The following is a 72,089-nucleotide window of genomic DNA, read 5'->3' on the forward strand; positions in this document are numbered from 1 at the left end:
TTACAAGTAATTAGTGTTAGCCGCACGCCACATCTCCTAATCGACTATACCCTGGGGTATTACACTGTCACCAGTTAAATCATAAGCAGCCGGTGTATTACATTGTGAAATACACTTAGAGCATATTATGTTAGCCTAACACGGGTCCATGTTGAATACAAAAGGTGGGAAATCAACATTTTACGCATTTAATAAGTGTAATTACTTCTAAGAGCCCATCTCAAAATATGGAAAGAATACATAATTAATTTCAATCACCAGAATCAATACAATCTCTCATATCGCAATATAACAAACTTGGCGACCCCAGACACAAGAGCTCTATATAGTTTGACATGGAAGCCATGTGTTCTTTTTGTCCACCATAGGCATTTTTAAATCTTCCCAAACAAGAACTGGCATATAATTAACTCCAGAAATCCATGGAATGATCATTAATTATAACCAAACGCTGACGATTATTATTATTAGAGATAAACCAAAATTTTCCTCGTGTTGTGTTGTTCATTCTAGTAAACATGTTGTCAAGTGTTCAATGGTCATCGCATATTTATCTTATTCTAGATAGTGGATGACATCTATCTTGGAATAAAGGAATTAGCTAGAATTTGTTCATCTGCTAGCGCCTTCCGATTTAGCTGGTATATTTATGTGCCAGTTCCTTACCTATGTATTATTTTCTTCTTGTTTGTCTTTTTCCTTTTTTTTAATCAAAACATCTACAGTCTACAACACTGTTGAACTTTGAACAGCGTGAATTATTTGGTTCTACTGTTAATGAAGCCTTGGCCTAAAGTCATGTTGCACACATCGCACGGACGAGGTTTATGCCTTTCGTCACAGTGAACTGTTACCACTGTGAAATAATATCTAACAAAACCAAAAACACTCCCTCAGTTTCAACATGCGGTCGTCATGACAACCACGCACGCTGAGATTCTGGCCTACCAGAATGTGACGTCATTCCCCGTTACTGGGGTAACAACAAATCGAAAACACTAGAGAATAACACGGTCCGGATTTCAATAGAACAAAAGTCAGTTATAGCCACGATAAGAGCATCAACATATCCAGTGTGGCTTTTATTCCTGTCAATTTAATTACTTCTTCCGTGCCTTCAGTTCGCCATACTACGGGAACACTGGCAGTAGTAGCCAGCAAATCGATATGCGCTAGCGTTGTCGTCTTCACAACTTATATACTCCGACCAGTAGAGTAGGCGCTGAAACGCCGACTGCTTAAAACGATATGGAAACGAACGTCAAGGGTATCCAAGGTTAAATGGGCTAATACATGTTTGTCTGTGTCCCCAACTTGTGCTCGTCTCTGGCACTCAAGACAGATGCGAAGCACAAGTTGCAGACATGAAAAAAATAAAATCAACACATGGTTTGAGAAAATCTAGTGTCCAATATACCAGTCCATTATTGGCAAACAACTAAATGGGAACGTTTTTATTAAATATGCTTTGTATTTAATTTGGTGTGACCTATCTGACATGCATGTTTCATGACGTGGAGCGCTGCTAATTTATACAGCATTGAGAAACCTGTTGTAATCCTTACCTGGCAAATATGAAAACTGTACCTACAACTAAGCCATTCTGATTAAATCCAGATGCAATTGTTCTGAATAGCTTCGACTAAAGTTAGGTGGTTGCTCTTTATATATGAGGGAGGCTGTGTTTTATCACATTAATTATAGTAATTTTAATTTTAACAACCAGATGGATACATAATCAAATGCAAGCTGGCATTTGTATTTTCTGACAGCCGTTCACAATTACCTTTCTTTCAACCGAGAGTAAAGAAAGCTTTCAGACCAATTTAATATACTGGAAATGAAAGCACATTTGCCTAAAGTTTCCACAGCAAAAGTCAATTTCTTGTTACGTAATTATAAGACACCAAAGATAGAAAACAAACAAACACTAGACATCTCATCGGGGTCATCGATCTATATTTAGACGTGTGGCCAGTCAGCCAATGAGACGCCAGAGTTCCCCCTATCATTTACGCCATGAGTTTAGTTATAAATATCAGGTATTGAGAAGGCTCATATAGTGACGCCCTCAGAATTTGACGGCAATACAAGTCAGGATTTGTATGGCTGCTGTCTCAGAGTTTGGAGAACCGGATCGTGGTTTTGTACTTAGAGACACTTGCTTTTCAATTGCTAAAGATCACATGAGGTGTGGGTTCTAACCCGGCCATGGAGTGGGAATTTGTAGACCCGCCCCTTCTTGCTTATTCTTGATGACGTTCGTGTTTTGGAATGCGCAGTCTAATGTTCCTTGAAGACCACGTGTCTTCTATAAATATGATGTGAATATACGCACGTCACACCTTGGAAAATCTTCCATTAACTTGCCCAAGGTCACTAATCGTTAATATTGTCGCTGATGTAAACTAACTCGAAGACCTGACCCCAGTTTTTTCAAAAGTATATTAAGATTTAAGTGTATTAAGCCCGGAATTAACTTAAGTTCAGATTAAAGTGCCATTTACTTAGTATTCGCATTATACTAGTATTAAGATTTAAACCTGGTTTGACGTTAAAGGCCAAAAAACAACACTTACATCAAATATATCTCAAATGAAAGACCATTAAACACTGTCCATAGAAACAGTTGGATTTGTTTTTTTATGATTATTTTAACCGAGCAAAATGCATTCAAAACTTTGGATTCTACGGTGGCCTTTTGTCACCATATTATGACCAGTGATGTCACATCAGGTTTTTGCCACTTAACACATACATACTGCCAGATATCATCGCCCTAAATGCATGTACATATAAGCACGTTGGAACGAACTATTTCACGCAAAACATATGAATGTGACGTCGCTGATACCCTCTGGGTCACTTCAGACCGCCATAGAATCTGATGTTTGAAAACCATTTTACCCGTTTGGAAAAATTCTTAAAAAGTAAACCAAACTATTTTCCTGGAGAGTGTTCAATGGCCTTCAGTCTGATGTATACTTCATTTTAGTGTTGTTGTTTGTTTTGTTTTTTGCCTTTTAATACACTTTTGAACAAATGACCTCAGAATGCTAGACAAAGAAACGTTTCATAATATTATCTCCTGATAGTGAAGAGCTACAGGTTACATGACCACCTTGTGTTTCAGTCGAACATGGCGACACCTTTGTTGTTGTATTTATATTACTGTTCAGTGCAAAGCTTCTCGATTACAACAGATCTTATATAATGAAAACATATCAGCAAAAGACACCTTTAACATTTCGCGTTTTTTAGAATCAGGTTATTATTCTGGCTCATTCTAGAAGCCATGCAAAGAGTCTGTCATTCATGACTGATTTGTATTTGCTTAGGTTGGAATAGTGGTATTTTTCTAGCTCCATCAAGAAGATTGTCACTCACACGAAATTTCATTAAGTTTAGTAATATTATGCTTACGTTCTCTATGGTTTATGAACATGCCCAGGGAGATGCGATGAAAATATTAATATTTATCCAGATATGAATTATCAATACCCAGCTGGATGATGACATCCGATGATAAATGCATTATGTACCTCCCAGATGGTGGATCATTTCAAATTTAACATTCTTCATTTTCCATTTGATTGGCGAGAAACTAGCTGTCTCACCAGAAACTATGAAAGAAAACATGTACCTATTGCTATGTGATCCATCGTTCCAACGCGATTTCTAATGTAGTGTAAAATCTGGTATTATGAAAGAAATGCGGTGTGTCTGTAACGCGGAGATCGCTGAAATCGCTACAACAAAATGTCAAATTAGCAATTTACTCCAATATCTGTGTGTGAAAAGGTTCTCTTAACACAAAAGATTTATTGCTAAATCCTGGCCCTTTTGCTTCTCCCTCTTTGCGCCCGAGCTAAACATGACTGCTTTGATAGTGTCACTCATACGGATTTTGGAATACCAAAACACCATTGCCTTATGAAAATAAAAACAAGCACACTACATATACATTGCTTTAGTTTTAATATCATTTTATTTCAGTCAAGAAGTGAGATCTTCACTCTTCCCTGAGCGATTGACTGTCATCGAGCTAGACCTATGCCTGTACGGCTTGGTTCACAGTGAATCCAATAAATATGTTACACTTATCGATTGGAAATTCACTATTAAGTTAATGTGCTCAAATTGTCATTCTACTTTAAAATAAACAGCAAATGTTATTTATGCCTTGTCGGTGGGCATTTAACATGGAGAGCACATGAAGCAGCGGAACGACTTCATCGTGTCCAAATCATCAAACATTTATATTTCAGTTAGGGAATAAGTTGTCCGATAAAGCCCATAGAACCTTTTTATTATCAGCTAATATTTTCGTCTTGTCATTCCCTTGTAGAATGGCACTGAGCCTATATCCTTAAGGATAGCCTCCGTCATTACATCCGGGTCGTGATAAAGCTATCAAAAGGGAGATGAGAGAAAGCCAATCAGCTTAACGAATCTAATTATAGACTGGTTCAAAAATCAATACACAGTTGGCCGGCTTTGATTACGTTCCCACGCAATATTGTTACTCTAGCTTCAACCAGATGTAGAGCAGACAGTAGAATAAGTTTGTACGCCAAACATCGGCGCTGTTATCTAATGATGTTGTTTTGTAACCATTATCTCGTAGACGCCCTGGAACTAGAACTATGGCGGAGCGGACTGTTCAATTGAATTGGCACAATGATGCCTCCGAGGAAATAGAGTCTTTGTTTACACCGACGCGATATGACCGACGACCAAATTAGACCACTGATGCTCCATGATAGGTGTTTTTAGTGTTCTGTGGCGGTAGTGTGAGTAGGCGTTCACTGAAAAGACAGCTGTCTATCACCAATGCATTTTAAAGAAAAGTAATGCTAATTTGGCAGAACACGCCGTTCTTATCATCCTCTATTCTCACCCACTTAACGCCTATAATACAGCAGCAAATCTTACTCTTCCGACCTTTTTATTTTTTGCCTTGTTGACAGTTTCCAGTAAATCACACGGTAAAGGGCCAGACTGCTCAGTGTAGATTTGTGGGCATGTATAAGTGCGCATGAAAATACCGAGAGAGTTTCGGATATCCAGAGCTGATTGATTTATTTCAAGAACAACGACAAAAGAGCCTCGACCCCCCAGCAAACCTGCGGAAAAACCTGGGTTTCCTCGAGGTTTCTGAATGGGTTCATGCCACCATAATGCTGGCCGCCTTCGTTTAAGTGAATTATTCTAGAGTGCGGCGTAAAAACACCAGTCAAATAAATAAATAAATCAAAGAGCATCTTTCTCTCGTAAGCACGTTCGCATTTTCAACATAGCTCTTTCCATTTCGTCTGAGTGTCAAAATTGTTGTTTCTATCGACTCGCTCACAATGGTAGCATTACAGAAGAAGTAACCAGCAATCGTGTAGAGTATTCCGTATCAATGCAGTGAATCTATCACTTGCATGTCAAGTGCGTAACTCTTTATTGCAGAATCAATCGCTAAGAATGGTAAACTAATTGACATGGCTGTATCCCATCATATTGATCGCATGTTTGAGGTCTCAACTATATGTATGTATTTATAACTCGCTTACAATGGAAGAAGGACTTTCACCCTTTATACCAGCAAATTACTGCGCTTCTGGTACCATCCCCATCTCTATCTGAGTATTTTTGAATCAGTATGTCGAAGCTATTTCTCTGTATTACTATATCTCTGTAATCAGTATATGTCTGTATTACTATGTTTTCTATTTTAGCATGTCTACATGTCAACACTGTACACCTATGTGCTTATCATATTTAATTTTGCCAACATAAACTTCTCAAAGGCAATAACTGTGATATTATAATTCACTGAAGATCCCGCTAATGTCACCCAGTCATTCCCTCTAAACTTTAAGGAGTGAAACTGTTCTGGAGAGAGCGTGCTGGGGACACGATCCACCTGTTAGATCAACTGATATAGGTTGAATGAAATATCGCAAATGGAATACAAAAGCCAGGCCTGTATACGCATCAACTCATTAATCCTGTGTAAACCATTATTAATAATATTCATCTATTAGTGTAATGTATAGAGGACGACTACATTAACTAGTGGTTATGGGTTATCGATAAAATTAACGTTGAAGGGTTTGATGAATTAGGCCTCCTCTCTAGTGTACAGTAATTACCCCCATGAAACCCCAAACTCACTGAACAGTAATGAACGTTAAGGTAAATTATACATGTTCGCAAAATGCAGAGTCAGAATTTTTCTCCTGTTCTCAGTTAAATATCATAGGTCATAGGTCTTTAAATGAGAATTGTGAACAGGACAGAAAGAGCATTAAATTTATGTTTTCAGTTAATAGATTCTGTAGTAAATATCTGCATGCAACCAAAGTACGATTTTAAAGCAAACCTGGCAAAGTTTGTTAGTTTCTTGGTTCTTTCACAAAGGAACTTTATTGTCATCATACAAATGAAATATTATTCGACATGGTGTGAAATATCAAACAAAAAAGCCAAAAATATATTATGAAACTGATGGGTCATTCAGTTCGAAAAACACGAACATTTATCGGGCTTAAATTCCAGTGAACACCTGTGCGTACCTATATCGAGGTACGACTCTGTGTTTATATATTTGCATTATCACAATAGAAAGTCTTACCTTAAAGTATTGCTGATATTAAACCGTTTTATGCTCCATCCACACCTTAAGCTCCTGTCTGAGTTAAAGACCAGCTAAATGATTGTAGAGGCAATGGTAAGGGGACATTGCAGATGTAAAACCATTCAACTGCTCCGGCAAGCGACCGTCGATGGCAAATGGCCGTTAACCCAAGTTCTAGCCAGTTGTCAGCAATCCTTAATCGAATCCAAGGTGACGTGGATTAGGATGAGTTATAAATGACCGCACACAGTATCCGGCAAAAAAGTGGGAAACCTGTCACAGCCTAGTTAGCTTACGACATCAGAGAACTGACCGCTGGCAATCGTCCATACAGTATAGGGTTAGACCACAATCCACACCGGCAACTCAACGCCAGCGATGTTCGATAGATCCCGCTTGGCGTTCTAGGATAAACTGGATTTTGCCAGTCCGCGTATGTGAGCGTAAAGGTGAGCTTGGAATCTACGACAGCAACAAACGATAGAAGCCAATCCGAAGGGGTTTTCTTGACTGGGGGAGGCTATTGATCCGCAGACTGTATTGACGGACCGGCATCGGTAGGGGAAACGATGGCAAAGACATATAAACAGTGCGTCACATCACCCGATGATTCTGGTCAGGATGACCAACGAGCGCAGCGAACAGAGAGAGCATCCAAGCAGCCGAGCCAATACTCGCCAACACAGCCAGGCGCTCAATGGACTCTCACCTAGTCTAAGAATAAATCATAATAACGCGATCTCTAGAGGTAAATGACGCTACTCTTTTTTATCCGTTTCTTCAACATTTGTACTGATGAGAGGCTTTTTCTCTACAGCTTTCTTGTGGGAGCGGAACACCGAGTTCAACTGCATATTGTAGTGACAATTTCTATAATTCCATCAACGACCTTCCATCAGAATAGCATGCATGACCTGATACCATCTACATGTATAGAGTCAGGTTATTTTTACTCAACAAACACTGTCGACATCTATCTCTTTTTTTCACATCGACGGACTGTTTTCGTGGGCTTGGGAGCAATAATCAGTTGACAGCTAACACTGCCATATATACTTAGTCTTTAAATATCTGATGCTTGGTGGTGATCGCTTGGATTCCACCAAAAGAGCATTTAGCTCGCTCATCAGGCGAAAATCCATGAGTTATCTCTGTGGACAATCGACAGTTACATATTTACGTACATCTTTTTATTTACGTTCCGTTTCCTCTCACCGTAATGCTGGCCACCATCGTATAAGTGAAATATTCTGAGAACGGCGTAAACACCAATGAAATAAATAAATAGATAAATAAACCTACGTTGGAAATTTTATTGCACAATCGTTTCGATTTTAGTACAGATCACGTCAGTTCTTAGTGCTATCACCACTGATTAAAATTTTGCCTCAGAGTCTTTCTGCTTAAATGTGTCGTTATAGCATTAATAGCGTTCACTCAAGTAATGATAACATGTCCTCAGAATTCATTTACCTATTCACTGTTTTTTCATCGATAATCCGAATTTGTCTGTGTGCAAAAACAATATCAGTTATAGTACTTAACTAAAGCAAGAAATGGTGCATTATTAACGCATCGGAGAAGGTATTTAACTTTTCCCAAATCCATCATCACTTTCAGTTTATTAATTACGTTGATGGTAATTCCGCAACAGAGATCATAAGGGTGAGTCCATTCTGACTCAATATGCTTGTCTATTTATTGATTTATTTATTTATTTATTTATTTATTTATTTATTTATTTATTTATTTATTTATTTATTTATTTATTTATTTACTAGATTGGTGTTCGGCTGTACCCTAGATTTTTGTCAAATAATTCATATTTACTAATCAAATCAAGTTTTCTATATCTACCCAGACAAGCTCAACGTATTAGCTTTCTGTAAATGTCAGACTCATACCTGTTATTTTTTTTGTGTTAAAGTGATTTTTGGCATTTTACTACCACTTGATCAATAATACAGCCCAGACTGAAATAATATCACAAAGTGGATTTGGATTTGCACTTACCAAAAGTCCCCCCTGAGTAAGTGCACCTCCTTCGAATGACAGGAATCCAACTATCTTTTAAAGACAGCCACCTAATAGACCTTGTGACTTGATTCAATGTAATTGTAACACAATAATTTGAGCAATTATAGACCAATGACGTTTAATATACTGCAATTAACATCACTACACTTTCTTTACATAATTCCCCAAGCAATGGTCCTTGAGGACGTATTAGTATAAAATCAGAGCAGGGACGACAGTGTAATAGCTGGCTTCTTGTTAATTTACCTCAGATAGGGTTTTATTCTAACTGTTCATGAAAATGCTTAAATTGTAGCAAATAACACGCCCCCTAGCACCATGACCTAAGCAGAATTAGTTAAGATGCCATCGTTTAAGCATTTACATGAAGAGGCCGGGTGACATGTGACCATTTACCAACCGTCGCTGCTTTGGATGTACTCGCTATAATGTATATGGGTCGATCCATTAGCTCTCCAATCCATGGCCAATACAGTCTCTGTGTCAACATGTCAATTAAACCACACAACCAGATAACGTTGGTACGGTACCATGCCTTCAACAATGTCGTTGCGTGTTTCCATAGTAACCTATAATGCAGTTTTACCTTTCGTTGGGTTGATCTCGCCCCTAACAGTAAAGTACAAGGCTTTCACTTGTTCCGACCTTAAGTAAGGAGGTATGTCAAGTAGCTGAACAATTAACGAGAGTGGTTTTCTCTGGGCAGACCAGCGGTGGCCTAGTAGTTAAGAGTGTCCTCCTCGAAATCGGGAAACACAAGATCAAACCCGAGTCGAGTCATACCAGTGAAATAGTACATATTCCTTGGCGCTCAGCATTCAGAAGCTAGAACAAAAACACAAGACTCGTTTGCCCGGTGTTAGTGTAATGTGACTGAGTTGGGTGTTATGCCACATTTTCGCATGACACGAGAAGACATCTTGTTGCATGTATTTGGCATCAGTCGCATTTTTCATTGCTTCGTCAATTGATTGTGCACACACCTACGTCACCTCGTCGCCATTTGACTGAAAAATGATAATTACGACGTAAAACCCAAAGCGTACATGTATACATAAACACATACTCACGATCAACGTAGAAACGTTCCCGCCTAAAGCAGTGCGGGCTGCGTAGTCCATTGTTCATTCCTGCTTTCGCCGTTACGATTTGTGATAAACGTCGCAAAATTCGGATGTGGCTGAGGTCAAAAATCTAATATTTGTTAAGCAAAATTCCACTTAAAGTTTACCCCTGTGAGATAATAATTGAATATCAGTCATCATTCTTTCAGATAACTACAATGCAGCCTTAGTAAAAATAATTAACTAACATTTATCCTGGTATCTAAAATGTATTTCCTAACAAGAACAAGGAAGTGATATAAATTGTACAGTGGTGCTCCATAAGAGTTAATATCTTAACACCCAGTTATAAGCATGTACAAGTTAACCCACCTAATAAATCCAAAGAATTATCATATGATAATCTATATTACAACTTTACCTATGAGGGGTCAAAGGTCACTACATATTCTCTATAACATTGTCCCCATTAACAAATAAATGCTGTAGGCCTACAATGAATAAATACAGAAAACATAACAGTTTAATGAATATACAGCTAAGCAATTAGTCAAACTCACATGCATCCAGGGTTTTTGTAATACATTGCTGGATTCCATATCGGGTCTGATTTCCTGACACCATAATCCTGAATATACATATATAAATCAATGCTAGCAACCTGCGGATTGTCGTGTGTTTCCCCAGGGCTCTGCCCGCTTTCCTCCCACCATAATGCTGGCCGTCGTCCTATAAAAGAAACACTCTCGAGTACGGCGTAAAACACTAAACAAACAAATAAAAAACCATATGCAACATATTCCTAACATAGAATGCAAATATGTATTCCGTTAACCGATGAAATAATCTTCAGTACATCTGCATAGCATGAATAGAGCTGAAACGAATAGTCCTGTAGTTTACAGGTCTTCGCCCTTACGTTTTTGATGGTCTTATTTTGACCTCTGTTGAACAACACCAAGCTCTATTTGCCGCACGTATTGTCTGATAGTACAACACGAAAGGCAAAATTTCAAGACTTCACATGTTGTCTTTTGTTATAGAGTAAAAATTGTTAGTGACGTTTGCACAAAACAATTCCCTTCCCACCAAAGAGCTGGCCGCCGTCGCTTAGGTGAAATATTTTTGAGTAAGGCGCAAAACACCAATTGAATAAATAAATGAAATGAAAACCCTCCTCCATTCCTCGATTACTTGCACAGAGTAACGTACTTCACCTATGATTTCGACCAATCAATTGACGGATGAAGCTATGAAGAATGTGCAATAACAGTGTCAGATACATGCAATAAAATGTTAATTGCTAGGTGTAAAATGGCTTGTGAAAGCGTAACTGTCAGTATTTTAACGATCTCATTTGCTTCCAAGGAGCCCTAACGTGCAATATTTTATGCATTGAATACGTTGGCACTTCTCGTCGTGACTTATTAATCAGGCTGAATATGAGCATTTGTCCTTGGACTAACGGAGAATTAGCATATCTAGCCACGATTAATGGGCATCAGCTGTTGTTTAGACGGTTTAGAAGCATGCCGTTCAAATTACAAAGTGATGATCGCCTTCTCCCACGCCACACAACGCCTCCATGCCCACCGCACGCATACTCTTCACTTCACGCAGTAATTTTTCAAACATCTAACCATCAAGATTCGGGATGCTATCTGTACATAGCCTGTAAGGAGACAAATATTCGAAAGATTAATGATACATTATAGGTTTTCTTCATGTTTGAGGTCATTGTATAACTTGTATGGTTTTTCACGTAGGTAGACGAATGTAAGTTTTTATAATGTATTTCTGCAAGAACCGATAATCTGCTGCCTGACTAAGCATATCTTTGGCCTTGTCCGCTGGCATTGCATTGATGTGACTGCGTATTAAATACGATGGCTATTCTACAAGTAATTCTGGATCAGTGACGTCTAATAATTTGTAACTATCATGGCAGCATTTGACCTAATACAGGAGTTCACGGTGTCACCTCATACGGGCAAGTAGGTCACCCTTTGGAACATGAACAAATTCTCAGCTTGCCGAAAAGAGTTAGTACTGGCAAAACCAATGCCCAGCCAACCAAACCCCGCACACTGATTGATCAGGACTGCATCACGTGGCTTTATTTACGTTTCAAACGGGAAACATTGAACTCGAGTACTGTTTTTAAGAACAGTTAGAATAAAACCCCAACTGAGATAAATTGACAAGTGGCCGCATATCACCAGTAATCCATATTACCATTTGTAAGTTGTATTACTGGTCTGATTCTCTAAACTGCAGCCTTTTTATATTGTACCAACAACTGCTGAGACACGATATTATACATGCATCGAGGAGTTATCGTGCAAACTGAATGTTCACTCGAATGCGTTCCTTCACAAAACGATCTTCAACACAAACGGCCATTTTAAGCTGACAATTCCAAAACATTTACAGACTTTGTATAATGTACACATATATAATTATATCAAAACTAAATCTAAAGCACCATGACAAGATGGACTTAGTGCTCATGTACAATATACAAATATAAATGTATGACGGTCGCAGTATTGTTCTAACTGCATATCTAAAGTCCACCTTTCTTGGGTGCTTGTTCTTTTACTTTATGTTCAAGTCGTTTTCAACGACATTTTAATCATATTGCGATGGATGTCACAGAAACATATATCTATCATCACAACAGAGGGTTTGGCAGTTTTGTAATCGTGACTTTTTATCGCAGGAGACTCTCATACATAGTAAGTATGATTTTTCCGCTTATACGACCAAGGACAATGCTAAGGGCAGAGAAACCCAGTTTTATTTACGTCAGGTATTTCTATAATTATCCAGTACATATTCCTATTCCTACATATGGGAACTTTTGTTCTTTAGGTGTTTTGGAAATGGGTCTTTCGAGTATTTTCTGGAACCTTTGTCTGCTCCTTCTTGATCTATGAGTCGTATGCGAATGTCGGATTTGACGTTTAGATTTAGTGATCGTAAGACTACGACCTTTTATTTACTAAAAGTCGCGACGAACAATGTTAGTGGGAAAATCTGCATATTCCTTTGATTGAAAAAACAAAGCAGCTCTGAAGGAATTCATTTTGACGATCTCAATAATTAAAGTCAAGATACTGAGGTCATATTTAGATTTTTTCTGAGTTACATTGTTTATTTAGCATGCTAAGCTGTTCAGTGGATCAACAAGATTCCTGGATGTGAACTCACACTTTGTGTGGTTCGTGCTATTATTTACACTTCACATGGCTGGTTGGGTATCATTCTGTCACCTATGCCTTCATCGGCTTTGAACGAGTATGACTATTAAGGAGCAAGTGCTTTACATCTGCACTATACAAAGAAATATTTTATAAGTTTATCCATTTGACTCAGTAGATGCGGAGCTAATGGAAACTTTCCACGATAGGGCATTTCCCATATGAGCAGTGCTGAATCATTCTAATGGGTCAACGACCGACACAGCCACACGGATCGATGCGAAGAGTCCATGAAATGACACGGGTAGCACAGAACAAGCATAACAGAACATAATAATCCTGTATGAGATCAGATGGCAACAAACATTGCGGATGACATTCTATATATGGTCCTGAACAAAACTGCCGTCACAATACAAATCTTTACCTTTTGTCATGTTTATATACATGTGGTAGTCTGGACACAAACACGCGCACCTGCAACCTCTGTTTGTGGATCGGCAACCCTGCTATATGTTCACTGCTATATATTTCACTCCTGTATTATATACACTAAAATCAATCCTGATTGTCGGGGAACTGGGTCGTCCAGGATAGCGAGATTCCATTCAGATCATCCGAAAAGCAAATCAATTTTTTCCACGTGGTTTCTGATTGTAGTGACGTATATATATTTCAGAGAGTCTAGCTGATTGTGGTGACATTAAGAGGTCGACGGCGCTCGATGGACTATTTCCACCGTTCAACGCCCATTGAAGGGTACTTGTCCACCATCAATATGGTCTGCAAATCTGTAAGCCACGCGGAGAAAACTGACCGCCAATAAAACTGATTCCCTTCATGTAAGAGGAAAATATTTGAGAATGAAGTAATGCAGCAAATCATTTAGTTAGTCAATCCCTGCAGAACGTAATAACCTTGTTGGTGCGTTTGGAAGTACTGTGGTGCGCTGTCGGGCTACATTCATGAAAGGTTCGTAATCAAATTATATAAAGCATTTTCAGGAGAATTCGATCTGACGAGTGGTTTTGTGCAGTCAGTCGTATCTTTCCTGTGCCATTTAATTAGAGTTTCTGTATATAATAGTCCCAGATGAGGCATTCGTATGTGACCGCTGAACAGTCCGTACTCATTTACCGATTACACACGATTTTCATTTCATTACCAAAATGTAGAGCCTAAATGTTCAAACTAATGTAAAGTTTCGTCACGTATTGCTCGGCCAACGACCACGAGGCTGAGCGTTTTATTATCCCCCACTATAACATTGATCAGTCATTTTCTGTGGTCAGCAAGCTGTTCTGGACATGTGATGTGGGAACTTGCGATCCGCAGGATACTCACTTACACGGTCCAGATTGAAAGTCCTTGAAAATTATGTACATTGCATCTAAAAGAGAAACACGTTTGAAATCTTTTTGAAATTCAACTCGGATGCACACAAGTTATTTATCTTTTCTAATTGTTTTCTCAGTAGATATCTGTATGATGCAATATTAATTAATCTCTCAAGCAGGGCAATAAACCAGTTGCTAGACTAAGGGAGGTAATTACTAAAGACGTGTTATTCTGTAGCATTTAGGCTAATATAATTTCATTTAATCCTACTTAATTTATGTATGCATGCCTTTGGTTATTAAGTCGTACTTAACACTTTTCAGTTATGTGAAGACTAGGAGTCATTATGTGTGTATACATATACTGTGTCTTCTTGTGGCACTGTGAGTCTATGCCGGCAAGGTGCTGCCGTCACTGAAGTACCACTAACAGCCCACCCAGGTAGACTATACTGGCACCTGGCCAGCCTGTCCTGTTTCCGTGTCCTAACCTCTCAGTGCTGAAAAACATGCGGTGCAGCAGCAAGTAACATTTTTAAAGTCTTTAGTATGACCCTCCCCAGGTTTGATCCCGAGGTCTCCCGATCTCTTAACATTAGGAAGTTCTAAACAATAGCGATTACATGAGTTTAGTGAACATAAGTATTTCGGTACGTCAAAAAGCGTTGTCACATTTGCAAAGGGAAATGTAACATAAATATTAGTTAGTACGACGAAGAAAGGCGGAGATTAACATATCATGCTATAAATTTTTCCAGTTTATATACTTTCGCCGATCGCATCGTGGTGAGTAATTTTTCACCCAAAACACTTTTAATGTCCGCCCCTCAGGTATGATGCAAGGTTTCGGTATGGATTGTATTTATTTAGGTTTTGATCTACTGGGCTTTAAAATATCAGCAAAAGGACATCAGGAACACCGAAGAACTACTTGAAACAGGTATGTGGAAGACGTTAAATCTCCAACAATGAAAAGGGAAGACTCCCCACTGCACATTTAAATAATTTGTGCAAGCAAAACGTGTTTTCCACATGTATATCTATAAAGATCAAGCCAATAAGTCGTCCCCATTCGTACAGTTGTATAAGTTTACCAGACGGACACAGACGGGCGAAATATGCACTGGTTCAGTTCTATTTTATTTATGACTAATTTTAATGCAAATCTACTTCTCGCCTTCACATAGAGACCTTGGTGTCAAAACTTGTAACGTAGGCCTACATATGTTAACACATATGATACTAGGCTGTTAAATGCAGAATTTATATGTAATGTGAACATTGGCAGGGAGTAACTCAAAACACCCACGACTACAACGAGCTTAAGAAATATTCTTGGATTTAGATGGTAATATATCAGTCCATTTATAAGTGCAGGATTTTTTTCCAATAGAAAATGATCTTCGTCTTCAACATCATGTCATGTACACATTGTTCATGATCTCCTTTTTTGTTCCCAATCTAGCACTACCATGACGTCCAGTTTATCGTCGGATAATTGGGTTTCCTAATCCCTAGTGACGATACATGTACATACAATGCACAATTTATTTATTTATTTGATTGGTATTCTACGCCGTGCTCAAGAATATTTCACTTATACAATGGCGGCCAGCATTATGCCAGGAGGAAGCTAGGCAGAAGCCCGGGGGAACCCACGACCATTTAGGTTGCTGGCAGACTGAAAAAAAAAAGAGATTATTGTTGTCGGTATAATACGATGGTCAGAAACTTTGCTATGTGAATTGTAGCTTCCAGTTTGTTGCATTTGGGGTCGTAGGTATATGCTTTTGCAGAGTAAAAAGTACTGAATTTCCCAATACATCCGACACAGGATGGTGCCACTGACAGCAATGCTAGACGTGTTATATCTGCAGAATCTGCCTGACAATGACGTCATCAGATTCAGTCACGTGACTCATTAACACTATGCTTCATAACACCTTCGGGCAGAAAGGATCAGGGCCGTAAACTAATTTACATACTTTTACAGGTAGTCTGGCCAGTGAGCAATCTTCGTGTACTGAAACTGTAAATTAAAACTATTTTAGACTGACATAAATCGTTGAACACATATTACGCCGTCGTACCATGTTCCCTGTGATGCACTTGGCGTAGTCTGGCAACATTGGTCATTATTTATCACCATTGCTAGAGCTGTTGCACGACTATAAATGTATCGGTATAAATATTTATACATGTAGTACATTGTAACTGCACGAATTTGCCAGCTTTCATCAACACTTATCAAAGATTTTAACCATGATAATTAGCTCTGTGGTCCTAATATTATGTAATGTGTTACGTTAGGTCTTTGTCTATTTGTAGGTGTCATTCAGATACAGAGTTGCCCCACGGGCTCTGCCCAATTTCCTCCCACCGTAATTCGGGCCGCCGTCGTGTAAATTCAAATATTCTTGAGTACGGCGTAAAACTCCAATCAAATTAATAAATAAATACAGTCGTCGCGCTAGTTTAAAGGTGTCTTACAGAGTCGCTGCTCGGCATGCTGAAAGTCTTTTACGATACCATACTGGTGTATATGTTTCTATGTGTATTTGATAGGTTGGTGATAATTGTCCATTGTCCCATTGTCACATTGGTGTGTTATTACAAAGATTTTACCTTCAAAAGGTAACCTTGTTACTTTCACTTTGTGTAATCCAAACGTCCAAGGACAAAATTTGTCACAATTTAAATTCATTTATCTTGGCTATTGGTAGTAGTACCAGTATTTTAGTAGGATTAATTCAAATTAACCTTACTGACATACTTGGCATTTATTTTAGCGTGTCTAAAATCCCACTTTGCCTTCATTCAATAAGAAGAACTGGCTCGGGCAACCTGCCGTTAAGAATATTGAAATTGCCATCTGGAGTTATTTCCCTTCTAACATTGGATCATTTCTGTCTTCTTCAAAGTAAACAGACGCATGGTTTTCGACGCCCGCCTATGTCCTATTTTTGAAGATGGTGGTTTAAAACAAATCAAATCATCAACAAATACCTCTTTGGTTTAATATATAATTCCTCTGCAGTCAGCAGAACAGTGACGACAGTGGGATATTTGGCCGATGGACACATATATCACTGGTGAAATTTGGCCTCCTCTCAATTTACCTCGGTTGGGGCTTTTTTTCTAACTGTTCGTGTAAATACTTAAACAGTAGCCACTTTAACACCCTAGCACCATGGCTTAAGCAGAATTTAAAACAGGTGATACTAATGGCCATATACCAGACTCCACTGATCGAGAATTACTCAAAATGCTGCGTTGCCATCATAGTTAATACACAGCCACTTTAGAACAATGAAACTCATTGTACCATGCACGTACTTACCATTTTAGTAGTGACCTTGGATGAAGAATGATTCGGACGGAAAGTTTTTTACGATGTGTCAGTCAGAAAGAAAGCGCTGAAAAAACAAGGAAAAAAAACAATATTATTGCCACTGAAAAAACAAGTTATATACTTCTGAAGTGAAAGTTTTATGTTTATTTTTCTTAAATATATGGATGTAGGACAGTGGAGTTGTTATTATAGGCATATATCAGTTCCAGTGGGCTAGACTGGGCAGTTTCAAGCATTTGGCCGTATTTTTGGTCGCCATTTGAGTATTTCTTGATCAGTGACATCTTGAAAATTACAATTGCAAACGTATTTTTTTACCTATTTCTGCTTAATCCATGGTGCTGGAGGCGTGTAGTTTACTACTATTTAAACGTTTACATGAAGTGCTTAAATAAAACCCTGCCACAGGTAAATTGACAAGTGGCCGTATTTCACCTATTACGACTGACAATTTGCCAGCTCTCACACTGTCGTCGTTGCTCTGGTATTACTCTCTGTGCTGTACTTCTTTAATTATACACTACATCGATATTCATGGAAAGACAAATAATTAAACCAAATAAGACAGTGTGAGACTCGTAAGGGGGAAATTGTGAGGATAAACTGGCTAATTCCGTGTCGTGCAAACTAAACCGTATTAGTCGAGACAAATGGCATAATTACGTATTCACGGACCCCCATTAATTTTCCATAAGCGACAATGTTAACGTTTAGGGCTGTAACTCAGCCCCAAACATTCCGTGGCCAGTAAGCTTTGGTGCATACCTGGCCCAGCCTGTGAGAAAGAAGCCATAAAAACGGGACAGGTTGACCGTCAAAATCTGGACCTTTCTATACCGGCAGCTGGGAGGGGTGGCCAGCAACGCCAAGGGGACTCATCACCACCTGTGTCCTCTCGCCCAGAATTTCAAACTTTCGTCATTAAAACTCATACCTGCCCAAAGCTTAGACAATTTCAAGCATTTTGATAGCAAGCATGCACCCGTATACCAAAAACGGCAGCCTGGCAGCAAAAATAGACTTCACACCCTGAAATACGCAGAATTACATTCGTGCTTTCGATACCCTCCCGAAAAACGGAAGTTGTAATGGGGGTCTGTTTCCAGGTGTCATCCACGAAACAGTCGTATAAGATGACAAAGATTGCGTGCAACTAAGGCTGAAGGAATTTAAGAATCGGGTTGTTGATCATATGGCGACCAAAATAGATTATGATTTTAGTGGTTACATGTTTAGTTATAAAACTTAACTCTGTGTTTTACGAGCCAATAAGTCCCATACTTTCGGTGTGCGGGGTTAAATGTACGAGAATGTGATATCTATATAGCCTAGATTCCATCCACCAGTTCTATATGTTTATTTTATGCCAGGGTACACATTGAAAACAATGATGCAAAGATGCTATTTACTACCTCAGAGGAGCTCGGTGAATATTCAACACTAATTTTTTTAACTGGCGTAGCTGTTAATGTTGTGTTGAAATCTAGGTAAATGTTAAAAATCAACATTAAACTAGGACATAAATAATACTGTATCACCGCAACTAGTAATAACGTTGTGAACCTTTTCTTCACAGTTCCTTGTATATGCATAAGGCGCAAGACACACAAGATGATCCTGAACCCCTAGCGATCAACCAGCATCATCCAGCGTGCTCTCTGTCGAGACGGTAATTTTGAGTAATGTCAAATCTTAGTACTGGGTGCCATTTTGGAGGTGTCTAAAACTCATTGTGAAAAGGTGAGTTCTTTAGTAGAAAACTCACTGTCCTTCAAGACCATGCAGTATTACAATATAACCTAGTTGGTGTTCCTGGTAACCATCATTATAAAACTCATTTCTATATAGTCATAACGAGTCAAATAAATAAATAAATAAATTATTGCGTCCCACAAATTTGTACCTTGTAAATTTACCACGCACTGCTGAAGACAATGAAAAAAACACATACCTGTACGTGACAGATTTTGTCACTTGATATAAGCTTACACAAATATGTATTGATATCAGATGGGTATCGTTTTTACGTATAGACAGATCAATCCAAGTTTTTGTAGTGAAATATGCCACAGAAAAGGCGGCTAACGCCCGTGCTATCCGATAAGCAAACTGGAACTTTTGCGCAGTAATTCAAACACAGACAGACACACAGAACATGTTTGAATTCCATGAATCAATTATGAATAACAGTAATCACACAAAAGTACATGCGCAGTGTTCACGGGTGAGTACAAGCGTAGTGTTCACGGGTGAGTACATGCGCAGTGTTCACGGGTAAGTACATGAGCAGTGTTCACAAGTGAAATATACATTGGAAAATATAGAATCTTCACGTGATCCGTTTTACCCAATAAATATCCGTAATCCCGTTTCAATTACCATGCGTCTTAAAAATATGTTATTCTTATTTGAAACACATAGCGAATTAATAATACAAACTTGTGAAATGCCTTTTTGTAAATTAGTGAAGGATATTGACCTCCCTTGTCTCATGACAGCCGATATGATATAACGCGAGATTGTTTTTTGAGACGTGAAACGACGAGAAGATGATGCTCGCCTCCTGAGGTATTTGGGTTATGTCACCGTACTGACACTGATTTTTCTGGGCAACATAATATGTACAAAATGTAAAATCAGCCATTATGGCAGAAATGTTCAGGAATTTTAAGTGAATTAAGTCTATATTTTCAGTTTAGGTAAAGTATACACATTCGAGTTCACCGAGCAGTCTGTTGTATGCCTTTGTGTAGATTTACATGTATTTCATAAGAAAATGTTTTTCATCTCATCGATACGATTGGCTAAAAAATTATATGATGTTCATCATGAGTCTTTCAGGTCAAGTTAAAAATTTAGAACAACTGTTGAAGATTGATCTTCAACTAGCTTACGCCTCTTTAATTTCGAAACTTGCTATTATCCGTTTCTAGAGTTCCTACCGGACCCCTGCCCGCTCCAAAGAACGCAATATCCGCGTAGCCCTTGTAAGCAGGATTTCACGCTTTCATTAACTTCAGAACGTGTTTAGCAACAGCTTTACTATCGTTTAACTACACTAAAAAACGAGAAATTCATTTAAGACACTTTGGAGAGTAATATCTTGGATAAATCCGAAGTTGGTGTTCATACACAGAGTTTATTTTATCTTTTACGGAGTATATATTAATTGTCAGGTGCTGTCAAGTTAAACGCCAGAAATCAACAGTACAGCATGCATAAATTTTTAATGTCTATATGTGTAAGTGCTATAGCAGGGGTAGTTATAATAATAAGGGTTCTTGTAGCTCCGATGATAGTAGTTGTACGGGTACGCAGGATAACTGGGTTGTTCTCTGGGTTGTGTCCTAGGTTCTTCCCGTGGAGCGTCATGGTTCCCAATTTACAGCTTTATCCTTTCTACTCCATTCTCCAATTTAAAGACAAACACGCCACTAGAAAAGAAACATGAACAACAACATCGAGAGTAGTCTATACAAAGTACCACACCGGTCTCAGAAATCAGAAAAGGTTGTTCCCTATATTTCAGTGATTTGAATGATGTTGCAGTAGCAATCACTGAGATAAATAGACTTGAAAGATGTTGCACAGTTAAATACAGTCACTTTGATAAATGTTATTTTTATAACAATCTTTGGATAAACATAGTTATAAATGCAGTCTGGACACAGATGATCATAGCGTTGGTTGCTGCCGCCATCAGTCGTATGACCAAAAAAGTTCGGAGCGGACGCTCCTCCAACTGGGCCATCGAGGCTGGTCGCAAAGACTAAGTGTAGGGTCACTATTTTCCCACTGAGCCATACTCTCCGTTATTTGGAGAAGTTCCGGTGAAACAGATGCTGCCGATGAATATATTAAATGAAATCACTGAATTCACCAATTCACCAAACTTAATTCGATATTAAGAAACGACATTTGCAGAAAATGACTTAACATGGGCGCCGCTCCCTGTAATGAAACAAATAGAGATTAAACAAAGAGAATTAAGAACAAAATGTCACGCAATCCTAATGCAATGTTTTACCCTCTCCATATACCAAATATAAAACGCCAGTTAAATAATTATGCCTTGGCATGCAGTGTTCAGACATATAATTTGTTCATAGTGGGATGGGCTTAACTGTGACAGTGTGATTACCAAACATCCATTTAGATGACACTATTTCTACACTATCTTCTACATTATTGGTTCAGTGTGACAAAAACGGGCGCCTCCGTTCAAAAGTCGCTTAGTCGCAGGTATTCTCATGGATAGTTAGAATAAAATTGTAACTGAGGTGAACTGACTAGAGGCGGTATCCCACCGGTGAAGTTCGACCCTTGGATAATTATCACAATGTGATGTTGTGGGCGTACTCTCTATGTTTTCATATTACACAACTTTCTTTCGCGTTTCAGCCTTAAATATAATTTGTTCATTCTTGAAAAAAATACGAGAGACTACACAGGTCACAAGAATCTTGCTGAGACATTAACATGAAATGGCTGAATCATTTACATGAACACTCGAGATAAAACATTGACTGGGGTTCACAGATGTATATAATAGTGTGATCATTTGTGAGATATCGTCACTGCTCTGGGTTTACTCTCTATTATCTTTCACATCAAGACGTCCACACAGCGTGGACGCCAGGCTGGGAGGACAAATTCTCGGAGGGATTTAAGGTTTACTCAACAGGGTCATTATTCATTTATTTGGATGTTGTTTTACGCCATACTCATGAAATTTTTCATTGAAACGATGGCATTCATGAATGGAGGAAATATGAGTTTACTTTGTACACCACCGGCCTTTGGCAAATTACTGACGAACCTTACCACATGGCGACTATATTTGTGGAGCATAAACGGTATCCCGATCTTCGTTGACCACTTATTGTCAATCCACGAACGGTGAGAGGTGGTAGGGAGAGGGAGGGCAGTTAACCAAAGATGAGAGGCATGATTGCACTGAGATTAGTTTCCCGCTATTGAACATAGTCATACCATTTTGTGAAAGTATTTAGTTCAAACTGAAAGTCACGCTGATGTGAAGAAGCTGCCGTCGGAAGCCATTACCCGGGATTTATGCGGAACAACAAAAGTGCTAACGTCACATTTCTCAACAATACTTTGAAATGTCAAGACCACGGATTATGAAGCCGAACCCGAGGTATCTCTCTCAATACGGCATTTCCGTATAGCTGGATAGCGAATACACCCCGTCACATTTGGAGTAATACGAGTAACATACATCAAACTAATTATGGTTTAACAAAAATCAGTCCAACAAGATTTTACGGATTGTAAATAACGCAAATATAGTAACAAAACATTGATCGTACGGTATTGTACGGAGATGAAAAGCCCTAACCTTTTAAACGTTGTGTACAACAGACGAACGGTATGTGCACGGTACTGCGCGGTAACAGTACGGGAAATGTGGAATGTGCACGGTACTGAGGGGCAGCAGTACAGTACACGCGGTATGTGCACAGTACTGAGCGGGTAACTGTAGAGTGCATGCGATATATGCACGATCCTGCTCGGCAACTGTTCGCTACATACGGTATGTGCACGGTACTGCGCGGTAACTGAACGATACATACAGTATGTACACGGTACTGCGCGGCAAATGTACGGTACACGCGGTATGTGCACAGTACTGCCCGGTAACTGTACGATACATATGGTACGTGCACGATACTGCTCGGTAACTGTACGGTACATGCGGTATGTGCACGGTACTGGCGGTAACTGTACGGCACATGCGTTATGTGCACAGTACTGAGCGGTTAACTGTAGGGTGCATGCGATATATGCACGATCCTGCCCGGCAACTGTTCGCTACATATGGTATGTGCACGGTACTGCGCGGTAACTGAACGATACATACAGTATGTACACGGTACTGCGCGGCAAATGTACGGTACACGCGGTATGTGCACAGTACTGCCCGGTAACTGTACGATACATATGGTACGTGCACGATACTGCTCGGTAACTGTACGGTACATGCGGTATGTGCACGGTACTGGCGGTAACTGTACGGCGCATGCGTTATGTGCACGGTACTGCGCGGCAACTGTACGGCACATGCTGCATGTGCACTGTACGGCACATTCAGTATGTGCATGGTGCTGCATCAGTCACCTAAAACAGTTTGGTACTCTCTTAAAACTACCGTGTACGATTGGTATACATTATGATGATAAAATCCTCAGACGGTTAGAATTTCCAGAAAACGTTCAGCTATTACTGTATATGTTTTACACATACTGTGTAAATGTTCTCCTTTTACAGTAAACATTCCACATTTGTAAAATGAACCAAGGTAGTTTTACTTGAAATAGTAATCTTTTACATTGCGGTAGTAACAGTCAGTATACAGCTATATCCCACTCTTCATCCAAATAGCTGAACGTTTACATTTGGCCAAGTTGTGGTTTCTTTTTTTCTTTTTGTTGAGTAAATGTTTCAGAAAAGGTTGACCCATGACTGTAAATGTTTACCAATATAAATTTTAACCCTTACATTTCAAAAGTTAACATATACTTGGGAAGTGAAACTTAGTTGAATCGGATGGAGTTCAGTTGTCGCTCTTATAAAGTCAAAAGTCCTTCTTATAAAGCACAGTCTAAAGTCAAAGGAGTCGAACAAAATAAATATTAGGCGTTAAATAAATAAATCTAGCCTAGTATCCCGTCAACTGGCAACTCCCTGGAGGAATGAGTGCTCCGTCGTCAGTGTGTATGGCTAGATACCCGTCCACGTCTCCAACCCAACAGGCCTCATTCCAAGCTGCGTACGCCTTCTTTATTACGTTCACCACATCTACAGAAAAAGAGAAAACCATACATAGAATTTATAGTACAAGGATCTGCAATGTTTTCAGCTATAGCGCTGTGTTTATGTTTCTATGAATTGAATAGGCCTATGTCCAGTTTAATTGTTCATTTGTTAAAATGTACATTCTTTTGTATAGCTGCTAAAATCGGTCTCTTGCATGACTTCACTCTCTCGGCAAATGTCCAATCATTCGTTCAAATGAAATATCTCGTTAGAGAAGAGGTCCACATCACCGGAATCTCATACATGCGTTTGCAGTGGTAAAATCAGGCCCTCTCCAGTTTCCTCATACCATAATACTGGCCGCCATCGTATAATTGAAATATTATAGAAGTGAAAGTAAGTTCGCATAGTAATTAAAAAATATAACACAACAAAAGTGCTCTCAAATGACCATTTTCTCTGTGGAGGGTACTGTCCATATACATCAAAGTCGTGTAAGCTGCAGTCCTTTATGAAAGGCAACTTTTGTGGATTTAAATACGTCATAAATGGCTAATATTTAAAAATCCAGCTTCTTACAACAACTTGGTGAGATATTTTGTGATCCCCTCGAAGTTACCCGTCTCTTCTGACATCTCAACAGGTGGGTTTCTTTTTATATCTTTTTTCATGCACAGTTAGCATCTTTTTTTTTATTCCTGCAAACTGTCAGCTAGTAGCTTAATTGCGTGTCCGCGATATATACATAAATGAAACCTCTAAACTGCTTTAATCCCCTACTACTCTCCTTATGCAGAGGACCATAGCCGTAGGCCTACTCAACCTCTGCTGAAAAGCCAGCACATCTCGCATACGGTGACGTAAACGTAGTTATTTAACATAATCCTGGCCGATTAATGGAAACGACTCTACTATCTCCTTGTAAGTCGTAAACAGTAAATGACAGTTGGCATGTGCAGACACCTATAGCTCTATATACAACAATCATGCGATTCGATGGCCACGCCAAAGACATGGAGAGATTTTTTAGATTTACAAGGTTTACTGTAGAATTTGTTCAGCACAGGTACTATCCACAGTGAATAATCGTGTCGTGACAGCCCAAAGGCGTGATTTGACGACGGAAAGTAAGACTTCTGTGGACCTCCTGAACACTTTCTACTTCGTCTTCTCTGGCGTTGTTGTGGTAAAAGGAGGGGGCTATGTCTGCATGCCATGTTCCGTGAGATTAAATAAATTAGAAAAGGCTATACGGAAAGAAGAAACCTGCAAACTAGAGAGGGGTGATATTTGCAAGGATATTAAAGAGAAAACGAGCAAACAGAGTGGCTCGAATGGGCGTCGGAAGTCCATCTCCCTGCATTTAGCACAGATATAGAGCTATCGCCCCTACGGCGGAGAAAGAAAATGCTTCAGTCAGTTTTGCTCCACTACCACAACCTGTTTTGTAAGTTAGTTGAAGTTGCAGTGTGTTGAAGTCCAGATCATGCCGGCTTCTTCTCCGGCCTCCCCTGCATTCCCTATCTACTACATGTAAACAGGAATATATTTTCTCAGTTGTGTATTAGACTGAACTCTTGCTTTTGTGGAATTGGGGGTATTTGCTATGATACAAAACAGTATACCAACTTTTAATATTTTTTTTCCTAACTTGTGAGAGACTTGTATATATACTTATTTATTAGTCAGGAAATTTATGAAAGTAAACTAAATTCATTGATATATATATACTTTTAGTTAGACTAAATGAAAATGTGTGATGATGTACATGTACAATACCTAGTTTTCATACTAGTGATACTTTTAATATTAACCTGAATAGTTCTCATATACTGGTAAGTTGTCAAACACGTGTTCAGGGCAGCTGTTACGACTAAAGCATTAGAGCCATGTTTATACCATTCCTTTATGATTTTTACATATTTTATAATAAAAACATGTATGTCTGTATTAACAATCTTAAGAGATCTTGAGTGAATTTATATGTATCTAGTGAAGCTGTAGTAAAGCTGCAACATGCTTGTTGATACATGTTTGTGTAACACATACTAAACACTGTAAAAGACAACGACATAGGAAAAGCTTAATATGCTTTGTATACATTTTATATCAATAAGATGATCTTTCCTTTTACATGTAGGGAGTCCTGGAATATGGTGTGTTTAACATATATGCATTGGTTCAGAACAAAAGACATCAGAAGAGTGAGAATGCATCTGTAATGTGAAAGTATTGCACTGATAATGTGTACAGATGAGATAGGTTTCTTTTTCATATGTGGTAATCCAAATGTTACCAAAGTAAAACTATTTCATCTCAAGATCAGATATGTTGTGTCAGTGTCTTCTGTTTATCTAGCATTCTCATCCTGTTAATTTATTTATTTCATTGGTGTTTTAAGCCGTACTCAAGAATATTTCACTTATATGACGGCGGCCAGCATTATGGTGGATTAAAGTTGCTTACAGCTGTGAGTGCACTGTCCCCTTAATGCTGAAGGCCAAACGAGAAAGTTACAACTTCCTCTTTTAAGGTCTTAGGTGTGGCCGGTCCCAGAATTAACCCTGGATCTATCGCCACCGAAGAGGACGCTCTAACCAACTCAGCTATCGGGACCGGTACTTACAGCTCTGATAGACATTTCGACGAGTTGAATTTTAACCGTTACCAGCCCAAAGTCCACTTTACAGAAGGGTCAGCAGCTTCAGAGCACGGAAACTGTACTTGAATCTTCTTTCTAAAGATAAACAGTTCAAACTGGGCGGTACTCGGGTGGGAGGGTAGCAGAAAGGGTTGAAAACGGACAACGTTCATAAGTTTCCTTGTGTGGATGTAAACGTCTTAAAATAAATCTTCTTCTACAGTTGTCCAAAATATTCTTCAGGAACAACTGTATGCTAAACCTTTCTTTACCCTCTGACATAACAAAATATGAAATATGAAAGTTATGTCACTATTTTTTGACTTGTTTAATACCATTTCCAAGAACTTTTCAGTTATATGATGGCGGTCGGTTTTATGGGCCGTTAATCCAAGTATTTATTTATTTGAATGGTGTTTTACGCCGCATCATTATTTCGCTTATACTCCTTATGCCAGCATTATAAGCAGATCACAGGGGAAACCCATGGCCATCTTCAGGTTGCTGGTAAACCATCCATCTTTGGCAAGTTTTTAGAAACTTTCCCACGTATATGCTACACACCATATTGGAGGAAAACAAATGATCTTCATTCGCTGCGCAAATTATTTCCTGTCCATTGTCGGGTTCAGATCAGCCCAATACTTTATGTGTTATATGGACTAAAACCATCTTGAGCAACTAGACTACGACTCATTGTCCCGCATTATTATTTACTATCTTAGTAGATCTGATATGTTACAGTTTGTAGTCATGTCGCCTTGTGCAAGTGAGAGAACTATCAACCATATTTAAATTATCAGAAAACAAAGAGAACGATAAAGGAAAAAAACAACCTTTACACGGTTCATCGGTTTTGCTTATTGAAGGGACAAAACTCCGTCGCACAAGAAAACGGAGTTTTGTCCCCTAAGAGTTGTATACGAGATTACATCAATGCCCAGTCTGTGGCTGTAATGTTGTTCACAATTTCAGTGGGTTTTTGTGACTGTTCATTTGTGACGGATTAAATCAAAGGATATTTCGCGCCAGGTGAATCGCAAATGAATTTGTTTCCGCAGATAACATATAAGACAAGGCGAACATTTGGTCATTATGTATAAGATATATCCATCGTTATGTTACATTGTTCGAGTCACCCTGCTAATATTGTACATACGGCGATTTATCTCGACTTTGCCTGCATTAATCTGAGTCAACACAAGCTGGGTTCAAGTATACAGGGTGTGAAATTGTCCGTTGTGAGCAGCCATGTTTAACAAGAGAGATACATCTGTTGTCTTTTTTCTTTAAGCCAGTCTCCCAGCTATCTGTAAAATCAGTCAAACTCAATACCAAAACTGCCTTTAGTCACTGACTCGTAACAACACAAGCTCTACACATGGATATGTTGAAAGTTTACATTCTTGCACAGAAATGAAGTTAGAATACTTTATCTAATTCATGATGTTAAACTGAATAAGCTCGTTATCGAAGGCAAAAACGCATTGCCTCGGGTGATATTAGATATTGGATTCAATATGTTTTGTCGGAGGGCAACACCAGTTGCCTAAACTGCTATCGACTCTAAACCCTGTTTATGACGCTGTCATATTTGACATTATTCGCACGTTTTAGTATAATATAACCTTCATAAATGAAATTTATTTTATCTCATATAGTATATTATCACACCGCAGAATGCTTCAAGAGTTGGACGTTAGGAAATTCTAGCCAATTCATTGAGACAGTAGTGTAGACTGAGTTAATGGGCCCACGCTCAAAGAAATAGACTATAGTAAGCTCTGGTAACTCTGACCTGAGGAAAACGATAGGCTTACAGTCTACCTGATGTAATAATTAATGCTGGAGTACTTTTTGTCCAACTGAAGGCATGTTACATCTAATTCAATCATCAAACCAACAAAGGTAAATATACAAACTTCTGTTCACTGGAAATACATTTGAATGTTACATGGAAGCGACAATCACTGCGGACCCGTGGGATATAGCGCTGTATTTTATCTATTTATTTGATTGGTGTTTTACGCCGTACTCAAGAATATTTCACTTATTCGGCGGCAGCCAGCATTATGATGGAAGGAAACCGGGCAAAGCCCGGGAAAAACCCACGACCACCCGCTGGTTGCTGCATAACATGGTAAGAGGTTTGTATCAGTTTATCACACACTGTGTCCATACCGATATATAATGAAATAGTTTTACTTTATTCTGCAGTGTAAAATTCATGCCACTGAAGTTTTTTTTTTTTTTACTAAAACAGACTCAAATTTGTGATAATCAAACATGGTCACGGAACAGCAGCTTCTCTGCATGTGCACGAAACAGCAGCTTCTCTGTGTGTGAACAAAACGGCAGCTTCTCTGTGTGTGAACAAAACGGCAGCTTCTCTGTCTGTGAACGAAACATCAGAATCTCTGTGTGAACGAAACACCAGCTCCTCTGCCTGTGAACGAAACACCAGCTTCCCTACGTGTGAACGAAACACCAGCTTCTCTACGTGTGAACGAAAAATCAGCTTCTCTGTGTGTGAATGAAACACCAGCTTCTCTGTCTGTGAACGAAACATCAGCTTCTCTGTGTGTGAATGAAACACCAGCTTACTTCCCTGTCTGTGAACGAAACAGCTGCTTTTCTGTGTGTGAACGAAACAGCAGCTTCCCTGTCTGCGAACAAAACAGTAGCTTCTCTGTCTGTGAGCGAAACACCAGCTTCTCTGTCTGTGAACGAATACGTGGGGTTATATTCGTATTGGTATGTGTACTGATGCCATAAAAACATAAAAATATATTTTTCTCAAGAGATTGTGAGGCTAATCTAATCAATGACGCTGGACTTCGCGAGTTTGACTTTGGGTATCGTTCAGCAGTGATACTATTTTAACTGTGATAAAACAGTGGTAACTGTGGTATTTGCCCTACTTCCCTTACTGATGTACATTTGATATCTGACTGGAATTGACGGCTTTCACTGCCAGAATATCCAAAGTGGTGTTTTACCTTAATGTCCTTGGCATGACCGACATGGAGTCAGTATTTTGCGCCAACGATTCCATTTCCCTCACTGAGGTAACGTAATATAATTATCGACTGTCTTTCGGTCAATCAGCCCTGTGTTCGCGGTGAACCTTTTTTCACCCTGGTGTTGAAAACTGCACGAATATTTCACAGTCTTCTGCCCTTCAATTTCAACTGGCTTCATTACCTTCATTGCCAATAAAACAGCTTTTAGTACCTGACCATCGCTGTTTTACATTTTGAATACCCTAGGGGAGTACAGCCCGACACTGGAGTCATCTCCATCCATCTGTAAATGAATTTCCTCTCCTCACAAACCAGATTTGAAAACCAACATTCTTTTACACGGACATAAACGCAGCTGTATGACTTAGCACCCAATCTCCATCCAGACGACTTATTTGCCATGCCTCGCGCATGAGAGAAGTTAAGTCGTATTCCGGCAGGTTATTTCTACGAAACAATTACGCCTAGGTCAACGGTTAGAATCCAAGTCTCTCTGGCCTGCCGGATGCTAGAAAAGGGAGGGTTGTCAATAGTGAGTCTAATCATTTACTGTCAACGGTATACTTTGAGACTCAGGTTCACGAAACTGTTTTAGACCTAACTCAGACTTAGTTTAAATTCGAAACAGTTTACAGCTCTAAAATTGTTATTTAGTTTAGGAATTTATATTTTTAATATTTAGAGCTGTCATAAGCTTATATGATAAAATTGAAAATAAGTTCTTGAGATCAAAAATAAGTTCAGGGATTATACCACAAATTAAGACTACTTCTGACTTAAGTCTAAGAAGTCTTTGTGATTCTGGGGCCTAGTGGACTGGATCATTTTAGGATCATAGAAAAAAGTTGTCAACTGAAGACAATTTTCTAAAATATCCTTTATTGTATAAAAATTCTAATCTTCACCTGACAAGTTAATCTACATCCCACATGATAAGTACGTATTACTCATTGGCTCATTATACAGTCAAACGTGTATAACTGGAGAAATCGGCATCTGGTGATACCAGCTGTGCTAACAGGCACATGTAACTCTCACGGTGAGAGCTCACCGATGTAAAACAGCAGTAAACTATAGAACATAATTATATTTATTACAGGGAGGAAGTCGACAATTTTCATTAACGTACTGCTATGCTGAATACAAAATTGCTTTATTTGGTTCGTATTGTCGTAATTACAATGTATTTCGACGTATGTATATGTCTTACATTTCAGAAAATATCTGATTCGTACTGACCACAATACACCCCGTCTCCACGAGTTTCGGAAAGTCAGTTTTCTGCACATCTTAAAGTATCATAGCAAAAGACTGCAGGTCGCCTTTCTGAAACGCGACAGAAGCGAGATACGAACTTACGCGGCGTTATATACAATATGTAGATTCGTTCACCGATGAGGTACTCCGTAAATGGAAAAGTGACGTACAACATTTGCAGTGAGACAGGATGGATTGAGCACACTATATTGATACAAAACAAAAACAGAAAGATTCCAAGATGTGAACCAGAAGATCTTTCAATAGAAAAACAGATAAAACTTCAAAAACTTTATCACATGTCGATTTATAGAAAACCCATAACAAGTGGGGTTAACATTGCCTCTTAGTGCATATTGCCCCCGAACCAATAACTAATAACAATTTGGTGTTGGTTTAAGTGACATTCAAGACAACAATATAGTTAGATCTTTAGTTTCGTTTGAAAAAATCAGTGGCGCCAGTAACTAAAATCTGTATATACATATACAAACATATTTACTTGGCAAATAGGTACAGCATGACTAACAATACAGATGTCACAGTCCGTGGTCTAAAGTAGTAGAATTAAGAGACACTTATATATTAATACCATTCTGACAGCATTCCAAACGAAGGCAAATGGAATTTAAGCACGATTGAATTAAAGTTAATACTTGGCGTAACTCTTGTTTAAGTGGTTTAACAACCACAACAGGTAAATGATAATGACAATTAAATGATTTTAATTCATAAATCACCATTGTCGTTGGTCGACAACTAAAGACAGGAATCATGCGCGTTTATAAAACTGGACAAACAACTTTGTTTAAAGTAAAAGAAAGCTATAATGGGAAGTAAGGTTTATCATACAGACAATTGAAAACTATGCGTAAAAATACTTTATTTAACTTTTCAGATTTTTAAGAGTGTTGAAAAGTATTGAAATATTTTCATAGTAAGGTGGGTATAATTAGCCAAATTGGTGGTATCTAGGAATTCTGACGTCACATCGCCAGTTTTTCCTGATGTTTACCAGAAGGAAGGAATTTTTGGAAATGTTTTATCAGTAATATTTTACTCGTGGGTAAAAAGAATTATTCCAACATTCAATGTTGTGATTAGAGTTGGAAAACTTCCTGTGAAGTCCTATACACGAGTTCCTAACCTCTGATGGTATGGTCTATAAAGCCCACCTTGGAATTCAAATGTCTTTTCCTTTAAGATACTTACAAAGTAATTACAAGTGGAATGTGACGGAAGAGATGTACAACAAATGATAGTTAACCGATTAAGAAACAGTTACGATTAGAGGGACTGTTTAGAAGAACCAGAAGACAGGGTGCAACAAAGTGTCAGCTTGATGGATGCACCACGATTCATTATCCCGATTTACCCCGGTTATCGAAAACCCCATTATCCCCAAGTTACCAAGCATTCAAGTATGAAAATATATGTTAACCTCTGTTAAACTGTGAAACGTATACAAACGTGGGGAAAAATTACTGTTTGATATTTAAGACTTTACCATACATTATGGAACCTTGGAGTGAGAATTTAGTCTCCAGCTTAAACCCTCAACCTACAATAAACAGTCGGTTCTAATAGGGGAACCTACAACAAGCCGAGGGTTCAAATAGAGGAGCCTCCAACAAGCCGAGATTTCCATCAGAGGAACCTATAACAAGCCGAGAGTTTAAATGGAGGAACCTGCAATAAGCCAAGGCTTTTTAATTGAAGAACCTACAACATGCCGAGGATTCCAACAGTGGAACCTACCAGAAGCCAAGATTCCAATAGATTCCAGTAAAGGGACCTCCAACAAGCCCAGGATTCAAAAAGTGAAGCCATCAACAAACCAAGGATTCCAATAAAGGAACATGCAACAAGCCAAGGATTCCAATAAAGGAGCCTACTGTATGTCATTATAACTGTGTTGGCACTAGGATGAGCTGCCTTGGAAATTCCGTATCTTTGTACAAAAGGGAACACTTTACCAAACCACAGCTTTGGTGCGTTGCTAAAGGCATTTACATGACAACCATTTACCCTAAAAAGCATTCGCTAAATGAGTCTCTGGCTTGGAAATTCCCTTTCACACTTTGGCGTACAGTTCCGATAAGCATTCATCTCCACGGAGAAAACGGGATGGGAAACTAATACACAGTGATGAGGTTCATTTCCTCAAATCAGCTCTACACAACCGTACAGACAGGCCTCCGTGATTGAACACTGCGAACCGCCGTACGCTGAATCCATCCCGGGTAGCGTGAAATCGGAGAGCTGTACCACGCGAGCTGACAGATCCGTCTGAGCGATCCCCTGTAAGGCCACGTTCAATTCTTTTCAGGATAATATCAATAATATCGACCACCCATAAGTAATTCACACTCTCATCCAGTTTTCACGCTTAAAATTCACTCGAAACTCTACTACCATGTGGAACTGTTGAAATGAACGTGACTGGGAATATAACCGGTTAACACATGCTGATGGTCAGTTATAGGCATCGTACACTCCATAGATGTCGAAACCGTCGGACAAATCGTCAAAGTTCACCTCCTCACAAAAAGCACAGTTGAGCAACTTTTGGCAAAATAAGGTAAGCATATCTAAAACAGAAAAAACAAGAAAAGCGGAAATTAATTTTCCTTTGCACTTGTTACGAGGTTTTGTATGCAACACGGAATTAAGTATAAAACGGAAATTAAATTGTGGTGAGTTAAAAAAAAGTCCTCTTTTTCTCCTCTTACATTTAATTTTCTCTGCCTTGAGTTTAATTTTTTCATGCTGCATTAGCTCAATGGATAAAGACTTTCAGAACAGAACACTTTCAACACGCATTGCCAGCCGCACATTTGAACCTTTTTGTCTGTCCATAGTCCTCAACAGATACAGCTACATGTTTGGTGTAGAGAATGGCTTAATGTCGCAGCCAAACCAGCGAGACCAGCCCCGTATTAGTCAAGCAACTTAAGACTAAAGTCATAAAGTGCTATTCCTTAAAAAGACAAACTCAGAACAGGGAGGAACTCAAATAGTGGTTAAAACTTTGTCCTACAACAAAGAATCAGCGTACAAATTTTAAAATTTTTACTTTCTCCATAGCAGAACAATGTATATTACTCACAATTTCAGTTCTTTCCCGTTTGAGTTTGGCTTTTTACGGACTAGCAATTTATGACTTTAGTCTTAAGTTGCATGATAAATACGAGACCTGGACTCGCCGAGGATCGATCTTATGGGACATTAGGTGAATGAGTCTACCAGGTCACCAGCATGTTTCAGTTCAAATATGTACAAAGGTAGACTGTAGTACCATCGTTGCCTTAATTCTGCCTACATTCTACATGTAATATGTTTTTGGCGTTGAGACTGTCCCTTGTTAAGGATGTAATGCAGCACACACTGCAAACATTTCTGATCTTAATTCATTTCATACTCTGCAATTTTTTCCAGCACACCGTGAGGGTTAGTGCACTGTGGCAATGTGATTGACGTTAAATCGCTGGCACACGTGGTGTCACGCTTATTCCTGCCTTTCAATCGGAACTTTTGGGTTCCCACGCACTGGGTGACCATACGCGGTGGATGGATCTTGTTTGTTGAAGACCACCTGCATTAAACGAGCATGCGTGGAATTCAGGCTTGGAAAGGTCCGTTAATAACATGCTAAAGGTCGGCGATATGCCAGGTTTTCTCCACTCCACAATCTGCCGTTGCCTAGAAGTCAAACATTCTTGCGCATGGCATTTCACGATAATCAAATCAGAAACAAAATCTAGGTAAATAACCAAATTATTGCGATGTGCCTCAAGGTTATTTTTGTATTTTTTAAATACATTAGGATTAGCAAACATGTCCTTAAGATAAATACCGTGTTCCCTTCTTACTTTGTACGGTTCCTACACACCACTATATAATATACAACATTACACATAAACTATTTCTCTGCTATCCAGAATCCAATAATATCTTAATGCTAGCTGAAAGGTTTTGTTTTACGATGCAGATTTGATTTAACCAGATTAGGTGTGTCGGGAACCTGCGGGTTTCCTCCGAGCTCTGCCCGATCTCCTCCCACTATAATGCCCGGTTTCCTCCCTCCGCCGTCGTATAAGTGGAACATTCTTGACTACGGCGTAAAACATCAATCCAATAAATAAATAAATTCCACCACAATGCTGGCTGCCATTGTGTAAGTGAAATATTGTTGAGTACGGCGAAAGACACCAATTAAATAAATACATAAATTTAATCACATCAAGACTAGTTCCAAGAATCGGCTAATTTCCAAGGACAAAACAATACGTACCACTCCATCGTTTCACTTTGCCCCTCCTTTTTGAGACGTTCATGGCGAAGAAATATAAAGGAATACCGAGTAGACAGACTCCAAGGCCTATTAAGTTTGCGATGGGCTGTGCATAAAATGACACACCCAACACCAAAACACAGGTTACCACAAAGAAGATGGAGAAGAAGACCGGATACTAAAAAAAGATGCAAACAAGACTTCAGTATTGTGACGAGAAAATATTGCTGGGATTCAGTTTACTACCCCTTCTGTTTTATACCCTACTTTTGATACAAAATAGTGGAAATCTCTAAGAAGACATGAAATACAACTAGATGTCAGTTCTACAACCTCATTTAATGTGTTTAAATAAAACATCTGGACCCGGTTTCTTAATACTATCCTTAGGCAGTGTTTGACTTACATTTTGAAAAGCACTCCATGTTGGACTACCGCAAAAAACTACCGACTAAAACATTTTACTGAACTTAAGATGTTTGGTGAAATCGGGCCTTGATTCAAATGCATGGGTTAACTGGTTAACTGCACTCCTGATGTCTGTAAATACTAAGTATTGGAACTTTACATGTCACAAAAATACACTGAGGGAAATCATGACACAAAAACCTAATGGCAATGTGCGTTAACTCAAAACAGGATCCAACGCGCAACAAACTGGTACTACATTAGCAACTTTAATGTGGAGAGAGTCGTGTGTTAAATAGAGATCACTCTAACCCAATAAACCATATAAATCGTCTTCCGCTTTTTCCATTCACCCGTAAAGATCGATATTCAGTTAAACAGTGCCTTAAAATGCATTGATATGTAGTGTCTAGATCACTGGTCACATACTACTGACCTTTCTCAATGGCCCGGCTGATCGCCATACCATTGCTGAACTACTGCCAAGGCGGCGTTAAGCCCTAATCATTCATTCTGTGGACTGATTACCCTTGATCCGGTGCTGTCTGCATACATCGGGATAATGACTCTTTTGGAAAAGCAGAATCAATGACACGCCAGCCGCAGGCCAGAACAGTTAGGACAATAACATTTTCAGTTGTCAATGCGCAGGTAAGTGTTTTTGAATGTTGAGACCAGATTGACAGCTATGTAATTGAACAGTTAAGCAAACGCCATCTGTCACCGCATGGCAAACACTTCTGGCACAAGCGCCCTCTGGAAGGTACACTTATCTCCCTTGACAGACATAGTTAATAGTTTTAGCTCGTCCCTATGATTAACCCAACAACCAAATCAAATAACGCGCAAAGCCACTTGGTTTGTTTGCCCTTTCTACTGAGGGCGCTAGTGCTTAACACTAAAATGCAATTTGGAACACTAGCTCCGTCTGGTGGGTAGTGAAGGGACAAACATGCTGACAGGCCTTAGAGCCTTACCCGCACAGTGTCCGTTGTGTCATTCATCGGCCCCATTCTCCTCTCCTTCCACCTCAACCAGATCAAACCCAGCACCGGCAAACCCAGGCTCCCCCAGCGGATGAAGCCGTAGTACTGTATGAGAGACTGCAAGTCACTGACGAAGAACATTGGAAGAGTCAGCATGCACTGGAAGATAAAAGAAACTGTAGAAATAAAACATTTTTAATGCTACAAAGCGTATTCTAGCCTTGTGTGACAGTATACTGTGGCGATGACAAACTATATTTAGAGCAAGGAAGCTAATGTTGATATATAAATACATTCACTGTGACCATAATCACTACTTGCCAAGACTTCAGCGGCAATCAAGGCCGTAAAGGTCGTGACATATTCGAGCGTTTATTGTACGAGTGTTTTGCGAAAATAACTCATCATCGCAGAGAACATGGCTTGTCACAAACTGTCAGTCTACACGAGTATTAATATGTCTATATTTTAAAGAAGTATTTATACGTTTTATATATTTATTTATTTATTTATTTGGTGTATTAAGCCGTACTCAAGCATATTATGCTTGAACGACGGCAGCCAGAATAATGGTGGGAGCAATAAACGACCATCAGCAGGTTGCTGGCAAACCTTCCCATGTACGGCCGGAGAGGCAGCCAGCATGAGCTGGACTTGGACTCTATTTATACGTTTTAAAATAACAAGGTACATACACATAACGTGAAGTAGGGGAGGTAGTTGCATGTCAATATATGTTCTAGCTGGGTACGAGTCCACATAAAAGGAATGCCAATGGGCTCAAATGTGATATATATATATATATATATATATATATATATATATATATATATATATATCTGTGTGTGTGGGTGTGTATATATATATAGCTATTCTATTCTCAGAAAGGCATCCTTATCCTCAAGCAAGCAGGCTTACCGCAACACTGGCATGTGGCTGACCGGATTCGCCCAATTTATACTTCACGGCGATCAAATATTGCGGAAATCTAGAGGTATACCGCCAGGGGCTTAAGACCGATTATAGACGCTGTACAGTTTGGCATCAAACCAATAATTAAGTTGCCTTTAATCACGGGAATGATGCACAGTGACCCGTAAACAGATGGGAGTGATGGAGGCTTTTGACCACGAGCTTCTTCTCAGCAGAAAGGTATGTGCCATCTAACATTGTGTAGTTCACATCAACAGCTCTATACAGTGTATTTGAGTTACTATCATTTCTCAGCACTTATTTCACAAGAAAACTGTATACGTTTGACACAATAAAATGAGAAGTAGGCAGATGATACCTGGAGGAGGGTAGAAGAATGGAAACAACTAAGTACTAAAGTACTACTGGCTAATAGAGCAGCGGTGAAATTACCACTGACTTTTTCATCAGTGCAATGACCATTGAATAGTATAACAGTACAATGTCACTGGCCAGTATCATAGACCAATATGCTCCCTGGTCAGAGTAGCAGTACAATATGATTACTGGCCATCATAAGCACAATGTCCGATGATTAACATAGCCTGCAGTTAAACTTAATTCAAGAAATTTTTACTTACGTTGAAAATCAAAGCTGGTTGTGGAGTTAAACGTTTGATGTTGAGCAGAGCCAAACATGGTGGAAACTCCTTTTCCCGGGCACTAGCATAAAATGTCCTACAAATAAAACCGTTTTCGCTTAAACCAAACATTATCAGGTGATCTGAAACGAATTCACAGGCTTAGGCTGAAAACTGAAAAAAGAAATCTCCTCTGGAATTGACAAATGTAAACTGTATTATCACGAGAGTCCAAATATAGTTCAATCATTCGAGCTTACGTTTTGTACTAAAACAATATGGTAAAGAGTAATATGCTTACAGTAAACCGGTATAAGAAAACACGATACTTCTCTCAGTAAACGTTTACTGCTTCTGTCATACCAATGCTTTAAAATAGCTCAGACTGCAGGTTGGAAAACTATTTAACTAAGACAAGATACAGATAATTTAGGCATGCATTCACAGGCCCATTCTGACAAAGGCTCAAGTGGAAACCTGCAAAAGAGAAGTGTTCGAACATACAAGAGGAGCCTTTATCTTAGACCGAACACATGTTCCTCATCATCATTAAATATCATTGTGCATTAGAGTCCATTAGTGATTGTGATCACGTGAGTGTGTTTACTAAACAGACTATATTTCTGCTTAGATTGGAACTGACCTGTTCAGCCTGACACCAGTGAGCTCATGGAGAGCTCTTAACATTCGACAAAGTATCAGATTGCCTCTCTGTTTGGAACAGCCTCACAGCTGTTGAACATTGCACGAGGCTTACCTGCTGGATGTGAACACTCCGACATTTTGAGCACCGATGACAGATATGGCCACAAAAACAGGAATGGTCCAGTAGATCCTGCCCAGTTCCCGGTCAGCAAAAGCCTGTATTGACAAACAAATTACTAATGAAAAAGCCAAATGCACTTACTTCATTCCCCAAATATTCTAACACGAGATGGTGGCGGGGCTTAATTTGTTGCGGGGCACACTTGCTAGGTAGATACATTGAAGGACAAAGAGAGAAAAGGCAACAGCTGGACAGCGTATACAGTTTATCCCATATCTGATTCAAAATGTACACTTGTCCCTAAAGTCCGGAAGAGGGTTCTTCGTCATAATGCACCTTTAAAATATCAAAATTATTCAACCAATTATCACTGAATTTCATTTATGAAAAATACATCACTGTTTATGATATACAGATATAACCATGAATTTTGCTGAAAACTAACAACTTCGTTAAGACAGAATTGGTAACTGATAACAAGGTTTATTGGTAGTGGACAAGGGTGGACATGGCCGTATAACCTCAAACAACTTACAACGGCCACGGCATCAACCTGGAGTATTTCTTGTGGAGTTAATACAGCGTGATAAGCGATGTTTGTCAGCAGATATACCACCGTGGAAATGGTTAAACCCAAGAATATTGCCACAGGTAGAGTTCTGCAATAGAAAACCAGATCTGATCAGATTGTGTGGTTTTGTGGCTTCTCTGCTCATCTAAACAGTCATTCCAGGGGTATGTATGGTAGATGTGACGTTAAAACCAGCAAGAAACTGAGATAAGATGAACCAGGTCCGGATCTGTTATCGGCCTTCCAGATCAGTGCTGTGGCTTCTATCAGCAGATGCCATACCTCCGTCTCTGGATAACATCTCTGTACAACAACATACCCGGCCAGGTTGGAGAATAGCTGATAACAATTGCCAGCCAGCAAAGCCTAGTCTAAACAGTTAACCAGACGTGGTTACGTATTAGATTACTGAAAGCAGAAAGGTTCGGAACACTAACATGGTATAATAATTTGTTTGAACTTTCGGTTAGAATCCTATTAATCGCACAGCAGAAACAATGGAGTACTGAAATTGTAGTTATAGTCAGAGAAATATGTAGCTGTATTCAAAGAAAGACTATAGCTTTACCTTCGATGATCTTTCAGTTCTTCCGTCACAAAATTCAGGTAATCCCTGTAAGAAGAATAGTACGTAAATAACAATTAACACGAACGGACAACCAGGTTGCACTATTTAATAACAAAACCATGGAACCTGTACAGATTACTACCTGGTAATGTTGATATCGGCTCTGATATTGGTCTGAGGCCTGTATCAGTCCCACTTCATCAAAGGATGAAGACTGATACAAGCCGCGCGCATTAACAGACTGTACTGTAATTATCATATATCCATCGCGTTAGTATCAAAAATTATGGCATTTCTGAACGCCAATACTTCCTAATTCTCACCCGACTTTAAAACGTATAAATCGTCACAGAAATCTGCTCGTATACAGTCTTACATGTATTTGTACAAGCTTTTTTATTTAGTGGATACACGTTTAGAATATAGGCAAACAACAATGTTGGTATTCTTTCGTGAAAATCGAAAAATTGGAAGATTGTTGAGGGGCTATTGTGACTTTATGATACCACGTACAACATTCTTTGCAAGCAAGGACAAATATTAAAACTAAAACAAATAAACAACTAAGATAAATAAATAGCAGACGCGTCAAGAGTTACCATTCTATATCATTAAATTAGAACATTCAAGGCATGACGCAAGTAATGGCCTTGTTCAACTACACAAACATCCACGTTTGATATATATTACATAAAACACATGGTTTACAAAGTCGTGGAAGTAATACGTAAACTCTATTAACTGGAGATACAAAACTCACCAACCGCTATAAGCATACAGTCCAGCATAGGCACCAAGGGCAATATCCCCAATGTTATTCGATGTTCCCTCAAAGGGTTTCGTAAAGTTTTCTACATCTCCTGAAAATGAAAATGATATCAAATGGTGTAAGAAGGCCTTTTTACAAGAGATACTGTGTAAATATGATCCACCACGATTTACAGCAAAAATACCCAAATCAGCCAGTTCATATATAACACAGGTGTTATTTTTCATTGACATATACTTAGGACGAAACACCCGGCGGACAAAAGCCCTACGGACTAACAAACATGATGTCAAATATTTGTTGACGGAAATTCATATAGTGTTTTCCATCTAAAAATTTGTCATCAAAATGTATCCCAGTCTTTCACACGGGTTCAACAGCTTTCCTCTCATTAGCGTTGTACACGTACGTTTAAAATTTATGTTTTATTGCCCGAAATCCGGAAGAATAAATACTGGCTGCATGTTTCTGAAGATCTACACTCGGAAAGATCGAAATATTCCAGTTTTGTTTCTTTTGGTTTCTGAATTTAAAACTATCACTGCTAAAAGTATTTGGAATCAACCATTTCCTTTAGAGGTGTTAAGCTATAGCATGTAAATTATATTTCCGGGATAGGACACGTGTAATTGTAGACTTCTTTACTTTTCAGATAAGACGAGGTCGAGCATTTATGTAACTGAGAGATATATCTCTTTCCGATGTCGTCAAAAACGGTTAGAATACATGGAGGTTGATCTGTTGACTACAAACATGTATTGAAATCTGAAACGTCAAGAGAATGTTTCAAGTTTTCTCAAACAAGCAAACAACTTGTTTTCCATTCTCCATATACACTTAAATACTGATCGAGGGCCTAATGTCGGCTGGGATCTTGTCCGTCCACCACTTAGGGCATGGCGCTCAGGATACGGCGGGCTGTTACGTTTATTTCCTGATGCAAGGCTATATATCATCACAATTCATAACTCAGTACCACAATGGATGCTAGTGGTTAGCATGCTAGCGCTGCACAATGACACAGGAGCCTCTCACCAGTGCGGTCGCTGTGAGTTGAGGTCCAGCTCATGCTGGCTTCCTCTCGAGCCATACGTAAGAAGGTCTGACAGCAATCTGCGGATGGTCGTTTGCTCTACCCGGTTTCATCTCAACATAATGCTGACCACTGTCTTATAAGTGAAATATTCTTGAGCATGGCGTCAAACGCCAATCAAATAAATCAATAATCATTACCACAAGTATGTTTTCTACGTTGTTATTTGTGAATTCTGAATTTTTGAAAGTTGTCTCTATTTTGTGCCCATGTTTTCACGCTTAACCCACCATTTATTGTTGGAACAGCTCGTGTATATGCGTGGGTGCACTTTACACAAGAATTACAAGAGGGTGTTTTTGTTTTCAAATAATTACAGCAGTCACATTACAGAGATTCAAAATAATCAGTACCATGTTGAAAGAATATAAAGTTGTGGCCATCTTAATACGACGTGTCGTATAAGAAAATTATTCTTGAGTATTGAGAAAACGCCAATGAAATAAATAGATAAATCATCTAAATCCTTCGTGGTAGATGTACGCCTATGCATATGACTTACTGGTGCATTCAGCACGCACTCACCTTCAGCAATGTTGATGAATCCGGCCACAATAATGATGACAAGGGCCGTCAGTTTGCAGGCAGTTGTAACCACCTGGAAATTTGACCCCCACTTGACCTTCAGACAATTGAGGTAGGTAAGAATACCTGGAAAGGGCAGATATACAGATAAGCAAGTTACGTCTTACACAGACAAAAACAACCTGAATTGAATGATGGTGATCATAACCGGATGAAAACAGAGAAATACATCATAATATCAAATGTATGCAGGTATGAATGCTTGGGGTTTCACGTCTTCATGTGTCACGGCGAGCCAAGGTCGCCAAAGTGCTGCTGCGACTGAAGTACCATGCCGGAGACACCCATCCAGTCACATTATATTGACACAGGACCAACCAGTTCTGTTTTCTTGCTGTAACCTCTCGGTGCTGTGCGCCAAGCGAGGCAGCAACAAGTGCCGTTTTGAAATGCCTTGGTGTGACCCGAGCTGGGAATGATCCCGGGTCTCCCGACGCTGGTGGTACTGTTAATATGTTCTTGAATATTGTGTTGAAATCTTCCTGACTTAACTTACAGCTATACAAAAATCAATCATAAAAGAGGCGTGCTCTATTTTTTCCAGGTTGTTTCCCAGTAACACAGGCGAAACTATGTAGTAAATACTATGCATTTGTAGTATAAAATGTATACTGATTTAAGTGTCAAATAAACCCAAGTGGGAGCATGGTATCCATCAAGCTATTCTCCCAGGCCACCCTACTAATTACTAAGACGGAAATCAAGAGACGTAGACTAAAAATCAATGTAGATAAGTGGAGATTTTGCCCCAGGGGAGATGATCTGCTTTGGTTGACCCATCAGTTATCAACATCGTATTGTATAGGTTTTCGTGCTCTAGCATTTGAGCGCAAAGGTAATACCAAAACAAGGGAAGGATTGTCTCTACAAGAAAGGATAACACTGGAATCAACGTGATAGGTTGCTGGGGGAGAGTGTCCAATGCGCTTTAACCTTATTCATCCATGAGGACTCCCGTTTCCGTCCGGCTCCGGATGCAGGGCTACACGATCGTCTAAATAATGCAAACCGTGTACCGTTCAGAATCCGGCTATACGCTCATTACGAATCTCACACGGAGAGAAAATGGCCGCAGGAAAAAAACATTAAATGCTGGTAATCCTGATGAAGTCACGGCTGAATTACGGAATTAATAAGGATGTGCGATATTATCGACGGCTATATCACCGGAAAAGGGGTTTGGCTTGAAAACGGATGTCATTTAATAGTGTGATCAACTGGCCATTATCATGTTTGGTGGTGAGTTCTAAATATAAGTGAATTCTTCAGTAATTACGGTTTGCCTACATGAAACTGTCGGGTATTATTGAATAATACGTTTGTGTTAGTACTGAGGAAGTTTAACTATTTCAAAAGCCGTCACATTCTGTTAAACTGAGTTTATCATTGCAACTTCTAGCAGTTATACGGCCATTCCTTTCATTACCACACTGTAATTTTACAGTGAAAAGTGCTGGCAATTTTGTGACCAGTTCTTTTCATTGTAGATTTACAAGATGTGTTGTTTAATGTTTACACCCAAAATAGTAGTATATTTGCACATATAACATATACTCCAATGCAAATTTTAAAAAATCTTCCTATCTACCAAAAAAAAAACAGTGTACATTTACAGCAAAGTGCACTGTAAATGCCAATCCGCTACAGTTACAGACAATGCTGTAAATACACATCGATTAGAGTAAAATTACACCACATAGGCCTAGGTGCAGAATTGCGCTGAAAAATGGTGTAAAATATTTACAACATGATTTATTGTAACAATACACAGTGCTTCAGGCTGTGAAATTTGCACTCAATTCTTACAGTGCATATTTACTACAGTTTTTCCATCTCCTGATGTTGCCTGTTTATGTCAGCATCACGTGATAGCATAACATCCACTGGACCACCTAACCTCGCACTACGTCGCCGACTATTGGAGGAGCGTTAAGGGCCTCGTCACCTGACATATATTCACATTCATAACCAACAATAGCTGGCATTCAGCAACAATGTGTGGGTCTGTTTTCTCTTCCTTTGCTCAATTTATAATAACCTACACCATTGTTTCAGTTATATAACGACGATCGCCTCCCATTAGAATGAATGAATGAATGAATGCTTAGGGGTTAACGCCGTAGGAGCCTACTTAACAATTTTTCAGTCATATGACGACGACGAGTCATTAGGTTTGTGGACACATATTGTGTCTTCGTGTGACAGGGCGAATCCATACCGCTAAAACGCTGCCGCCACTGAAGTATCATGCCAAAGACACCAGACATGACATCCCTCCCCATCCAGTCACACTATACTGACACCGGGCCAACCGGTTCTGTTAACTTGCTCTAACATCTCAGTGCTGAGCGCCAAGCGGGGCAACTACAAATACCATTTGTAGTATTTGAAGTCTTTGGTATGACCCGACCCAGGTTTGATCCCTGATCACCCGACTTCGAGGCGGACGCTCTAAAATTAGGCTACCAAAGCGGTCTCTCCTTATAGAAGGTGCAGACTTATTACTGCCCTAATGGGCATGCCGAAGACCCCAAAACAATCAATCCAATCAAATTATATTGACACATACTCAACAAGAACGTGAGCAATCCCCTTTACGTTTACTGCCAAGCAGAAGGCACTAAGACTGCCGATGTGTCCAATGTTTAAGACATGCCCGATATTTACCTTTGTGCACAAAAGGTGGACGCTGTAGCCCCTCAACCTGCATTGTCTACAACTGGGGTAGCTTCTCCCACATAACGGCTGGATTGACCTTTGATCTCTACTTACTACATGAAATATTACTTTAGCCGTTTGTGCACAAATCGTCACCTCAAAGACAGGAATCAGTGAACAACAGACTATACAGCTTTGGTCTGAATCACTGAACAACACACTATACAGCTTTGGTCTGAATCAGTGAACAAAAGACTATACAGCTTTGGTCTGAATTATTTCAGGCAGCAAACGTTTCCCATTTAAAAATACAAAAATAGGACCTATTCAAATTGAGAGTTGGTTTGGGCATAGCAGATCGGCCCAGGATCTGTGAGGTCACAATCTCGAATCCCGCTACAACAGGTGCGTCTGCGGTTTTAAGTCAGAGGTGCTTGAGGTGTGCTAAACTTAATGGTTTAACCTGGGTAGTATTATTGCGTACAATATACCTGATGATCATCGTGTAAGTAAAAAGAAGTTCAAACCAATACACCTAAAAGTATTCTGTCTGAGTGGTGTTATGTAGCTCCAGCTGTGTGTGCAACATGTGGTTCCCATATTGTGGTAATGCAGTATACTACCACGTGTAGAATAGATTTAGCCATGTCCAGACCTAGCATTACAACCTTTGCCATGTGTATCAGTACTCGATTTAGAAGGGCAAAAGGAATCCAAATGCCTTACTTACACATGCTTGAAATGATCATCGCAACTTGTCAGTTAGAACGTTTTAACTATAATTAATGCAGATAAACGATGCAAACTGAAAAAAATCAACATGGAATTTCGAATTTTTTGCAACGGTGAAGTCAGTTTTAAACCTGAAAAACTATTTTATTCTTGATTCAAGAAATCGACGAATTGATGCACTTAAAGTAGTTTGTTGACGTGGAAACGCCATCTGCTACGTTTAATTTCGGAGCAATTTGTGCCTGATTGGTTCATTGGGGATTGCAAAAGTAAGAGCATTGTGGCGGATGAACCGTCCACTACGCTGATTGGCTCACGGGTGTTTACAGTTGGCCGGTTCCACAAACAGTAAATACCTTGAGATAAAAACACGTACCCAAAAGACGGGCAGATGTCATCAAAAACCGGCCTCACAGAAGACAGCCTCCAAGCAGTTCAATGTTTAGTCAAAAAAGCAATATTCACCTACCGAATACCACTTAAACTGCACGCAACCTAAAGCTTTTGAGCCAAAGGGAACGGATTGAACTGAAGGCAACTACGTGTAGGTCAATCAACATCAGCCCAGCCCTAAACACATATTGTTTGTGAATTTGTTGCGAATACTTCAATGTATTTATTTATTTGATTGGTGTTTTATGTTGAACGCAAGAATACTTCATTTATACGACGGCGGCCAACATTGTGGTAGGAAGAAACCCGGTACCCCAGGGGAGAGCCACGACCATCCTCAGGCAAATAAGGAAGACCATAGCCAAGCTGCATTTTGTTTAAAGACAATATAACAGAAAAAATACCACGGTATAAATCGTACAGTGGATAGGAAAAATTAAACGCTGAATCCTTGCTCTTTTTCTATTGGAGAAATACTTAATTAATTTTAGCAAAATGTTTGTATGCACTAAAACTAAAAGAGGGGATAAAATATTGATTTGCAATACTGGATGTTTCTATCACATTATCAGTGCACGCCAGGGATCCGAAGGGACTTAACGAAGACTAGCAAGACTGAGCCGCTAACAAAGTCCACACTAGACTCCATTAGATCACCCAGTTTTCCGAACACACCATTATCTATTAGACAACTTTGAGGCTTCTCGCTCCCAGAATAGCTGAGTGTTTCAGAGCAAATCGTATTGAACTGTATTTGTTGAAGCTTCATTAAGGCGATTTAATGTCGAATATAAATTATATCTTTATTTACAGTGCGAATTAAGTTGTGTTCAGTTGTAATATATAGGGAAATGCTGGGGAAAGGCAAACAATACAACTTTTCTTTGTCATTATCGAACAGTTTAATGCTGTGAGCCAGCACTTTGTGTTCTGGCATAATCCAAAATTTAATCTAGTCCCTTAAGCAGTACTTTTGGACTCGGTTAGGAACCAGTTCACCTTCCTGTTTCCGTCAACACATTCGGAACGTGGAAAACATCGAAATCAGTACACACCGTGCGGACGCATTTAGTTATTCTAATTTCTGCGAACATATATAAGAAATTACTCGCAATTTTTGGTCACTTTTCTTAGGATATGCCATAGAAATAAATCAGTCAAAACTTCACACGTGGGTGGAACATCTCATTCCTAAGAACATATATGGGATATAGCTGAAGTCGCGTTTTTAATAAACACATTGCAAAATATATGTAGATATATTTTTTCACAATGAAGTTAGAAGGATATTAAAGGGCAATATCTCCGCTTGACAGCAGCCCGACAATACCTCCACTATAATATAGGCTAGCTTTCCATGGTGCTATGGCAACAGTGTTTACAGTTTGAAGTAGAGGTGGCATTGTCCAGACAGGAGCATTAGCGATTTTACCAGAATGTCACTGTATGTGTACTGTTATATGAACGCTGTCTGTGGCAGGTGCCAGGTGGCTAGCCCATAGCCTTGATCATCGAGGTGATAAAGTGTGTTTTCTGGCGATGTGCAAGTACTTAATCTATAGTCTGGACCTCAAGCCTCTACCACGTTCCCATGATGCCACTTACGTTGTACGGTAAGCGTGGCACAGTTCTCATACTCCAGTAGATGTATAGCTCTACACTGATGCACGAGATCTTAAACGATAACATTTAGAAGCAGTGTCAATATACCGCAAAAAAAAAAAAGATTTGTTGAAAAGGGATCACTACAAGGAAAGTTCTTCGAACTAAAGACATTCAAGAATTCTCAGCATCAGAATTATCTTACGTTTTATATTCGTTGTATAATACATTATGACTATACATATACATGATATATTGCTTGGTGGCGTTACGCTTATATATTCCGCACCCCCACCCCCCCCCCCACCCCCCAATACCCCCTCCCCCACCCTCCACCTTGTTTACCATGGTACGCATTAAACTTCTCTTGAACTGAGATGTTCTTCAAGGTTTCATGGGTCATACACAGCCTACTACTCTTGTTTATGGGCCCTAAACAATTTACCATAACTACCATTTTGGCATCTTGCACTGGATGGATATAATAATTAACCTACATCGTACTACCAGCAATGATCACTCCAGGAATCTGACAGTGTTCTGTCTCAACTAGATGAGTTTGTCACATAGATTTGAAGCTACGTACATGAATTCTTCACACTTTTCTTGTTACATGTCCCGGACGTTTGTCTTTGGATATAAAGCAAAGATTACACCTCTATAATTTGGTATCGACACCACTTCAAGTTCTCTTCAGTGAGCTGTTTTTGTTTGTATCAGTATCGCCCAACATCAGGAATTTCCTTCCCATCTGTTGCCTCCACAGTGAATCAGCCCAGTCTCATAGAACATAGTCTACTGGCTTCCAACAGTTTCAGCCATTTCTTTTCACACTTTGTCCTTATCAATAAAACAGAATCTGTGGTGCAGCATCAATCTTTTTGGTCTGTTTACAGTGGATGTCGTCCTTTGTATTGATTCCTCGTCTTTCACACTAAAGATTCCAGGTTCAATCATAAATAAATGATACACTCAACAGAAAGTACTCCTTGAGATAGCACTGTGTGCTTGAGTGTTGGGACCAGGTATCTATATGTGCCAGGCACACGAGGGCGATGTAGGCATCGAATCAGCTCATCCGACTAGAAACGTGTATATAACCAATTAAACTTGATTTATTGGTACATGGACAATGGCTGGTTTGATAATCCACCCTTCAACTGGTAAAATCGAACATGTTTATGACAGACATGTCATGTCGCGAGTGGGCATACGAAGTCACACAGAAACTAGTAATTGGTTTATCGTTTCCTCCAGAGACATTGATTTAAGCGCAGATCACTTCACCGTGGCAATACCAATGACAAATATATCAAATACCACACAATCAAGAATTCCATATCATAGGAAATGGAAGTACCTGTAAAAGTTGACAGCCTATAACGATACTGTTGTGCCGATCTAACAGCCGTGATACACTTGTCAATCTACCTTCTGTGGAAAGGATACATCAGCAACAGGCCTGACGCGCACGGTTTTGCTTGCAAAGGTTTAGAGTAATAAGCCTGGCAGCCTACGGGTTATCCAGAAAGTTTTAAAACAATATGTCTAACAAGTTTTGTTTTGCATACAAAGTATGAAAACAATATACCTACACGTTTTGTGTTACATACAACGTCTGAAAACAATATGCCTGACATGTTTTATGTCGAATATAAGACTTGCCTTACAGATTCTGTGGTGTATACACTGTGGGTTAAGAAACAATATGACTGGTACGTTTAGTGTTGTATCTTAGGTTTTATAAAGATGGACCTAAGCCTTTTAAAACAATGGCTTTAACGTGTTTTTTGTTGTATTATAATGAATAAAATAACTGTCCAACATAAAATGTGTTGAAAACTGGTATTTTCAAACTCAAGAGAGTGCATCCATGAACACATTTTATGCTGCTACATGTAAAAGATGGTACAAACACATGCTCTGCTGTACGTCAGGTTTCATAGCAATGGACGTATAACCCTTTTAAAATAATGGGTGTAACAGGCTTTTTACAATTTTTTTAAAAAGAATTGTCCTACAAAGACTGGTGTTTTCAAACCCAAGAGTGTTAATTTTCTCTGAATACCTTCAGAAAAATGATATATATTAAATTGTAACTACGTGTAATATTAATGCAGTTATCTTACCTAATTATGTATAAGTCATGGTGATAGGGGGCGTGTAATTTCTTAACATTCAAGCATTTACATGAACAGATATTATAAACCCATCTAACCTTCTAAAAGACCGTATTTCACCGGTTACGTGTGACCATTTGCAAGAAAACCCAGTGTCGTCACTGTTCTGGCTTTTCACTCTATGCTGTAAGTCTTTTACATTTATATCCACAATGAAATGCTACTCACGTATTTGATGGGATTCACCTCAAAAAAAAACAATCTAATCTGCGCTCTTTGTCAGCTTCAAGATTTCGTTTCACAAAAGTGTTGACTGTTTCCTGAATTTGGCATGTTGACGTGACACTTTCCTCCGACAGTCAAGCTACAAATAATCTGATGTAAACGTCAAACTTATCCACAATACTTTACCATGTCCAGCAAACACAATCATACGAAGATTACTTGTTTTTCAGAAGGTAACTTTAGTAACCATCAACAGGCTGGCCGAGGGCTGGTTTTCACATTAGGAGGCGGTTTCGTGCTGAGCTGTAAGGGATCATATAGCTGTTAGGATGCCAAAAACTGAGTGCGTCTGCACCTGATTATGTAAGACATCATAAATGTGCACTAGCAGTCTGTCTACAGCGAACAGACTTATACACTCACAATGCAATGTGTAGAGAACTCCTGCGATTGTATTTCACAAGTTCCACTGTGCTGTAACTACTGAGGATTAGCACTTTTTGTTTACAGGATTCGTTTCTGACACATTTCTATTAGTTTCTGGATTTCCTGATAATACATGGTACAGTCGGTTGTTTTGCTCCTTTTGGCGGGGCATGGATTGGTACGCTCTATTCCACAGTACACTGCAATATTCGTACACAGGTATATATAATTTTTCGCTGGTCTGGCCAGTGAGTGAGTGAATGAAAGTCAGTCCTGTTCTTGCATCGACCTGGATTCATCAAAAACTGATGGTTTTGCATCAGGCATCAAAATGAATGAAATAACAGAGTTATTTAGAACTTAATTAATCCTCAAATAATAACACTCATCATTGCAAGTTGACCTAGTTGGCTTAATGGGTAAGCTAAGAAAGGGGCGCGTCTCTGTCCGACAGTCTCGTGCAGTTTACTTAAGTTCATCTGTATGAGAACAGCGTGTGTCGTTTTGTCGGCTCACTGATACATGCATACAGATTTTCGCGAAATACGCAGACAGAAGTATCTGTGAATTAATGAATTAATTCGGACTGTATATTCCATGGATGAGCTGGAAGTATATGTATGGACGTTAGATTTGGATGACAACTTTATAAGTTCTTCGAGTTGTAGTAAGATGACAGTTTTCCATTTTAGTGTCTGGGCGTTAATTTTGTGGTGCCAGTGGAATTGCTGAATAGTTACACTGTTTCATATTTGAGACGTGGTCACCTAACGTACACAAATTCAGCCGGACTCCAAATATCATATTCAGGAGGACTGAATGTAACTTTACCCAGTGACAGAACATCCAGGCCAACTGATTCCATCTGTCAAACAAGAACCATTATGAAGTGTTTGACGTTAGGGTGTGTATACATTTATTTATATATTATCTAAGTTTTAATATACGCATACATTCCTGTACTGTTTTGTGTGTACTGTTAGTCACTGAAATAATATTTGAATTATTTCAATAAATAGAATTGAACTGAATAATCTAATGCTCAAAACGTCGAGCTCATGGTAAGCTGTTACCATGAGCTCGAATTTGATCGCTGTTTATATAACAATTACGACAATGGAACTTACAGAATGTTGCAGCTGCAACCAGTCTCTCAGATGCATATGGAATACGCAAACAGTTCCCGAAGGCCGGCTGTATGACGTATTTGGCAAAGGTGAGACAGCCAATGGCTCCCATTAGAGGTCGTCTGACGATAAGCTCAATCCATAGGTACAAAAACCCCATCAGGTTTCCCATGGATTCACGTAGGTAAATATAGGCACCTCCAGACTTCGGAAATCTTAGGCCTGAAAGATAGAAGAAAAATAGCTATTAACGGCTAAAACTGTATTTAAGCGTCAGATGTTGTGCGTGTTTGATGATAAATTTCGGTTTATTACTTTGCTGGTTTGTGCAGTTGCTCTTTTCCGTGGTACTTCCTATTTTGTAGGAAAATGTTGACATTCTTGAAAAAAAACGGTTATGTTTTTGAATAATGCATAGGCGAAGTCTTTTATGGCATTCATTTGTTTTACTATGTTCGTCTTTAACGCCATTCTCAAAACTGCACCACGGCGTTGGCCGGAGAAAATCACCACTCTTCGTCAGCTACCTGTTAAACATCCTGACTTAATGCTGCCAAAGATTTTACACCTGGGCACAAGTCGTCAAAAGGTGTAACTTCTAGAAAGTTCATTTAATTAATTCTGCAAACAGCTACACTTCCTACACTTTTATAATAGCAAGGCCGCGTGAGTACGTTAGTGGAAGCAGTAGAGCTTCCTGCTTGACACCCTGGAAATTCGCTGATGGCTCCCGATTTATCTGAGTTCACAAATCAGCTATGACTACAAGCTAAAAAAAAAACATTACCCGTTTAACATGCTACTTTTCGTTTCCTGTTCTAAATACCACACAGCTATTAGCTATCACATATTCTGAAGATTTATGTCAGCGTATAATGAATTATGTAAAAGGCTCCTCTATGAACGTGTATATAATACAGTTACGTCTTCGGCGAGATAACCGCCTTAGGCTGATTAGTGTGTCGTTGTTTTCCTCACATCCGTGCTGAAATCTTCCCGGGGGACATATACATTTAACGTGCCTTAACGCGCTTATATTCAATGCGTGCATCACTAGCATCTGACACGGCCTGCGGGCGTGCATAGAAATTAATGCCTTTAAACAAACCGGTTTAATAAATGACGTTACGGCATATAACAAAAAGCATTCCTGCACAATAAAAGATTTTTTTTTCGTTGTTTACCTGTGGTTAAAAAATAATATGCTCCGTCAATCATTGTTCACTTCTTGGACTATGAGAACAAGACTTTTCCACCGAAATCTTGCCATCGATAGGTCTAACGCAAATTCTGTGGACCGCAAAGATACAGCGGCGTCTGCATTGCCAAGAAAATCTTTTGTTTTCGACAAAAGAATTTTTTAATGAGTTCCAATTTTCAGAAAAATGCTCCGCTAATCTACACAGTTTTGTTGATATAAAATAACATTTACCTTCGAAAAGTCAGTTAACAATTAGAGGGAGTGTTTTGATTAAGGCCAGCAGCCATATAAACAACAGCAGCTAAACAGACAAATGAGAAATAGAGAACACGCGACTCTGTACATATAGTTTAGACTCAACCACACAGTTCGGTCTAATAACACTGCCCCGACACTAGAAACGTTGCCAAAGAGATATGCCTGTTATTTGGGGCAGACCTTTGTGGAGCAGGAAACCAGGTTAGCAGGTCGTTGTTGGCGAATTCCATAAGTATAGCTGTGAGTCCTACCACTTAGTTCCGGTCCACAGTTTAAATAGCTTAATCAATGCCTTACGGTCTTAGCTATTGGAGAATAATACAGCAATCCTAATTTCAGTAATGACATGTGTATGTTGGCCTATACATGATTTAATAGAGGAAATCAATCATCGTTTAATCGCCAAGCTGCTTTTCCATTAATAATATATAAGTACTAATGTATCACTATAAAACAGACTCAGGTTAATTTCTTTAGATTAGAACCGAACTTTAGAAACTCTAATGCTTATAAGATTATACTGGATAGTTTATATTCTGTAAAGTTAGAGGTAGCTTTGAGCGATATAAAATGAGGCTGTATAGTTTTCTCCTCAATGTACATCATTCTACCATATAAAACGAGGTTGTGTGATTTTCTCTACAATGTACAGCTTTCTAATTTCAAAATGAGGTTTTATGTTTTTCTCTATAATGTTAGAACAGTTTTCTACAATATAAGATGACGTTCTACGGTTTTCTCTACAATGTACGGCTTTCTACATTAAAAAATGAGGTTTTATTGTTTTTTCTACAATGTCAGACCAGCATCTTACAGTGTAAACCGAGGTTCTGTAGTTTTCTCTGCAATGTCAGACCAGCATTCTACAGCATAAACTCAGGTTCTGTGTTTTTTTTCTACCATGTCAGACCAGCATTCAACAGTATAGACCGAGATTCTGTGGTTTTCTCTACAATGACAGACCAGCATTCAACAATATAAACCGAGGTTCTGTGGTTTTCTCTACAATCTCAGACCAGTATTCAACAGTATAAACCGAGGTTCTGTGGTTTTCTCTCTAATGTCAGACCTGCATTCAAAAGTATAAGCCGAGGTTCTGTGGTTTTCTCTACCATGTCTGACGAGCATTCAACAGTATAAATCGAGGTTCTGTGTTTTTCTCTACCATGTCAGACCAGCGTACAACAGTATAAACCGAGGTTCTGTGGTTTTCTCTACCATGTCAGACCAGCGTACAACAGTATAAACCGAGGTTCTGTGGTTTTCTCTACCATGTCAGACCAGCACCTGACAGTGTAAACCGATGTTCTGTGGTTTTCTCTCCAGTGAATACTTCTCTCACCACCGTTACCGTATGTCGTCTTATGTTTTCTTTCGTGAGAAACATCCGCATTATGTGGCCAGATATTCTTTATACCCCACTCTTTTCATACAACTAATGTCATATCGCAAAATAAAGTAACTTCGAGGCAAAAAAATACAAAAATGAAGTATATTTCAGATAAGAGACCATCAACCCCTGTTTTCTAGGAAAATAGTCCGATACATATATGTATATTGGGGGTCTGTAGTAACACAGAAAGTTTCAGTGACGTCACAATTATATTTTTACTTGAAATAGTTCGTATAATGGTTCGTTCGGCGAATGCATCCATAGATATACATGTATACGTATGTAGTATGATGAAGTCTAGCAGTCTGTGTGTGCTAAATGGCGAAAACCTGAAATGACTTCACTGGTCCCAAGATGGCCATATATTAAAGGCCATCGTTGAGTCCAAAGTTTCAAATGCATTTTACTGAGTTGAAAAAATTCTTAAAAAAATAAATTTCATTTCAACATATTTTCATCCGACATATACTTCACATTAATGTTTTCTTTGCCTTTAAAGTTGAGTGTACAACACAGATACTACATTTCTGGTCAGACAAATCGATCGTAACAGAAGAATACAGTAATCCAATCTTGTTTCTTATCGCTTTTCTCGAGAGCATTTTACTTATACGACCCGGGTGGTCAGTTTTACGGGTCACAACCCATGTAAACCAGAGTTCTTGAAAGTAGTTCCATGTGAATACCATTCTAAAGATAAATGATCTCCAACTGACTTCATTTAAAATGACCTAAACGAACTAACGGATGTCGAGCGCTACTTGCCACCAATGCTCCAAGATCGTGGAAGCAAGCCAAACTTAAAATTCCGTGATATACTGAACGAACTTTACATCAAGTACCTGACCCATCACTGTAATTACTCCGTCTACTTGTTTCGAATTGGCTAGGTTATATTGTGCAACTTTAATTTTGTTGTTTGCACGACGATAAACATAGATCAGTCAATACCTGTCGTTTAAGTTTTTAGGTGTGTCAACTTAGGATATCAGTGTCACGCTGTTGCGTTGCTTTTTGTTACATGTATATGTATTTATGATATAGTAACGACGTTATGGCAACAGAGTTACGACATTATGGCAACCGAGATACGACGTTATGGCAACGGATTCACGGCAGGCCTAGCTGTTCGAAAGTGATTTAGGAGTTAAGATCGGTGTTATCTTAAATTTTAACTAAAGTGTCATTAATTTCATGTAAGGCTAAGACCGGTATTAAGGTTTAAGTCTGACTTAACTTTCCATGCGAGGCGAAGATAACAAATGTGACTTTAAAGTGTAATATTGACCTTGACTGCACACCAGTGAAACCCCTCTGGGTGAAGCAGACCAAGGGAGATGGATGTGTAAAGCGTGCTGACCACTCATGCCAGCTTCTCTAAACTGTTCTGGGATTCAAAGTAGTCGAAAGAGTGCGTTTTCTCTCTCTTCAACATACACAGGCACCTGTCAACTGGTATAAATAGAACTCCTTACCCATATATCTACTACATGTGCGCGGCTTCAGTGAGTGGTGGCAATCCAAACATCAACATACACATACATACCGCATCTGCTATACATGAAACATTGCTATACAGACTATACGTAGTGTAAAAGTTTGTGTTCCTAATGAAGTAAACGATTTGGACGCTAAGTGGCCCGCCGGATTGGTTCTTCCTGCTTATTGCATACACTTTGTCAAAATTGTACGTTGTTTTCCTTCTTTTGAGTACGGCGTAACACACCAATCAAGTAAATATTTTTCTTCTTTAAATTTTGCCGTACTCCGTATTTATACAGGATTACAGGGTATTATACTGCACTGCATATATTTATGCATCAGTGTATGTATTCCTGTGGCAGACAGAGCTTGCTGATCATGTTTCGATCAGCATTCATATTAGTCAAACTTCAGCAGCTCTTTATTGTCGTAGAAAGCTCATAACGGTGTAACCTGACTCTAGCCACATCTGGCTACACATCCAGTTTTCTCTAGTGGGACAAGCTGGAGCCAGTAAACACAGGGCTGCCTCATTCAGAACCAAACCACCTTACAGGTCTTAGCCTTACCATCTGCGCTCAATGATAGGCGTAAAAAGTCGATATAATCACCTATACATACATCAAAGAAAGCAAGTATGACTTACCTAACTCTGCATAGGCGATTGCCCCTGTGTAGCTGAATATCCCACAGGCCGTCCATAATATAATGGACAGTCCGACCGAGCCGGCCCCGCTCAGTACTCCCTTGGGGCTGACGAATATTCCCGCCCCGATAATTCCTCCAGCGATATAGCTGGTGGCTGCAACGATCGAGACTTTCCTTGGTATGTACAAAACAGAGTCGTCGTCGTCACCATAGTCGTCGACGATCAGCGGCTTGCTTTGGCGCCTTTTGGCAGAGAAGGCGGGCATGTCAGTCGGGCTGCTGTCAGCTGGCTGCGAGTCCGTCGATCCCGAGTTGCCCCTTCGGCTACTTACCCTGCTGCTACTCATATTGATAATCCGTACCCCCTCACCCACTATCTAAATGTATCAGCATTAAACAGCTCTAAACAATTTACCACAAACTGGGTCATATTGCTCTATCTTCCCCTCACTCTACATACAAACTTGACATTTCTATTACAGCCGCCAGGGCGTTTATCAGCGCTGAAGTAAACCCGTCGAGCTGAGCTACCACGACCAGCAAAAGGGTCCGGGGTATTCCAAGGCACACATGAGCAGCAAGCGGTAAAGCTGGTCTGTTCTGCAGATGTAATCGTGAACCGGGTAGCTGCAGCGAGCCGTCAAGTCCGTCCTTCGCTGGCTTCTAGCGTCTTCGACCCATGCAAGTCCTTCGTTGGCCGCTTGATAAACGAGACCGGGTGTTGTAGTTGTTATGAATAATATTTTCCGCCTCTCCGGTAAGAAAGCTTTAATATGCCTCGTGTCATCTGTCGTCTTGTCTCACGTTTAAATGGCTATGTCGACTTTTCCTCCAAAGAGAATTACACCCCAAAGAAAACCAAATTCGTAACCATGGAAACCTCTAAAAACTTGTCAACGAAAGGCAACTTGACTGAGGAATTAAATGAAATCCGGAAACGCTCAGCCCTTTGTTCCGTCGCTCGTGACTCTCTGAGCCAATGTCGTCCTTCTCTGCATGGATTTGTGTGTCTAGAGCCCAGTCCTGCGAGGCCCTATACAAACCGACTCCCTTTGATAACAACATCAACAAACGCGTATCTGGCCAGAGCGGTGACCTGGCAATGTGACGACGAAATTAATCCTGTGGGCTCGGAGAGGGGCTGGCTACCTGGTGGACAGCGGAAGAGCCCGGACGAAAACTGACGACCTATGACGCGCGCAGACTCGCCAAAGCACGAGCGTGATGTTACAGTCCACCTATACTTTTACTGCCAGAATTAGTCAGCTCATTGTCTACCGACGCGCTGGAGTCGTTCGATTTATTTTGTCCATGATTGACCAGTTGGGAAATGGATTGTGGTGGAGCTCACACGAGGCGATCACACGCTATACTCACATGTACGGCACGCCTCTTGGGCCGTCGATCACGGTTCTGGTGTGGTCAGTGAACAGGTAAATCCGATTAAATGAAAAATCCTCACCCAGCGGACTTGTCGAATTAGCCGCGTTTCAATACACAGCCTTAATCATCGATTAAATCCTCGAATGCCGATATATCCCCGCCCCATTGCAGCAGAGTATGGTAGTTAGATATCTCTACTCTATATTTACAGTAAGTCTTGACTACAGTCACTTCTTTCTCCACAGAACTGGTCCACACCAGTATTAAATAATAGGAGAGCGGGTTTTTGCCGCCCAATTCAGAGGGAAGTTAAGTCATGGTCCAATGCCTGTGTACTATCATAGGTAACGCCCTGCAATTGTCCTAATATGTTAACACGCGGTTTATTTCGAGATAAATGACCCCGCGATGAAAGGTTAAACAAGTGGCATCCTGACTTGTAGAATCACCAGTCGTCGTACTATGTGTACGATTTACACGAATCTGATTCAGGATGGTTGTACGTAAACCATAATCATTCATTCATTTTTTTTATTATTATTGTTTTCTTGACGGCAAGGTTAGCATTTGTCGTTGTATACTCAAGAATATATCACTTATATGACAGCGGTAAGAAATCCTCAGTGATACAAACCAATATCAACCTTATTTGAAAGGCCTCGGTTCACAGGAAGTATATTTCTGTGGGGAACATATATTCTGTCTGTAGATCCGTAAGCACCAGGCTGGATTTGATTGGGGATACCGTGGATACAATAGCAACCAGGCTGGTTTTGATTGCGGATATCGTGGATATTATAGTAACCAGGCCAGTTCGTAGCAATCAGACCGGTTTTAATTCTGATATAATTGCTGTAATGTTAATTCAGCTGAATAGTGAAGCGAAACATACCATCCACCTAATAACACTGCCAAGTGCATCACAGTGTGCCATATATGTTGCGTGATACAATGAGTTCTAAATTTACACGCACGGAAAATACCAAACATAACTTACAGGTGAAGTGAACTTCAGCTGGTTGTGTGAGGTTTTATTGGTATTCAGTTGTGTTTTGATTACAACTGTTCATATTTCCAAAGCGGCGATCTAATTCAACAAAATGACTATACAGCCCCTTGCCCGTGGCTAAGCGAGATGAGACACAATCATGAAACAGAGCTCAAGCAGACCCTGTAGATCACCATTATTTACATTATTACAATTACGATTGTTATATTTACAATTATACAAATTACAAGTGTTCGGAAAATATCCACTGATTTGAAAACGAAACAACAGGCCGAGTTTTTAAATAGCGGAAACCTAGGTCAATAATGATCACGTGATTTATCCTAACATATATCACGGCAAGAAATCCTCCATTCCTATCACAAATTTGCACTTTTTCAGGGCCTTAAGCTACCAGGAAACGAATGACCATGTTTTGATTTCTTGGGTCGCGAGAGATAACTTTGAGCGAGATAATGTTTCATTAATGAGCGGAAAATGGAATTGACATCATAGTTGATAGTATGCTAAAAACCCACATTACGGAGGTGGAACAAAACATCAATCGCAAGGTGTCGCTACCGCCATGCATATCCAGCCGGGGTAACGAACCAATCTAACGTGCTCAATCTGTCAATGTAATCGCTTTTACAATGTCTTCCTGATACAATATAGATCAAGTCGACCTAATTAGGCCAAAAAGCTTTTAACCTTGGTTTGCTTATAGGCAATTTGGATACTTCACTTACTAGGTGGCATGTTTGTGACAAACCAGACACGTGTGCAGAGGTCTTATGTCGGCAACCACATACATGTACATGGACTTTACCTAGCTGAAGCCTATTTGTGTTAACATAATGGGTATGTTAAATAAACATTGCCTTTTCCCAAGATCTAGCAACATGGTTTTTCATGCCAAAGACTTAATTACGTCACTGCTGACTTATTCGCCTTGGTAACACGAGTAAACCATTACGCCTTTAATCATGCAGTATGCAACCGTCGAAATGGTCAAGCTTTAGCAAAGGTGTAATCTGTAGAGTGAAAGAAGGCAGTGCTTTCCCTTCTGCTGTGCTTTGGCTATCTGAGATGATATATTTACCACGGATCTAACAGGCCAAATGTATATGATGACGCCATCTGTGTGCTTAAGGCTATAACTCAGTAACAGCCCTTTATATTAATAAGAGATATTGAAACCAGGTAAATCGACAGAACAGGCCGGCCGATCGGTCAACCTCTCCCCCGAGAAACAGCTTCTCCGGCCTGGCTCCACCATTAACTCCCCACAACAGCTGTAATTTTATGGAGATGAGTCGCTGTCTTCACATACGTCAAGGCCTAAACTATAGGTCCATATACTGCAGATGCCTGTGGGGACAAGGCGTTAGTGTTGACACCCACGCTGTTTCTGAAGCATTGTCCAGTAACGCAGGCGAAAAACAATTACTGAAGTATTAATGCAGACAATATGAACAATAGATATTTCGTTCTTGCTCGAACAACATGTAAGGATTTACGGGTGGTTCGTCAAGTCACATAAGGGGTAATGGATGTTTGTTTTTCATTAGGCTTACAGGGCAGGATTATCGCCAAGTCTGTGCGTCGAAACAGATACCCGTACACACCTATCAATCATATTTCAGTCAGTAATTGCAAGATCAATTTGAATAAACACGTTCAACACATACCACCAAAAGACTAAGAAAGTTTATTAAGTGTGAAAATCGGACTGATGCAGTCAATATTTTTCAGTTATGCTGGAAAGGCGCGAATGTTCTGGAGGAATGAGTAAAACTCAGTACTCAAACCGTGTTCCTTGATAGTTTACAAGTTGTCCATGATCAAATATGTATCTCAGTTGCGCTTTGATGGCAATTGTTCACATACCCAGTATGGCAATCAAATTCAACAAGATGTATACATTCCCCGTGTGGCATCTGCTTAAGTGAAATTAGACACAGTTGAATAGCATGTTGTCAGAGCTTCTCGATACGCCTTCCATATTTTCTTCCTAGAGGACTCGTAGTTAAATGTAAGAAATTTGGAGTGAAGGTCTTTGATGGAATGTCCTTGACATGTTAATTTTTGCCGTAATATCTTGTGGCATTAACTGATATCGTAACACACCACACAGTATTTAACGAAAGGTATAATTTGTGTTATATACACATCATATTCAAAGCCTTTCTATATGTTTTTATCTTAGTAAGGACAATTCGCTCTGTTAAAATTACAACCATTCTAATTGTTAAATCAACGAGGCAGGAAGTCGTTTTGGTGTTCGTACACATTCATAATAGGTCACGTCAGTTTTTAGTTAAAGATTTACAGATATATAGAATTTTATAAGCCATCGATCGATGGCTGCCAAATGCTGACTGTTATATATCTGTTGTGGTTTTGTAAACCGTAGGTCTAACGGCGGGTCACCCGCTACAGGTGCCCTTTGTATTGTTTTAGAGTTATTGTATGTTAAATGTGATAACAAAACAGCATTTTGAGTAATTCTAGACGAGTGAAATTAACATCACTGCATTTTTTTTTGCTTAATTCTGCTTAAGCCATGGCGCTACGGGGACGGGTATGCTACTATTTATGCATTAACATGAACAGTCAGAATGACCGAGGTAGAATAACAAGAGGCTGCAATTCACGGGTTAAGTGCGACTATTCACCAGCTATCACACTGTCGTCGCTGCTTTGGTTTTACACTCTATGCTATACCTCTAGTTATATTTACCACCCATGGTAATGAACCCTCCTGATGTCTGCAACCGGTCATTGTAATCGTATTTACTATTACACCCGAGACTATGACAATCCAGCGGGAATTAGACCATAATGATTCTATTGTCGTTAAAACAAGGTGACTTTAGAAGCTTGGCCACCATGCACAGGCTTTTCCCCATTACCACATAGTTTGCCTTTGCCAGGGCCTTTGTGTTAATATATAGGTAGTGTTAGCAAGTAACCAACTCTGGTAACATGAGTTGTCATGCCAAACACTGGATATAGGTTTCCGTTGAGTCATCCCCTTGGGTAGCATAAGCTAAACATTGATTGTTCAATTACATCCGTCGAACTGACAAGATTGTAGCAATATGGCATCTGTAGAGTGTGATAGCAGATATTACTTTCGTGTAAAAAATCAGGACTATATCTCGGGTAGTTCTTCAGACCCCACTAGTTCTATGTATATATGTTGACTTTCTCTCACTGCCTAAGGCTATAAGTACACGCCCTTCATATAAAATAGGGAAATTGAAAGGCGATAAAACTATGGAACAGAACAGCCGGTGGGTCAGTCTCTCCAGGGAGAAATAGCCTCTGGGTTCTTGCTCCCCATTAAGTCGCCACAACAGCTGTAATTTGATGGAGGCGAGCCATTGTCCTCCACATACGTCAAGGCCTAAACTATAGGTCCATATACTATATATTCCATATACTCTACATGCTTCATACACTCTAGATGGCTGGAGGAGGAGGAGGGGGTGCAATACTGGAAGCATTGTCTAAAGATGGAACTCTTATGCAGGCGGAAAACAACTTCGGATGACGCCAGAGCACTATTTCTAATATAATACAGACAATCGGAACAATAGCTTTGTTGTTGATAGCCGTGTTCAATGGGCTATCGTAGTAGTATTTACGGTGTCCTATTGAGATCATGTAGATCAAGCCGACGTTAAAGGACCAAACGCTTTTATCGTTGTTTTGTCCTGGCTGCATTATTTGTGTCAAACTTGGCCGGTATGCGCAGCTTTTATGTCAGCACCAGAAAAATTTGTTAGAGCATTAGTGTTAGTATATTTGCCATGTTAACACACATCCATAGACGATTGTTCGGTTCTGTATACATTCGTGTGCCAGCCTTCAGTCAAAGCGGACGTTCCAGGTCAATAATCTCAAGGTCAAGAAAGACAAAACCCATCAAATAGGTTCGAAAAACAATGTCCAACACGAACTACCAAAGAAATTATAAAGTATATAATGAAGACGGACTCACGCAAAGAACCGTTTTCAATGATGTTGGAAAGACGCAAGGAATGCTTTAGTCAAATGAATGAGATCAGTATGTAAATACCATGTTAGTATAATAAGTTGTCCTGAATCAAAATATGCAACTCAGGAGTGCTTTGACTGCAATTGTTCATATATCCAACGTGGCGATCTAATTCAACACGATGAAAACATAACCCTAAGCTTTGGGTTAATTAGAATTACACACAATTATGAAGCGGAATGCAAGAGGTTCCAGACATTGTGCCCATATGTACTTACAAGAGATTTATACTCACATAATGTAGTAAGCATTGTCCAGCAATGAGGCTCTTACACAAACGGAAAACAACTTCTGTAGTTAAGATGACACCTGAGCACCATTTTTTCGCATGCTATTGCAGGCAAAATAGCTGTATTTTTGACACTTAAGGATTTTATGTTCATTGCATGAGCCCAATAATACGTTGATCTTAGAATGTCTTAAAAATAAACGGTTGATATGTAATGGTGTCGACCAAAACAGATAATATGCATATCCAGGCGTTGATATTTGACTCTCATAAGTTATTGAGAGCAAAACGCCTCATGCATAAGTTAGTAGTTTATCAGAGAACCTATCATGCAAAATGCAGTGTTGATATTCGAAACCTATGGTCATAGCAAGATGATTATCACAAAAGCCAAAATGCATAATATGATGTTAATCATTTTAGTTTTATATTCCAATAATATGAAGTTTCAATACCCGGAACCCCTCAAATGAGAACGATGTCATGCTGATTAGATGACTGGGTTTTTCATATTCGAGATGAACTTGACAAAGCACGACAGTTGTCGATGAACGGACCGCAGAGATGCCCCATTCAGTGATTGATGTGTGAGATGACTGTGAAGTACTAAGGGTTATTTGCCATTGTGTAGTCGCCGTAGGTGTAATAGGGCACCAGCCGTGAGGTGTCTCCGACAACGCCAAGGTGTCTGCTTAACCTGCATGTTCAATAAACCATTGTAGTCTTCTTATTGCAATGTCTACTCCATCTTATTTAGATCAAGCCGACCTTATCAGACTAGAAAGCTTTAATCTTTGGATTTGCCTAGATGACATTATTTGTAATAAACTAGGCCAGCATGTGCAGGCTTTGTCCCAGGAACCACATACATTTGCTTAAGCCTTTATAGTTTCTACCGTAGTGAGAGGTGGCGTCTTATATACTACTATGTAAGAATTTTTATGCACGGTGGATTTACTCTAAGTTATTAGTCTTATTATATTATATTCTTTTAGTTTAGTGGCTATGTTGATCAAGAACCGTTAAGTTTCTCCTAGCTCTGTTAACGTGATTGCAAATGCCAAATAGTGGATATATACGTCACCCATTTATATGTTGAGCCAAACAGTTATCGCCCAGTTACACTCATCAATCTAACATAGACTGTAACAAGAAGCAGTTGGAAGGCCATATATAATTTGTGAATCTGTTTTGTAAACCTGTATAAAGTACGGTTATTAACTGAGACTTACGGGGTTAGGGTATCTCAGTTGTAACAATGTAATTATACATTGCACGACATGATCTCTGTAAATGCTTCCGTTTCAGTGTACACAGTTTTACCATATACGTGTACTTAAATTAGTTCATTGTCCAGCTATTTTGTGGACTACATGTATACAAGAGTGCCAACCACTAGGTGTCTCCACACCAACACAATATCTTCTTTAATATGGAAGATAAATATAGATCAAACCAGGTCAAAAAGCTTGTATTGCCGTTAACCTAGGTGCCCTCCTTTGTAAAACTAAGCCAGCATAGGCTTTATGCCAGCAACCACACGCTTTGCCTTTGCTATAGCCTTTATGTATGTATACTGATATGTAGATGAGTAACCGTAGATTTTCCCCCGGCTATAGTAACATGACTTCTCGTGTTAAGTCGGATTTATCCAATTTTAATGGGTAACATGAGCTAAAACATTTCATCATTTATCGTCACGGCCATGCAACTGGGACGATTGTAATAAGGAATAAGTGTAATCTCCATAGCGTGCTGGAAGATAAATCTTCCCTAACAGGTATTGCTGGAGATCTGCGATCTTTCTAGCCCTATTTGATGGGTTTTGTCTTTCTTGTCTAAGGCTAATGCTCAGTAAACCACCTTCGCATTGATAACGTTAACAGAACCACAGAGCAGAACGGCATATCGGTCAGTATCAACTTTTTGGTCCTTTCAAAACTTATTTTGCACAACAAATAAATCAATAAATCTGCATGGAAAGGAAAGGTGTAATAGAATTCGATGGGTTGAGCTTTTCTTTGGTTCCCAGAACTGATATTTCTAAATGTCTTTTTGGAAATTTGACTTTGGAAGACATTGGTCTACCGATTGAGAGCTTCCACTGTGATTTGGATACTTCGTTGACTTCATAGACAATAATGGAAATTGAATGCCAAAAAAAACATGAAATGTCATATGTGATCGCTCAAAATCTTCGCGACAAGACAGCTTCTCGTTCCATCATTAAATCGCCAAAACAGCTGTGGAATTTTTGCTAAGTCTTACCACCAGGTATGTCTTACCACAATAAACTAGGAATTACTGATTTGCCAACACAAGCTATATCTTACCACGATAAATTAGGAATTATTGGTTTGCCAACACCAGATATGTCTTACCACAATAAACTAGGAATTATTGATTTGCCAACACGAGGTATGTCTTACGATAATAAACTAGGAATCATTGGTTTGCCAACACTAGATATGTCTTACCACAATAAACTAGGAATTATTGATTTTCCAACACAAGGTATGTCTTACGATAATAAACTAGGAATCATTGGTTTGCCAACACCAGATATGTCTTACCACAATAAACTAGGAATTATTGATTTGCCAACACAAGGTATGTCTTACGATAATAAACTAGGAATCATTGGTTTGCCAACACTAGATATGTCTTACCACAATAAACCAGGAATTATTGATTTGCCAACACAAGGTATGTCTTACGATAATAAACTAGGAATCATTGGTTTGCCAACACCAGATATGTCTTACCACAATAAACTAGGAATTATTGATTTGCCAACACAAGGTATGTCTTACGATAATAAACTAGGAATCATTGGTTTGCCAACACCAAATATGTCTTACCACAATAAACTAGGAATTACTGGTTTGCCAACATCATGTATATATTACCACAATAAACCCGGAATTACTGGTTTGCCAACATCATGTATATCTTACCACAATAAACCAGGAATCACTGGTTTGCCAACATCAGGTATGTCATAACACAATAAACTAGGAATTATTGGTTTGCCAACATCAGGTGTGTCTCACAACAATAAACTAGAAACTATTGGTTTGCCAACACCAGGTATGTCTTAGCACAACTAGAAATTATACGTTGGTGGTCTAGTGTAAGGGTGCAGAAAAATTTCGGGGAGCATATAACTGCCTTTCTCAAAAACTTTGACGAATTTGAATGTGCAACGTCACTGTTCGGGATCCGATCGGCTGTGGCGAGACGCTATAGTCAAATGAGCCTACAATGAGCAGCACTGACAAAGACAACTAATGGCCAGGCTTGTGTACAGTTGTTATTCGGACAAAAGACATTCATCAAACATTACTGTGTACATTCATTGGGCTTACGTTCATTGAAACTTACAGACACCTAACAATAGCTATGTGAATGAACGCGGTAGACGACGTGAGACGATTAACGCTACATTTGATGCAAGATGGCATTGCCCACTTCACGACTGATTGTGAGAGGCTAGACATTCTAATTGGATACGTTCTAGCAGTTGAGCACCTTGATATTGGGTTGATTTTCGAAGGATAAATGCATTCACAATTTAATTCCGGTAGTTTGTTAAGCTGTCGGTAAAAGTTAGTGATAATACTTAACCATTCATTTACTGGTTTCGTAATTTTTGTGATAACACCTGCTTTTGGCTGACCGTTTGATCGCTTACTTCAAATCGACGTGTGGACCTGTATTGTAACAGTTTGTATGTAGACCTTTAACGGTAGGCAATACGGATTAAGAATGCGCCGATCCTCATGTTTTACTGACCTTCCATTGTTAAATTGTTTCATATTATTGAACACCAATGGCTGTTCCTCACAAGTCATGGGCTAGACTGATCATAATTTTATTTATTTATTTATTTATTGGACTGGCGTTTTACGTCGTACTGAAGAATATTTCACTTGTACGACGGCGGCCAGCATTATGGTGGGAGGAAACCGACCAGGGCCCGGGGGAAACGCCCGACCATCCGCAGGTTGCTGGTAGACCTTCCCACGTACGGCCGGAGAGGAAGCCATTATAAGCTAGACTTGAACTCACAGCGACCGTGTTTCATAATTTGAAGTACTGTCGATAATTATATATTTATAGTACATTATATACAATTAATAATTTCTGTAAGAACGTTTGATCATAGTTCTTTTGAAGCTTTTGGAATCTAAAGGTTAACCTGTACCGGGTATTAAATGGTATGTAACAATGTGTTTGTCGACTGCTATGCCACTATAGGGAATTGCGTTGAGATTCTTCTAGAATCTTCGTTCCGACAACTTGTAGATCTATATATAGGTCGATTTGGTTAACGTTGCTAATACAGTGGTCTGCAGTATTCATCAGTTCAAATGGTTGCATACGTAAGCCTCGTTTTGGTCCTCTTCTGAAGCCCCGCGTAGCCGGCTGAACGACTCATCCCATTGGTTCTCTTACCTTCTCCAGCCCCTGCAGTCAGCTCAAAAACTCATCCCATTGGTCTTCTTACCTTCTCCAGTCCCCACGGCGTACTCAAGAATTCATCCCATTTGTACTCTTCCTTCACCAGTCCCCACGGTCAGCTGAGCGCGTCCTCTTACTTTCTCCAATTCCCATTGTCATTTTGACTTTGCTAGTCCCCACTTTCTGCTGTGCCACTCTTCCCAATTCGTCCTCTTACTTTCTCTATTACCCACAGTCTGCTGATCCAATCTATGAGTCGAAACAGACATTCGTATACCAGCCGTTAACCCACAAGGAAGTTCAGAGTCAATAATCTCAAGACCATTTCCCAAAACGACCTTTAACACGAACTACCAAAGAACTAAGAAAGTATATAAAGTGTGAAATAGGACAGAGTCACGCAAAGAGAAGCCGTCAACAGTTTTCATTAATGTAGGAAAGACACAAGGTGTGTTCTAAGTGACTGAGTGAAATCAGTATTCAAACTGTACCATGCTAGAATATAAGTTGTGGCTATTAAAGTATTATCAAAGTTGCGCTTTGATTGCAAGTGTTCATCTATCCACAGTGGCGATCCAACTCAACACGATGAATATACAGTCCCTAGCCCAGGGTTTAGCGAAACTAGATACAGCCTTGAAGTAGATAGCCAAAGATTCTGGCCATATTTACTTACAAGAGAATTATACTCATTGTAAAACTTCAGAAAATTAGAGTGAAGGCGTTTGGTGGAATTACCTTGACACACAAGTTTTGTGCAGTAATAACTTGTGACGTTGATCGAATCGTCACATAACACGCAGGATCTAACGAATGCTACAAGGCGAAATATGTACAAGCCATATGCAGGACCCCTCGGTATATTGATGTCCAAGTAAAGACAATTTACAATGTCAGAATTGAAACTATCGCTCTTGTAGTACAGTCTGCGAGAGAGGAAACCATTTTGCTCTTTGCACAAATATAGCTCAAGATAAGATGTACTGTCTGGAGGGTCTGTGGTTTGCTTTAAATCAAGCGAAAGTGGGCAAATATCTTTCACAGCCTTTGCTATATGTGGATTGTTTAAAGCTAGCAGACTATCAATATACCGTTTAGTGAATGAGAAAGATCGGGCCGAGTGAGGATTACTCAAAAACTTAATAGATTCTGCATATAGTCGTATTTACAAGAGAACAGGTATAGGTCAACTAAAAGGGGAGCAAAGTTGGTGCCCCTCGGAATACCTATACACTGTTGGTGTATGGTTTTACCGAATTTCACATAGATCTTGTTAATGAGAAACTCAAACAACTCGATGAACGATGAAACATCCCATGAATGGTAACCCTTGCATGTAGACGAACTGAAGAAGGCTTGGTGTCTTTGCCGTGAATGTAGCGGTGACCAATTTTATCAAACACCGATATAATTAGTGATGAAATTCTATCCATTAAATCTGTGTGAGAAATTGTAGTGGAGTGGAGAAATCCCAAGTAGAGATGGTCTTACATTGTACGTGTATTTGAGAGTCTATTCTTTCAGTGAGATGTTTTGAGTTTTTATGTATCCACATACAGTTAACGCCTTTATGTTTCAATTGCACAACAGTACTTTTCCAAAATGAGTCCTTTGTTAAGAGAGTAGATACAAGTTTGGTGGTACAGTTTCTCGATCCAGCAAAAAAGCGAGCTTTGTATCCGGATCTATGCATTTTTGGAATCCAGCCAAGTTGTGGTTGTGGTACGGATACACTCCTCTGTTTGAGATAGGACTGATGCTTTTTAAATAGTTCCTCGAGGGTATTGGTCGTTCTAAAATACGTTGATGTTGCGACTGTTGTTGTAGTGATATTCACGTCTTCTACAAGAGGCTGATAGTAATCATTCTTGTTGAAAAATATTATATTATTAGGAGCTTTGTCAGGAGGAACAATAAGGTATTTTCTCTGAAGGTCATCAAGTGCCTTTCTTATGGTAGGATCCTTCAGAACTTGTATTAATATAGTGGTTTAGTATATTGGTAGGAAATGCATTGAGGTTCTAGTGTGTTGATTTAGTTCGGAACAGCATTGTTAACCTCTGGATCATTTTTACTTCTCTACGCACGACTATCAGCTGAACGGCTCATCCGATTGATCGTCTTACCGTCTCGCGTCCCCACAGTCAGTTCAACGCCTCATCCGATTGGTCCTCTAACCTTCTCAGTGCAGACAGGTAGCTCCTCAACATACATGTATTCGAGATCACACACCTTTCTACGTGATCCTACATTATGGAGACCAGGCTCGTTCATAGATGGGCGCCATTAGCGCAGTGATTTGGGGATAATTATTGATAAAGGAGTACCAGATATTTGATAAGTATTTTCAGATTCCTTAATCTTAATCAGTCTTAATCTGTATCAGTGGTATAAAAAGAAGCAACTACCTGCATCTGAATTAATCCAAAACATCCAAAAAAATGCTCACGTTTTAGCTAATGAATATTAAGCTATTCAACATGGCATCAACCCCGAAAGACGGCATGAAAAGAGAGTTCGAAGAAGTAATTGCGTATGCCAAGGCAAGCGGTGGCGTTTCTATAGAGCTAAAGACAAAGCAGGTCACCGCTCTTCGTGGAAAAGAGAAAAGAGAGGTCATTGCAGTCTAATCTACTGTTGGAAAAAGTCTTGTATATCAGCTTATGTCTTAGGTCATCCAGCGTCGAGAACAAAGTGTAGAACTCACGATAACTATTGTTGTATCCCCTGTGAATTCTGTTATGCAAAATCAAGTGGTAAGTGTGTGAATATATTTAAATTGCCATGGTTCAGCTTGAGCAGGGAGGGAGATGATAATAATACCCACGAAGATAGTGCACTGCTCAACAGTTCAGTAAGTCCGCCATCGCGTGCAGTTGTTTTCATAAGACGAAAGTAGTCACCTCAGATCAGGTGACGTAATGCAAGAGCCTCGCTTTCGGCGTCGCTGTTGTAAAAAGTATGGCATCCAAGTCTATTAGAGATTTAACCTCAACGGAGGCAGTAGATACGTCTCTATTTTAAAATGTTCACCACATGATTAGGCAACCATTAAAGCTTAAAAGGCAGAATCGATATGTTTTCACAGATGTGTGCATCGCACTGAGAGACCTCCACACGATGCCTATTCTCTATAGCAGGCAGTACTTTTATCGTCACGTGTGATAATTTATCAAACACTGTAGATGTTAATCAACGCATGTTACATGCTATCAAACTTCCACGAGATGTGGCATGTGCTATCAAGAATATCGAAGCTAATCTATTTTGCGGTCTTTTGTTGATGAAGGTAATAAAATTGATTAAGCTTCTAATCTCGAACATATATATGACACAGAATAACAAACAGACCTGTAGCGTTACACAGAACAAGGCAAAGTAAAGGTTTATATAGTGGCTCGTTATTCTGGTTCATAAACATTGATATGGATACACATCTGACTGTTTTGCTCAGGGCTTTAAACTCTTAAAGCAATACTGCAATATTGCAATACAATCTTATCGCAAACAAACGATTTCTATCAGTTTTATTTTCTCTGTCTGTCATGTAAATGCATTTGAATGCCTGAAATTAGTGTGCTATTTAATTTCAATATGAAGATGTAGGCGGTCGAGTTGACCCATTTATCACAGATCCTGGCGTATATCCAATATGCAATCACTGAAACTCTTACCAAACGAATGTCATCGACCCTTCATTGTTACCAGCAGTGAGAGTTGGGGAATCTCCATGGCCAGGTTTGAACCCCCGTCTTGATCGTGTTTCCTAGCAACTGGAAGGC

General features: G+C 39.4%; 1 protein-coding gene across 1 annotated transcript; it reads right to left on the reverse strand.

Moving 5' to 3' along the window:
- Positions 1-30,924: 30,924 nt before the first annotated feature.
- LOC135474928 (Y+L amino acid transporter 2-like) lies at positions 30,925-58,162 on the reverse strand. The gene is made up of 11 exons (XM_064754620.1): positions 57,176-58,162; positions 52,196-52,417; positions 42,853-42,978; positions 41,226-41,325; positions 40,466-40,510; positions 39,862-39,985; positions 39,318-39,421; positions 38,561-38,657; positions 36,999-37,166; positions 35,614-35,791; positions 30,925-33,910 (listed from the first exon to the last, which is right to left on the reverse strand). The coding sequence occupies exons 1-11, from the start codon at positions 57,522-57,524 to the stop codon at positions 33,795-33,797; spliced, it is 1,629 nt and encodes a 542-aa protein (XP_064610690.1). The 5' UTR covers positions 57,525-58,162; the 3' UTR covers positions 30,925-33,794.
- Between the last annotated feature and the right edge of the window lie 13,927 nt (positions 58,163-72,089).

Source organism: Liolophura sinensis, chromosome 9, assembly GCF_032854445.1.
Source record: "Liolophura sinensis isolate JHLJ2023 chromosome 9, CUHK_Ljap_v2, whole genome shotgun sequence".
NCBI lineage: Eukaryota > Metazoa > Mollusca > Polyplacophora > Chitonida > Chitonidae > Liolophura > Liolophura sinensis.

Bases quoted from the DNA above. Each gene is read 5' to 3' on its own strand.
- LOC135474928 (XM_064754620.1), bottom strand. From the start codon at position 57,524: ATGAGTAGCAGCAGGGTAAGTAGCCGAAGGGGCAACTCGGGATCGACG. The intron at 39,422-39,861 runs GTAAGTTGTTTG...TTGTCAATACAG, and splicing joins AGGTTGATGCCGTGGCCGTT to GCTTTTGCTGACCGGGAACT. The intron at 33,911-35,613 runs GTACGTATTGTT...TTTCTGTTTTAG, and splicing joins CAAAGTGAAACGATGGAGTG to ATATGCTTACCTTATTTTGC.